General features: G+C 32.7%; 3 protein-coding genes and 1 long non-coding RNA gene across 4 annotated transcripts; 1 reads left to right on the top strand and 3 right to left on the bottom strand.

Moving 5' to 3' along the window:
* The first annotated feature begins 2,128 nt into the window (after positions 1–2,128).
* Positions 2,129–4,328, top strand: LOC133194200 (uncharacterized). Its single transcript, XR_009722051.1, has 4 exons — positions 2,129–2,226; positions 2,623–2,729; positions 3,020–3,108; positions 3,479–4,328. It is a non-coding gene; the product is annotated as an uncharacterized LOC133194200 (long non-coding RNA).
* Positions 4,329–35,461: 31,133 nt separating this feature from the next.
* Positions 35,462–39,297, bottom strand: LOC133193585 (ficolin-2-like). The gene is made up of 6 exons (XM_061329546.1): positions 39,043–39,297; positions 38,921–38,939; positions 38,311–38,393; positions 37,018–37,114; positions 36,368–36,532; positions 35,462–35,703 (listed from the first exon to the last, which is right to left on the bottom strand). Exons 1-6 carry the CDS (start codon positions 39,295–39,297, stop codon positions 35,462–35,464), a joined length of 861 nt encoding a protein of 286 aa, XP_061185530.1.
* A 3,528-nt stretch (positions 39,298–42,825) lies between these two features.
* Positions 42,826–47,445, bottom strand: LOC133193584 (uncharacterized). The gene is made up of 4 exons (XM_061329545.1): positions 46,608–47,445; positions 45,394–45,552; positions 43,842–44,294; positions 42,826–43,319 (listed from the first exon to the last, which is right to left on the bottom strand). The coding sequence occupies exons 1-3, from the start codon at positions 47,443–47,445 to the stop codon at positions 43,843–43,845; spliced, it is 1,449 nt and encodes a 482-aa protein (XP_061185529.1). The 3' UTR covers positions 42,826–43,319; position 43,842.
* A 16,764-nt stretch (positions 47,446–64,209) lies between these two features.
* On the bottom strand, positions 64,210–65,427 carry LOC133193583 (uncharacterized). The gene has a single exon (XM_061329544.1). The coding sequence runs from the start codon at positions 65,425–65,427 to the stop codon at positions 64,210–64,212; it is 1,218 nt and encodes a 405-aa protein (XP_061185528.1).
* Positions 65,428–72,089: the final 6,662 nt, after the last annotated feature.

The following is a 72,089-nucleotide window of genomic DNA, read 5'->3' as shown; positions in this document are numbered from 1 at the left end:
AAGCATCCTCAGGTAGTGTATATTCAAGTTTAAAGATCAAAGTTTTACAACAGGGAGGAGCCATAATGGTCAATCAAGGTTTTACATAGAAAAACATAAGAAAAATCTTTTAAAATCATCTTCTCAAGAACAGCAATATGATTTGCCAAATAAATTCAGAAGCATCCATAGGTATTGTAGATTCAAAAATTATGTGGAAGGGGCGCGGGGTCACAACAGAAGATTACACCTATAGGAAAAAATCTTGAAAAATCTAAAGCCACTAGTCAAAGAAATATGGAAGCATCCTCAGTGTAGATACAAGAATATTCAAATAATGTTCCCTCTTCCCCTGGGGAAAGGGAGGGAGTGGTAATTTTGGACCACTTATATATTCAAACTTTTCAATACTGAACTGATTGCTGCTTTTTTTTTCTATTTTATAGATGTGCTCAGGTGAGCGATAAGGCCCATGCACCTCTTGTTTAAAGTTTAACTTGTTTACGATTCATAAAAAGAATGAAAAAGTGAACAAAATTTCATTGCTTGTATCTTTAAGAACATGACAATAAGTTGAATGTACAGTACATGCATGTATATAACATTTAAAAGAAGTTAATATGACATGATATTGAAGATTCTTTGAATGGTTTTTATACAAAAATGAAGTATTTAAGGAAAACATTCTGAATGATCAGAAATACCGAAAGGCAGCTGAAATAGGTTAACTACTTATAATACCAATTGTAATAACTTGATTAAAGAGATAAATTATCTTCATGAAGTCTAAATTGTAGCATGATTGCTTTACAAATAATTTTACTCTCAAGATTTTGAAGACGAATAACTATGTTTTCAAAAGCCTAATTGAAGTCGTAAAGACATGAATATGGACCTGCATGGTAAACTACATGAAAAGGTAATAACAGTCTATTTGATGCACGGCAATACACCAGAGAAGTTAGCCAAATGTTGACAAAAGATTATCAAAAGATTATCACAATAAAGTGCACCCTATTTCTTTTGTTGAAGTGGACGTCTATATTGAAAAAATTCCTTCTGTCTGGAGACAAATTTTTATTTATTGTCTTGGAATGAAAACCTTCAAATCAAAATGAGGCTTTATCTTTTGAGAAATGTATATGGAAATTACTTGTATGACATTGTTATTAATTGAAACTGCCTTTCAAACCAAGGGTTTTATTATGATATTCAGGCAGAGTGTGTGTACACATGTCTCACTCCTGCATGAATGGGTTAGAAGGTAACAGCATTTTTATGTATATTAGGCCAGTTCTTCCCGTTAAGAAGCTTTTGTCCCTTCCATTTTAATTATTTCGATTCTTTAATAAGAAACTGATGTGACATTCATTTATCTTCTTTGCAAACATCGCTTGTTAAATAGCGTTTTGTTTATGATATAGTTAAAAGTAATTGGACTAGTCCACTTATGGGATAAACTTCGGAATAGAATAATAAAGAAAACTGCAAATTCATTGCTTTAGTGTTACCTTCCCATATAAGATTTTTAATGAGATAAAATCAGGTTAAAAGAACAAAGAACACACCCATTCAACACACAAGGACAGTTAACATATTATGTTTGATTTTGGTAATCACTAAATATACAAAAAGGAAAAGGGAACCAACGTCAGCCTGAATTTGCATGGGGTCGATCTAAAAAAAATCCTCCGTTTCTTATAGAAAATTCCTTGCAGCTAATAAAATAACAAGTGGAATCATACTACAATAATTATTGCTGAATGATTCCAGATGTTATTCCACTGGCTGCAAGGAATTTTTTGAAAATACGGGGTGTTTTTTCAGTTTGACCTCGTGTAAATTCGGGCTGACGTTGGTTCCCTTTTTCGTTTTGAAGATATATAGTGATCACGTAAAATCAAGCAAAGTATACTACTGGCCTCTGTGAATGGGAAAAGGGCACAAAAATTTACTCGTGACATTTGACGCAAAATAATTGTGTCATCCCTTTCCTAGACAGTAATGCGGCATAGACAACCTATTCACGCTTCCACGTCGTCACGGGTGACGCAGTTGCCATCTCCGTACAGCCAATCAGAATCGCGGAAAAATTGTCCGCCATTACCTCCGACAAACACACAGATGTAGGAGGTGCGAGATGACATCGTTAAATGCAACATATCCGCTGTATAGCGAAAAATTGTGAGGTCCTATGCATGGGATATATGTAATTATGATAAGAGGCACCCGGAAAGAATACCCAAGGTGAGATTTATTCCTTTCCTAAGTCCAAAACACGGAACAGCAAGTGTTTACGTTGCATAAACAGCTGTTAAAGGCATGTCAGGTGGAAGACCGAAACAAAACTGTCTGTTAAAAAATAAGTTAATCGGGTATATTAATGTCAAAGTTAATGATAATATAATTGGCAATTAAAAGAGCAGTGTTTGGATTATGTTCAATCACGTACAATAGTGACTTACAAACTTTGCACTGAAGTGCTCAAACTATGACTTGACCGTTCAAAGCTAATCTCGGTGAATATTATTCTCGATATTAAATGAGAATGCTGCAAAAATATTTTGTGGGTCATATTACAATGCTTCATCTTTGAAACATTTTGTGATTGTATATAGCTTTATGAATCTAAATTAATTGTAGCATTTATGGATCATGAAATACTGACTGTATACAGCAAAATTCAGTTCCCTCAGATGGGTCACAGTCATCAAGGAAGGCAGACTTCTTTGGGATTATGGAGACGAGTTGTAAGCTTACTGATATGTTAAGAAAAGTATCTGTTATGAAGAAACTTAGTTACAAAGCCAGTATGTTTATTCAAGTGAAGATATCATTATACCATGAAAACTTGACATAGTAAAATCACAGATGAATAGTCATTTCTGTACTATACCTTATCGATAAGTATTTAGTCTTGGTAAAAGCACTGAGGATAGTTAACTGCAAATTTGTTTATGAGATCAAGATTTTAAAAGCATTTAAAAATTCCAAGTCAAATGCATTATATATATTTTAATAAAATATTGCATGTATTCAGGATCAATGATGGAGCACACGAGGAAACAGGAAGAATCTTCACCAGTGTGTCATAACAGAATGTCCGAATGAATTGTCAACAGGCTTCATGTATATATATACAAAAGGAACATCACCAGTCACCACACCCTAGTTTTCCAGTAAGTTATGTAATTTACAAATGATTATGGAGAATGGGAACTGCAAAACAAAAGTAACTGTTTCCACAAAGCATCAAAATTTCTTAAGCCACTTATTCTTGACATCCATGTTTTTATGCAGTTAAATACCAAGTAAATCAATACTTGAAGTCATATTTGAAGTAAATCAATACTTCTAAAATCTCTCTCTAATTTAATCAGAAAGCATATTTTAGATATTGTTATATTTTACTTTAATTTATTTGTGTTATACTCATAGATCTTTAGAGTTTTATTTTTCATTTTTAAGGAATCCTTGGATTAATTTTATCATGTTGTAGAACTACAACAAAAACAGAGAAAACCTACAGAACAGACAAGTAATTGTCTACAACTCCACATAACAGCAGGAGAAAAACAAGGCCCACTTGTCATGAAGAAAACAGTACGAAAAAACACACGTCAGTGATGTGTGTATTATTTTTACCAACGTGAAACATTATTGAAAATTTATTAGATTTTTTGACATCAAAACAATTCCACTGTTTGTAGAAAAAAAGGGGCAATATAAATGACAAATGAATTGTCTCAGTCACTATTGGTATTTTTTGCGTAAATAGTCCATAATTGTATATCAACACTGATGAGGCTGAGACACAATTTTGGATTAAAGGGTGTAGCATCAAAGTTTGGTGTGTCAGTGATTGACTGTGTGCATGTGTTGACCTTATGCATGTTATGTTAGGTTTAAAGATGAGTGATTGACTTTCATTCACTTCACTGATTTCAGGAGAAGCAGACTTTTCACTTATCTAATGAACTCCAATAGCATAATACATGTTTGTTTATGTAATCTTATGGTATCCACAATGTGCTGAATTGCATAATTAAGTGTATAGTTCATAAAGGCGATAAATAACACAGATAACATTATGAAATGTGAAGCACTGTCATAGATGAAATTCCCAAAAATATATCTCATACTGATATAAGTAAATGATTTATACAGTGGTGTGATGATAGAATGAGAAACGACTGATACGAATTAAATATTCAAACATCTAACCCTATAAATGTATATCACTGCCAAGGGAAATTTGATAGAAGAAAAATAATACTTTTTCAATTTAACATAAACAATTTTATTATTACTTTTATATGAAATGTTCAATATCATTAAACTTTTCTGTATATCCGTACCTTGTTTTTATTTCTTTTGAAAATCTTTTATGGGTATCTTTGGATTAACATCTATGATATCAATACAGAATTGATTTTTGATTCCTCTTGGAATATGCAATGCTGAGGAACACTTATGTTTGTTCTTCAAACCTAGCAATCTGAACTGTTGAATGCAATTCATTTGTTCAACAATATGTGAACATTTTCCTTAACCCCTTAAGTTTGTGTGTCACTAGTGAAGAACACTGACTGTTTTGATCATTCAACGGTCTTTTACAATGTAATTTCTTCTTATGATACCCTAGAACCATTAAAGATTTCTGAAATATGTATCAAAGTCCATGCCTAGAACCATAAACTGAGAACAGACTAGGATAAGCATTGGATTGGGAATGAATATCTTTATTTTATACATGACTAAAATCTTGAAAGTTTATTTTGTACTAACGTACAAACACAGGAAGATTTTTTCCTTCAAATTTATATGAAAAAAATATCTGAATTTTTAACTCAAGTTTGTACCCCATTTCTAGTTTTAAGGACCCTTTATACACTTAAGCAGGTTATTTTTTAGACATTGACAAAATTAAATTGTATTAAGGTGTAAATTTTGAGCATACAAAATGCATTTTCAACAAGGGTACGTTGCACTACCCCCAGGAAAAAATGGTTAATAAAAGATAATAATGACAAACAGAAACTTCCATTGTTCACTTTATAACATTTGAGAAAAATACATCCAGGTAAAGAATCATAACGTATTCAATTAATTTATCTTGATCTATTGAAATATTAAGAAATTTATTAAATATTGTAGTTTTCAAATTCTTTTACTTTTAGATCTAGGGATAGAATGTTCTAATTGCATAAAATACCACAGAATCAGAATTCTTAAGTGTGCTGTGCGGAGAGGCTAATAGCTCTGTGTCTTCAAGATAAACAGCACTGTCTCGAACCCGCTTGCCCATCTGTAGTGTGGTTACTTCATGAAGATCACCTGCGTCATCAGTTTTTTTCACAGAAGAAGCACTTTGCGTGTTCGATACTGCTTGCGAAACTTTGAGACCTTGTACGCTTGCAAATATTGCTCAAATTTTCACTCTCATTGTCTGTTTGTAGTGATCTCTTTTTTCGCCCTAACTTTGTACTATTGTACCTGAGTTTACATGATTGATGGTAAACAGCACTGTTTTAACCATAGATTCTTCAATGCCATGCCCTTCATCGAGTCTTTCTAAATGAAAGGGTAATTGCCCAAGGTTCTGGAATTCCAACAAGTTTTTGGCCAATGAAATGTAGCCGCCTCTGGAGTTCTTTCTCTTCGGTAGTATTGGACTTGATAGCACCCCAGCTTTTTGTTTTTGGCAAATCAAACACAATTTCCAACTTGTTCGAGGAAGACTTTCTTTTGATGTAGAAGTGGCTATAATGATCCACAGTCAACAAGTTCAAAACCCTTAGTAGACATAATCAAACTTTATGAATGTATTTGTCTTATGCGTAAGGTTAACAATTTTAGTATATGCCAGTTTTCAATACACTAGTAACTCCAGATTTGTTAAGCGTTACATGTTTAACACAATTTATTTTGCAATAAATGTTCTATTATGTTAATTTTTAATCGATCAATATGGCCGTATATGATCAAATAAAAGTTCAAATTATACTATAAATAGTAACAACAGTTACAGGTTGAACGCTGCGAGTTAATCAAACAATAATGTAGTCAATTTTTAAGGGTTGGCATCTTGTCTCTAAAATGGCATGTTTTATCGCAGATAAGTCTTGATTGTCTCTTTTAAAAAATAAGCTTTAACTTTTCTCATAGATTTTTAGTATTTTCAATTTAGAAAGATTATACTATAAATAGCAACAGCCGGCGTATACTTAACCTCAGCGAGTTGATAAAACATCAGCGTTACCAATTTTTCTGAATTATAAAACACATACAAATGTATTTACATTTATAAATATTGCAGAGTGTTTTTTATTTAAACGTTAAAGAGAAGTATGCTTGAAAATGCTTGCGTTGGTCAGCCATTTTAGAAATCGACAGCCAAGGTCATATGAGGTATCGAATGAAGTGGCCAAATATCCAGATATGTTTGTAATATACTACTCTACTTACATACAAAATTCTACGCTTTTATCACAAAATGCACAATTGTTCCAAAAAATTTAGGTATGTCGCCTGATTAAGAAGACAAATGGACTGATCCAGTAGTATAGAAACACAAAAGAAAAGGTCACACGGACAGGTCCGTATAGAGAATCGCATGGAATAATCAGTTGCATGCAAATAACTAAGGAAGTAAACATATTAATATTTTGCATCAATAATATAATTATTTCTTCTGCTAGGTGTTGTTAAAACGCAGTACACAAATTCCGATGTAAATCAGCTTGCACAAAATTTAGCTTGCTAGCTGTTAACCTTCAGTTTCGCACTATTGAAAAATTAATCTTTGTCCTGCCTGACGCTCAGGAAATCCGTTTCTGGAACAGGAGTGTGACCTCTTTTCCGGGACAGAGGAGTATGACCTCTTTTCCGGGACAGAGGAGTGTGACCTCTTTTTATCCTTGTAACCAATGTTTATCAGAAATGCCAATGTATGAACGCTGTACTAATATTGTTGTACAGATGCTTAACATTACGTTTTTGCTTCTCCAAAATGTTCACCTTCTAGAGATGTACTTTTTCAAACAATTCAAAATATTATTGATGGGAATAATATATCTGAATTTGAGCTATTATTATATCTTAGTCCAGATCATGGACTCAATAATATCCAAATATTTTAAGTAGTACATGCATATATGCCAGCAACAAAGCGTTTTATTCAGACATTGCCATATATTTAACTTGTCAATATTTCCAAACCGGTACATCACTGTATTTTACTCTTCCCTTTTCGTGTTTCTTTTTCTACAATGTTTGTTAATTGGATTTATATTATACTGTGTATTCACCTTGACCTTGTTATAGGGAGAGGTTATGTCTCCTGTCCTGTTCCATTTACATTTTGTGAACAAAATTATTAATAAAAATTATAATCTCTTGGTATTGTGCTTTGAAACTCTGTATTTATATTTAGAAATTAAATCAATTTAGAAAAAGTGCTCATATTTTAGTTTCATGATCATAGAGGATAGGAAAATATTGACAATGTATGCACTTATTATAGTTTAAAACGAAGGCTTCAGGAGTGACTCTGATGGCAAAACATACAATGATCAAACAAATGTGTCATTTGTTTGATCATTGTATGTTTGGCCATCAGAGTCACTCCTGAAGAACACATCAATATCAAAAGTCGAAATAAAAAAACGAGAATTTTCATATTAATTTGCATACAGATTATATACTGTATGTGTACTTAAAAAAAGTGGGCTTCATATTTTAGCGGCTTTTGCGCAGACAACGATGCGCTAATTCATGAATACCGCTAAGAAATTATTTATAAATGCAATTTATGGCAAGGACATGTATAGCGCTAATTCATGATTTCTCCAACTCCATACCTAGTGATTGCGCTAAATTTTGAATACGCCAATTCATGTACACGTGCAGTAGTCTATAAATAGCCAATTTATAATCTATACAAACAGGCTTCGCCTCGGTCAATATTGATATTTTTTGGTGAATAACAAACCATATTCTCCACCGAAAGAGTCCATAATCGTATAGAATTCCATAGTAAAAAATCACATCATAACAAACATGTCAAATCATCGTCCATATCACTTTAAAATGCTATTGCAAATGAATGAAATATGAAGATAACAGCAGTAATCAAAAGTCCATTGAAACAATACAAAATTGGAGCAGTGCTCTAAAAGTATCGCAAGTGGGATCAGGCGCAATGGAGGAGTAAGCGTCCCTTGTCGACCGGGAACACCGTGCTCCCTGTCATGATGGGGCAAACAGAAAAAAAAATCGTAGACAATATAAAAATGTAAAAATGTTTGAATGAAAAATGTCAGTCAAAATTCGAGTTAATGATAGATTGTATTTGCAGACAAGGTCATTGTATCGACCATTCGATCTACAAAATGTTGTCAAACGTTCGAACAATTTCTAAAACGAAGCAAGCAATTGACAAACATGTTGATGAAACAAGGATATCACATTCTCGTTTGAAGTCAACATTTTCTCAAGTTTAATGGTTGATACAATGACCTTGTCAGCAAATACAATTTATCATTAAGTTAAATGCTGGCTGACATTTTTTCAAACTAATAGTTAGGCCATTATTTATACAGTGAATTGTCAATGGATTTTTCAGTTTGCCTAATCATGGAAAGGATCACACGGCGGATGTGACCGGTCGACAGAAGATGCTTTCTCATCAATAGCACCTGATCCCACCTCTGATGCTTTTAAAGGTCTGTGTTTGCTCTGCTCCCGATTATTATTGTTTCAATGGACTTTTGAGCTAGATTACTGTTCTTTGCCTCCGTATATCATTATAGAGATTGCTTAGATCAGCTTTTCTTTGTTCTTTACATTATGGCTATTTGATATTTTACAGTATTCCTTGGTGGTGTTTGTACATATGTTTAAAAGTTTCTGAGAGGAGCCTTGCCTATAGTACCTGCAGCGATAACGAAGGGAAAAAATACGCGGATTTTTCGATTTAGCAACTATTATCACTGAATTAAAAACACGGAAATATTTGTTTTTGGTTTAAATCGACACAATAACACATTTGTTTTATGTAAGTGAATACGTGGAGAAAAAGATGTTATACAAGCTCTTATTTATCTTTTCATGTATTATTGTTTTGTATTCTGAATAATTAATTTATATTCGTTTGAATGAAATATATGGAGATAACGAACAGTATTCAAGCTCAAAAATCCATTATACAATACAAAATAGGAGCAGAGCAAACACGGACCTCCAAACATCAGAGATGGGATCAGGTGCCATGGAGGAGTGAGCATCCCCTGCCGACCGGTCACACCCGCCGTGTGCTCCTTGTCATGATCGGGAAATAACGGAAAAATCTGTCGACAATTCGGTGTGTAAATAATGGCCTAACAATTAGTATGAAAAACGTCAGTCAGCATTTGACTCAATGATAAAGTGTATTTGCTGACAAGGTCATTGTATCGACCATAGAACTTACGAAATGATGATTTTAAACGAGACAGCTGATATTCTTGTTTCATCAACTTATTTGTCAATAATTTACCTCGTTTTAGAAATTGTACATACGTAGAGCATGCTCTTACGTATCGAATAAACTGAGAGATATATACCCCGTATGCAGGTGATGAAGGTATATTGCTGCATAAGTAAGGGAAGTTGACGATTGAAAAGTTAAAGTCATCACGTTTATCATAAAGCTTTGTTGTTAGATTACCATTAACGTCTTTTTCAAGTAAAATATCCAAATATGAAACAGATGTGTCAGACTCTGTGGTATCTTTTATCTCAAGCTCACCAGGATATATCGTATCGACATAAGAATGAAAATAGCCATTGTTAATTGACAATACGTCGTTGATATATCTAAATGTCGAGTTGAACGCCACAGCAAGTGTTTTCTTCTTTTCACGTACAAGATTTTGGACAAATTCTGCTTCATATGAATACTAAAAAAGGTCTGCTAATAACGGGGCGCAATTGGTACCCATAGGAATTCCAATAGATTGTTGGAAGACCTGGTCTCCAAAAACCACATAGATATTGTCAATCAGAAACTCAAGCATCTTTTTGATGTCAAATTCAGAGTACTTGTGTGTACAATCAGAATGTTTTTTAACAAAATAATTTTGCAAATGACCAATGACAAGGTAAGTATATTTACGAGTTCCATTTTTATTGAAAAAGCAGCTGTCAATGATATCAAGAAGCCTGGACTTTAATTTTATCGTGGGGAATGGTTGTGTATAAAGTTGAAAAGTCGTAAGTTTTTAAGCTGTTGATTTTGGTAAAATCTTGTGATTTCAAATTTTCCAAAAGTTCCTTGGAATTTTCAAGTATCCACATCTGATTTACACCACTTCTCGAATATATTGTTGCAGAGTACTCTTGAAGTTTCTCCTTCACCACTCGCAGTACAGTTAAGGTGACAAATGGAAATATCGGCGAATTTTTTATATAGAAAATACATTCTTTACAAGGATGGGCGATTCTTTTTTGGACTTTACTATTATCAGACAAATGTAATGTGGTTGAAAACTACATGTTGGGGACGATTAGATTTCTTACCTAGACTTGTGACGTAATGTGGCAGTCACGTGATTTTAGCAAATATACCTGCAGTATTGAGGTCATCTATAAATTCCAATATTGCAAGGGCATAACCAGTTGAAAATCTTAGTTTAATTTATAATTATTTTCAACACTCTTTGTAGTTTGTGAAAAGTGCTGCGAACCTATATAGATTCTACTATATGACTGCTAAAATTACGTTTGTTAGACCGTATGCTGAATATTTTGCTGGTCAAGTACATTAAATATAGATATAATTAATTCATTTGCAAGATTTCATCAGGTTCGCAGCGCATTTCAAATATCTTCATACCTCTTGAGTTTATGTGTAAAAGCTTGTCATAATTCATTGAGGGTATGCCCTTGCAATATATCGATTTATTACGACCCTTCTATTACCCTTCAATGAATCTGCATACAAATATACGGCAGTATCGCTTGTCTAGGATATGTGCGGGAAGTATATGATTAAAATCATAAAATATACATCGCATCCAAGTTAATGGCCTCTTATATATCTGCAAATATATTTTATTTACTCACAAAATACATTTTTCATTGTATAAAATATAACTTGATCTGCCTCTCACTGCATACAAACTGCGTCAAATTTTGCGATATGACGTCACATTGACAAGTGCATTGCGATCAGTGAATTGTTTATATATTGCTCTGTGGGATTAAACCAACGACAAAAATACATGCAATAGTAAGTATTGATGTAGTTTAAAGCTATCCAACAGTTTAAAATAGCAAATCATTTCATTTTGTGGTAATTTGAAGAACATATACATTTGTGTGATGTCATAGTAAGCATTTCCCGTAAAAATTAGGCCCCGCCTCCTTACTGCAGCCTTAACTGTGCTGCGCTGTTAATATCTTAGTGAGGAGTAAAGATAGGAGATATAGAGGCCTGGTTAAACATTTACTGGAACCCGCTATGTATCTTTGTTTGTAAGGATTTATGATGTTTCGGAATCCAATATAAATATGGTAATTCGAATTCATTGTGGTTGTTTGGAATATTAAAAATATTCAAAACTGACATATGATTTTGAAGAATTTCTTCCTTAGAAAGGGAACTATGAGTATAAGTTGGATTACCACTTGTAGAATTAAATCCAGGTTCCTCTAAAATACATTTAATATAATGAGCATTACAAACGAAGACCATGTTGTTACCTGCTTTGTCAGCAGGGACCAGTACATACTGATCATGTAATCTATCTGATTCTTTTTTCACTTCTGGATTATTGAATACAGAAGGATAGATGGCTTTCATATTGCCTCTCAATCTTTTAATGCGCGATTTTAACATACATCTGATACATTTAATCCATTCTGACAAAGTGTCAAGGTCTTCTTTTTCATGTCTGGCCCATCGCCTGGCGTAGTCCTCTACAGAATCCATAATATTTATGAAATTCTTACGCCAATTGAAGGATCTGGGTTCCCTAAATTTAGGACCTTTTAAAATTAGTGATCTAAGGTCCTCATTATTAACTATATTTAAGTCACCAGTAATAACGTGTCCAGCAGGACTATAGTTATAGGGCGAAGAAGAACATGAACACGATGGAGGATTATGTTTCAGATATTCGATATCCAGGCCCTGTAAAGTTTTCTTGTAATTAAAAAGTTTGGAAGCAATAGTCGATGTATATTTGTAGGAAATACAAGGTGTAGTCTTTAACTTGAAATATGGTGGAATACAAGACTGGACCCTTTTGTGATTAAGAATATTACTTATATTAACCGCGTCAATTCCTTTGTTGGCATATTGAAGTTTAAGGAAAAACCGGATTAATTTAGCTGCATTTTCTTCAGTAAAACATGGGGGTTTAAAAAGCCTATGATTGGCAATATCTTAACTACAGATCCGAGCCTATATTCTGGTGTCGAGGAATCAAAAAATGGACTTTCCTTGACCTTTTCAAGAAGACTATTTAAAAGTTTCAAAGGGACAGAGTAAAGTTTGGTGCGAATATGATGTAGACCTAACTGTTGATTTACGTAAGGTAGTAATGAATCAAAAGAGACATCGTGTATTAAAGGTTTATTGTAAGACCGATGCCCCTGACTTCGCTTACGTCTCTGTGTATGGTTAAAAAGTCCCATCACATTTACATTGCTACACTGTGGACTGGAAAGATTTCCAACAATATCGACATTGTCATAACATCCAGAGGGAAAGGCTGTCCCAAGCTTTCTTATCCAAAATTCTTCTCGTTGTCTACGGAAAGGTGTACTTAGTGATGGACTGTTTGTGTGGTGGTAAATCTTTTCCAGAATTCTAACTTTCATTGACAAAATAGAATTGAATGAGACAAATTAGAAATGAAAAATATAATAGAGCACTTCGAATTTTCTCTGTTGTATTTTGATACGTTTTATATTTTCATATTTAATTCATTGGTTGAATCCTCTTACATTACGTATTTTATTACATCATGCAGAATGCATGGATGCATAGAAATCAAATGACAGAGTCAGCACGATTCCCAGAAATGTATGATTTCATTTTCTCTTCTCTATTGTAAAATTTTTCAGTACATTAGGAAAATATTTTTAAAAATGCTATGAATAATAATAATGCTATCATTAAGTCGAATGCTGACTGACGTTTTTCATACTAATGGTTAGGACATTATTTACACTCTAAATGCTGTACGGATTTTTTTCCGTTTGCCAGATAATGACAAGGAGCACATGACGGGTGTGACCGAGTGCCAATATTCACCAATATAGATTCAATAACTCTAACATCTCCCATGGTTTTATTTTTCAACTAAATATCTCAAATTGATTGAGAGGTTGACCAGAGACATTTTGGGTTTCAAGCGGGGCGTTCGATATTGAATGCTCGTACTCGGAATGTTTCGAGCATACTCATACATTTCAACTGGACTTTCAAGAAACCAGTAATCGATCTCTGAGATACCATGCCGATAAAAAGGGGATAGACTACTACTTCTACTTATCTTAATAATAATAGAATTAAGATTTTCTATAGTGCCTTCAGACTCTAACTGAAGTCTTGAAAATATCTGAATAAGGTTCAGCTACAAATGTTGGAGAAGTATTCATCAACAAAGAAGCACATGGAAAAGGCAACCAAAGAGTCCATATGTCAAAAAAATTATCTTCCACAGCAACAGTTCCAAAACTTTAATCGAACCCAGTCTCTATAACAGTGATTGGGCCGCTCAAAATGTCAGAATGTCATGATAACAGTTATTGGACAGCCAGTCGATCAGGATTTCAAAATGGCAGAGATAGGACAGTCAATCACTCAGGATGTCAAAAAGGCAGTGATGGGACGGGTAGTCGCTCAGAATGCCCCAATGTTGTCTCAATGTTTTAATCTTATTCTCTCTACAAGTAGCAAATTTTTATATATACGATGAAAAATGGAAGCATAGTGGAAAAAAATCTCAGAGAAATTTGTCTAAGTTTGCAGCTGACTGAAGTAATCAATTTTGGAATTCTAGCAGGAGAAAAAAGTCAAAAAATATTTTTTTAACGTCTGACACACAGAATTCTACTGCTTTGTACTATGTCCCCAGGCGACAATATTTTATTTGTCAAGAATGAAAAAATGTGATCGATTTTAAAAATTCCACAAACAATACAAATTTGACAAAAGGGCATAAACACGGACCCCAGAAATTCCAGAGGTTGAATCAGGTGCCTAAGAGGAGTATTCATCCCCTGTTGACCGGTCACACCCGGCGTTAAACCTATGTATTGATCAGGTAGACGGAAGTCCGTAGTCAAAGTTTAGTATAAAAACAGAGCTATAACAATTAGTATGAAACATGTCAGCACAAATACTACCCAATGTAAGGTTCTATTTGTTTACAAGGTCATTATAACAACCATAGAATTTACAAAGACTTCAGTAAAAGGCAATCCAAGATCGGGATGAAAATTATCTGGACTGTTGACCTCACACAATAGTTCAAAATATCGGCAGATTGAGGCTTAAAACACAAATAGAATACACTCTACTAGTGTAAGCCATGCCAGAAATGGTATATGAATATTTATGCTGAGTAGATAAGATAAGCAACAGATCTGCTTAACTTTTGAACAGCCTTCGTATATTGCTACCCCCCCCCCCCCCCCCACACACACACACACAAAAGAATTTGATGAACTCGTCAGGTTTATCGTAATTTTTTGTTCTTCTACCATCAAAGCATTTCTCTACTGAAACATCCAAATATATAACTATTTTCCTTTATTTCGAGGTTATTGGGATATGACGAATCAGATGATAAATAAATGAGTACTTTTATTGAAAACATATATCTTAATGTTACTAAAACATCCAAATATCAAAGGGATGCTTCAAACTGTATTGTCCTTTATATCGAGGCTAGTTGGACATATCGAATCAGCTTATTAATGAAAATGAATACTTTTAATTGATAAAAAAGCCAACAATATAAAATCAAAGTTAAGTTAAAGGCCACAACAAGAGAGTTCATTTATGTCTATTTATCGTTTTAAATTCAACATCTGAGTTCGCATCTGTAGCATCCGAATGAATTTAAACGAAGTGATTTTTGTAGACGACTAATCTTTAAATATGAAAATTTTCGAGAGTCATTTCTATCGAAGAAGTATTTCTTCTATTATCTCAAAAAGCCTGCATTTTAAATTATCATGTTGCAAGGTTGTAATAAGTTTAAGAAAACTTAACTTTTGATTCTAATCATTTTTGCCAAATCTGCGAATTTAAGTTTCTACTTTTCCTCCTTTGATTAACACGAGGTATAACTTTTACAAATTGCATTCAATTTGTCGGTAAGCCAGATGGCTGTTATACAACTACCGATAACGGAAATAATAATTCAATGCTTAATTTAAAGAAAGCGCGAAATTTTCTAAGATATTGGTAATTCTCACATTAAATCAATCCCTTGAAAAACAAAATCTTTAAATAACTATCCAAAGTTTATTTTTTCCTAGTATTGAAAGAAGATTACACTATTCACAAAAGTAACCACAAGATGTAGGTTTCAATGGCGTATGCAATTCAAGTACATAAAAATATCAGCAATTTAAAATAAACTTTATGATACAATTTATTATAAGCCCCTGTACTTTTATGATGCATTAAATAATCTTAAAAACGAAACGTGAAGATATCAAAGAGAGATCATTCTCAAAAGTTCATTTAAACAATAAAAATTATGAGCAGATCCTACACGGAACACTGGAAATAAAGGTGGTATCAGGGATTATTCAATTTCATTTAATTATTCAACATGTAAGCTGATAAAATCCAGGTACCACGAAATTAACTCTATGTCTGTAAAGCTCCAGTATTGCTTATTCATTCCCATTTTTATTGCATTTCGAAAGCGCTTCTTTCAGATCAGATCAATTAAATGTTTTGGGATAATCAATATATTACATGTTAATAGTATCAAGCATATTTTGAATTACACAATTTTAAATCCAAAGTTAACGCAAGGTAAGTCACTTTGACTTGAAATGTAAGGATTATTTATAGACATGTATCAGATAATTTATTTGATAGATTTTAAGTATCAGTTGATTTCTGACTTTTCATTGATGTATGGACGGTTATGTTTAAAACAGACTTCTCTGAAACCTTTGGAGATCTTTTGCAAATAGTGCAAATTGTTTTTGTACTTAAACTATTAGAAACAAATAAGAAAAAATGTCTTACAAGTACGCTTTTAAAGAAATGGTACTAAAATACATTAAGACGCCTATCTTTTCAGATAGGGACTATCATATATGTTTGTTATCCATGTAATTAATTTGTGTTTATCATTTTTCAGTATTCTAAAGCTTATTTTATTTGTAAAGTTAAAGATTCAAACTTTGCATTCATATTTTTTATCATGGTTATAGAATGAGTTATATATTTTTGCTCTTTAAATCTAAATATTTAAGTCTGATCTCCGAATGTTAACATGTGATAGACCAAATAACTATTTATTGATATGATACATGATGATATAATAAAACCATTGATCATTAATATGGTCACTATATGTTTCTGAAGACCATGATAGTTAACAGATTATTGAAATATTAGTGAAATGTCTCATTACGGAATACATTTTCCATAATGTTCCCTTTTTGAAGTGAGAATAGCGAGTCTTTTCAGAAAAGACGTCAGATTTGTAGTGATGGTAGCGTCGAGATTCGCTCAAACAAGAGAGAAAACGGTTTTAAAATAGAATCTTAATAGAAACAAATTTGTAAAAGTAAAGGGGTACCTCAAAGTTTTATCAAAACAACCCGACGGTAAACGGTAAGATCGACAAATTTGATGAGTTTGACAGTGAAATTGGACGAAAGACGATACTACGATAGTCAATATGTTGGGGCATTTAAATTTGAATTAAGATATTTTAAGATATTTTATTGTATTGAATTATGTTGATCATCACTTCTAGCAGCAGGCTCGTTGTATACGGGGCTCAGAAGGGTAGGGGGAGGCTTCAATGTTCTAAGGATAGTGTTTTTGCTGTAAACATTGACACTCCCCCCACCTCCACACACACACCCTTTTTTGCAGTAGAATGGTAAGTGTGCTATGTTATTGAATTAAAATTTTTCAAAAGTTCTAAATCCTCCTTAGTTTTTTTGCAGTGATTTTTTTCTTGTCGTTTTTTTGTTGTCCCCCAATGTTTACTTCTCACTTTATGGAGTTATCATTGTATCGTCTAAATCCCTTCAACGTTATTGTATCAAAATTAGTTGAAAAGAAAGGGAAGTTCACCTCCGATCCCCCACACCTGCCTATCCCCTCGTTCAATGTCTATTCTATGTCCTTAATTCCTTAGTAATGTGTAGCTGTATGGTAATTTTAAGGAGTATATGTTTTCAAATTTGATTAAAAAGATTGAGATTTAAATAGAAATATAGACATATATCGACTTTTAACGTTTAAATTGATTGTCATTTTGCTGTATTGTGATAAATGCACACAATCAGTTTACAAAAGAATTTACACACAGTAAATAAAACCAACGTGAAACTGGCAAACATTACTAAAATAATTAGAAATACAAATGGGTAGGATCAATTGACCATAAAATGGAAACTATAAATCACCCCAACGTATTATTGTTATCTTTGAGCATGGTTCATGAAAATAAGACAACGGTAAAGAGATATAATCTTTGAAGACCAGATCTTTCGACAACTTGTTACAATTTTCATGTGAGTTGTTTTCATATTCTTTTGGAGAAGAATTTATTTAAAAATTCGACATCAAATAAATCTCTTGCCGTGGCCTTCAACTTGACACTTTAATATATCGACGACATTTAATCAGTTGAAAATACTTTTTTCATTCCTACGTTGGTCTGTTGTATCACACTGTACTCAAAATGAAAAACACTGCAGAGTCTGGCACATATTGCCCATTAAAAATCTTGTTCCGCCCGGGCTGAGCTTTGGGTTCGCTCTGGTATAGCTCCGAGGGGTATAGACCCCGATTTAATTTGAAAAGTAATGCTGCTTTCGTTAAGTTGAAAGCATTACCAAGTAAATATATAAAATACTTCGTAAAGATCACCTAATTTCAGCTTGAGCCAATTACTTGAAATTTGAACTAATAATATGCAAAATCTTTTTGGGGGCAGCAACACTTTAAAAAAAAAAATCTAAGATATATAGAAACAATTTATTGCTTAAATTTTCAATTTGAATTAGGGTATGCCCTTTCAAAATTGAAATTTGTTTATGACCTCCGTGCAGTACACATTATCTACATTTATCACCTGACTGTCAAATCAGGTGACCAGACTAAATTCAATGCAGACTGGAATGTGCTGTATTATTTCAATTGATATTTAAAGACAGATGAAACAAATAAAAAATGGATGCCTGGATTGATTTGTATTTTTGGACCTATTTTAGTTGTAAATGATGAAAATAACAATTATCTAAAATAAGAAATTGTTAACTTTCTATGATGTTCGAAATTATACCTTTCTGTAATCACCCTTATAAATCTTTACAATTTTTAAAAATCCCTTATAGGACCTTATTGTGGAATTTTTGAATGTAAAATAAAATTCACGCAGATAAACGTATTCATTTTACTTTAATAAACGTGTGTAAAACTGTTATTTTCATGTTTTTTGTATTAGTCGTATAATAATATGATATATAGATATACAAAACTGAATTAGTTTAAGAAGGTTTCTATTTGTGAACTTCTATATTCCGCTGATTTCTTCAAAGGTCGCCTTAACAACATTACTGCTGATAAATGCATTTTCACAGGATAATCAATAAAGCCCTTTCTTAAGACCAGGCCGCCTGACCCATTGGTCATAAAATTCAGAATCTTGGTAAGCATAACCATATACTAGTACTTAGCTTGTTTACTTTATGTCTAGGATCAGAGAAGAAAGCCTTTTAAAGAATTTATACATTTTCATTATACGATCAATTGATCCTCACCCTAATTCCAAAAACCCTGACCCTTAGGCCATGAATATCCAAATTTTGGAAGAGGGCTTAGTTCTTATTAAAATCATGCAATCAATTTGACTGCTAGATGTCAAGTTGTAAAGAAGAAGATTTTTGAAAATTGCAATAATTTTGATGGTTTCGCACCACCCTCAGGCTCCAGAGGGGTTGGGGCCAGGACCATGAAATTCAGCAAATTTACTTGACAATGTATTTTATTTTGTTTCATATGGCACGACAGAAAATGACCTTAAGTATTTTATTTTGTTTCATATGGCACGACAGATAATGACCTTAAGCATTTTATTTTGTTTCATATGGCACGACAGATAATGACCTTAAGTATTTTATTTTGTTTCATATGGCACGACAGAAAAAGGCCATACGTAAGTCAAATTTCATCTTTTTTTCATTTTTTTAAAAAAACTAAAATTTACATTTTAAAAATTGCCTGTGAAATCAGTTCTCTCTTTATTAAATGATTTTCCCTCCTACATGTAAAATTATGCAAAAGTGATAAAATGTCCTTTCTGTAAGAGTAAGTTAAAATGAGGTGTTGATTATTTATAATATACTTATTGAAACCATCAAGACAATTTTTGTTTCATCTCAAATTGCAAATTTTTTTATCAACAAATTTTAACCATAAAAAATTTGGTTTAAGCAATTGACGTGCAATATTACTACAATGCCCACATTAAAAAAATATTTTGAAATAATTTGAAGAAACTGCGAAAAAATTGTGCATTCTATGTTGTTTCATCCATAATGAATGAGCTTTAAAAAAGTTGCAATATTTTTAATAGGCATTTTTAATGAAATGCATATAGCGAAAAAGAAAAATAATAACTCATGGCCATGCAGGTACTGTAGATCAAAAGACCTATGTCTGATAAATAAACTTACAACAAATTAATGACCAAACTGCAAACTCCTAGGATTCTTCTATACAAAATAATCTCATTTTTCATTATTCATTAAGGAATCATTATTTGTCTTCACATCCGCATCGTGTTGCAAAAACTTTTATTGACTGTCTAAAATGGTAATTATTGACATTTAGATATATCGACGACGTATTATCAATTAACAATAGTTATTTCCATTAATATGTCGACATGATATATCCCAGTGAGCTTTTAATAAAAGATACCACAGAGTCTGAAACATCTGTTTCATATTTGGATATTTTACTAGAAAGAGACGTTAATGGTAATCTAACAACCAAGCTTTATGATAAAGTGCTGACTTTAATTTTTCAATCGTTAACTTCCCTTACTTATGCAACAATATACCTTCATCACCTGTATAAGGGGTTTATATCTCTCAGCTGATTTGATAGGCAAGAGCATGCTCTACGTATGAACAATTTCTAAAACGGGGTAAGTTATTGAAAAAGCTGATGAAACAAGATTATCATCAGTGTCGTTTAAAGTCATCATTTCGTAAGTTCTATGGTCGATACAATGACCTTGTCAGCAAATACAATCTACCATTAAATCAAATGCTGACTGACGTTTTACATACTGATTGTTAGACCATTATCTACCTTCTAAATTGTTGATGGATTTTTCTGTTATTTCCCAATCATGACAAAGAGCACACGGCGGATGTACAGGACGGCAGGGAACGTTCACTTCTCCATGGCACCTGATCTCACCTCTCTTGTTTAAGAGGTCTGTGTTTGCTCTGCTTCTGATTTGTATTGTTTGAATAGACTTTTGAGCTTGAATACTGTTTGTTATCTCCATACATTTCATCTTAGAACGGTTAACGTGTTTTATGATAACATGATATTGCTTGTTAGCCACGGTATAAAACACTGTCAAACCTGCAGTATCTCAACAGAGACAATTGTCCCCCTTTTTGAAATGCTAATACACTGACAGAGATGCTTCAATTAAAAAGCAGGTGTTTTAGAAGTTAGCTTTCTACATGTAGATGGTCTGATTTTTAATTGTTTTCAGATGAAGTACATGTATATCGCCAGCCTTCTCTTCATTTTCATACCTGTATCCCTTCAGGATCCAGTTCTCAAAGGTAAGCAGTATTTCAGTATGTATTATTGAATCCATTTCAGAGCGCTTTAAAAATTTCAATACTTACATTCCATATATATGCCTGAATAATTACGTAAAGTTTATCAAACGTTGTATCCCCAAACGTCTTGTTTTTATTCGATGAGATATTGTATTTAAATAATTTTTGGTAAGCAACTCTTTATTGTTTTAGATACTTACTTTGTGTTCATTAAAACAATCTGTAAATGCATCTGTGTATTCAGAGAAAAAAAATCATTGTTCCGAAAACAGGAGGAATAACTCTTTAATCAAGGGGAAGGAATACACACTTCTCCTTCATTTTAGAATATATTCCTTTTTTAATCAGTGAATGTCTAAAAATGTGATCAATTAATTAAAAAAGTTAATAAAAACTTGGATTTTATTAAAAGGAAATATTTATTTTCATAATTATGATAGGCCCGTAATATGAATATTATGTATCCATTATGGAAGTTATAAATATAAAGTGATATTCTTACTTTTCCTCCAATTTATAGAGGGTGTTACTGCATATACGGAAATTATTAATGTTAGTATTCCGTAGGATTTCGTCTTCATCAGAGTCCCCAATTTCATTTCCTGTTAAATGCATCGGGATCGTATCTCTAGTTATGTTGACGCTTAGCAATTATTTGATGTTATGTTAAACTTTTTATTGAAATAGCAAGACTTATCTTCCCACAGTGTTGTACATATTTATTTGATATTTTTGTTTCTGTGCACATGGAAACATCCTATATCTGTTTTTACAATACTAGTGGTTTTGACTCTCTGCAGATGGAGACCCAAAATGCAGATACAGGGTTCACTTACCAACCGCGACTTGGCACAGCGCTTATGTCGTATGTAGTAACAGCGCCCAGGAATTAGCAAGGGTTGGTTCAAAAGCTGATGTGGCCTTCATGTATGACCTTCTGGGCTCTGTAGATGAAATGGTGGCAGTTGAACCGATAAAAAAGTAAAAAAACACACCAAACAAACAATCATTTGAAAATGTAAAATGTAAGAAGATGAATTAAAAAAACACATTTTATTTTTGTTGGAGTGGGGATATATTCTTGTCTTAAGAGATATTTTCCCTAGATAATAAGAAAAGACCAGTTGTCATGCAAAAATGATTAATGTTTTTTTTTTTTTTTTTTTTTTTCAAGAAATTACTCTGATATTTGGATTGGAGCTTTCATGCGGTCATCAAACAATGAGAGCATGCACCTAAATTGTAAACCCTTTAGACTTCCTGTCATAATAACGGATCCAAGAACAAACGATGAGATTGTGTGCATCTACTTTAATTTTACTGATTTACAATTTTACACTGATTCTTGTACCAACAAAAAGACTTTTGTTTGCGAAAACAAGCGCAAAGGTAACTTTTTCACGTATTTGTTTGCGAAAGAGTACATGTATTTTGTAATGTCAACATTGTATAATAAAGATCTGTAAAAGACGATAAATGCAATGTATAATTTAAAACATAATACATGTTTAACAAACGATAAATACATTTCCAGAAACATTTTAATCCCAGCACAGTTAAACACATTTACAGCGAACACGCGTTTAATGAATTGACGATTACAACGAAGTGGTTTTCATACCCCGTGGCTTTAAAACATATTATAAACCTAACAGACATAAGAAATGACGTTGATAACCAAGCAAAATTGTCCGTCCCTGGCACTTCTTTATAGCCTGTTTTCCTGTATTCGTGAAAGACGGTCGAGATGAATTTACATGTATGAAATCGGTTTTGTTTAATATTTTTTTAATGTAAACCTCCCGTTTTTCATAAATGTCTTCTGCTCACATTTAATGTCGTTTGTTGTCTTTTTCCCCCTCCCCCCAATGCGACATCTTGCCCTCAAGACGAGTTTAATAAACATATAGGTTTTTTTTTTCAATATGCCATTCCTGAAATATTCTTATGCTAATAGATGACTTCTAAAAGTGCTTTTATTTTGTCTTTATGTATAATTACTTGTCTCAAGGATGTGTCGTCCTAATTCTGTGCCTCTTTCTTTTTCTGTAATCTTTTTTACAATTTGAATAAAAATTATCATTATAAATGGTATCCATCTCCTGTTACCGTCATGACAACTTTATCTTCCCTAGAAAAGATTATACCAGCAGCAATTCAAACTTTCTTACTGCCTGATATTTTAAGGTTTCCTGTTGTTCCGTGATGTTACGTTTATTTGATATTCTTTGAACATCATTTTATCTTATTTTGTTTCGTCAATAAATACGGCATGGTTTCAATACTTTTAAAGCTTGATGTTACTTTATCATTTTGAGGTCATATTATTTCTTAAATTCAAATCCCTTTTAAAGGGACATAAACACACTTGCAATGCCATTTTGCTTATAATGATATTTTTTGTTTATTGTTCAAATAACTTCAAATAACTAACACGACCATTTTAATATTGATATACAACGGTACCTTTCATAAAATTACATCAAACACCTGTATTTCTAAACATTGACAAGAGGTCTACAATTGTTAACTTTTCCGGGTGTATGTGTGATTTTTCTCTTACACAGCAAACATCCCTGACCACAACAGGCAACAGAATTTGTATTGCTTTATTAATATCTATTCTGACTTTTCTTGATTCTCACTTTGATATCTTTTATCAATAAACCACAAATATCCTTTTTTTAAATATTAAATGGGCATGGACACCACTGCATGGCAGTTTTATTTACAATATTGAATTTCTATTCTTATTCAAAAAATAACCTCAGTTTAATGAACACATTTTAAGTTAGGATATTATCTAGAAAATTTTGGAAAATATTTACTTCAAATCTGTATGCATACCCCTTTAAGGATAAGATTTATCTTTTGACAGTGCAAGGATGAATGACAATCAAACACCTCCAGAAATTCGTAGTTTTGATAATTTTCAGATAAATGGTTTAAACACGCTGTTATAACATATTGGTCTGAAACGATCTAGCAACATGTTAGACATTGAATTTTAACGATACTTTTGATAGAAATAAACTTAAAAGTTTTGCCCATGTCCCTTAAATACACGCGTATACACGCATGCAAAATATACTAAAGTCTGGGTGCATAAAATTTCAAATATGGAGATAACGAACAGTATTTAAGCTCAAAGTCCATTAAAACAATACAAATCGGGAGCAGAGCAAACACTAACCTCCAAAAACATCAGAGGTGGAATCAGATGCCATGGAGGAGTGAGCATCCCCTGCCGACCGGTCACACACGCCGTGTGCTCCCTGTCTTTATTTGAAAATAACGGAAAAATCCGTCGACAATTCAGTGTGTAAATAATGGCTTAACAATTAGTATGAAAAACGTCAGTCAGCATATGACCTAATGACAGATTGTATGCTGACAAGGTCATTGTATCGAGCATAGAACTTACGAAATGATGACTTTAAACGACACTGTTGTTATTCTTATTCTTCTTCACATGTAGAGCATGCTCTTGTGTATCGAATCAACCGAGAGATATACACCCCATTTGCAGGTGAAAAGGGTATGTTGCTGCATAAATAAGAAGTTGACGATTGAAAAGTTAAAGTCATCACGTTTATCATAAAGCTTTGTTGTTAGATTACCATTAACGTTTTTTTCTAGTAAAATATCCAAATATGAAACAGGGGTGTCAGACTCTGTGGTATCTTTTATTTCAAACTCACTGGGTATATCGTGTCGACATATGAATGGAAATAACTATTGTTAATTAATAATACGTCGTCAATATATCTAAATGTCGAAAAGAAGGCCACAGCAAGAGATTTCTTTTTCTTCTGAATAAATTCTGCTTCATATGAATACAAAAATAGGTCTGCTAACAAAGGGGCGCAATTGGTGATTCATGTGTATTACAATTATTCTTTGTGCGTTTTCAAAAGTTTACTTTACGTAAGTGATCGTATATAGTTTTAAACATCAAATCTGGAAACCCCATCTGAGTAGACCACTATACTCTTGATGTAAAGACGTCTTTAAATTAGTCAAAATACAGTGGTAAGATTCATATTAAAGCCAAAAAATCCAAAAAGGCTGAAATATTCAAATGAGAAGAATGTTTGAAAGTTGCACGAGTGTGTTTATCCGACAAATACGGTACTTTTTATTGGCAGTCTTTCCATCGTCTTGCAGCATACGCTTGCCAGTACATGTAAGTCCGTCCGTTAACAAACGAACCCCTCCAATCAAGGTATATCCCTAATTTTAATTACATATATTAGCTTAGTACCCACTACATCACAACAGGAGTCCTGGCTTTTATTTCTTTTACTTTTCTTCTTCAAAGTTTCAATTTTTTTTGTTAATTCTTAAACATCTTAATAATAACTCTGCATTTAACTTTATATTTTTTATTTAGTATCGAAGGGTTTGATTGATCTATTGTGATCAATTCCATTACCAAACAATTTAATAAATCATAGATCATTGTAGCAATATGATATTCCAATCTAGTTTATCAGTTAATCAATAAGAGTCCCTCTTTAGGAGTCTCCCCCCTGTATTTTTTAGTTATTTTCTTGTCAGAAAAATTGTATTTTATTTTACTGTTAATAATATTTTTTTACCAACTATGATTATGATATGATTCTTGTATATCGTTCATACATTAATTAAGCATATAAATTCCAAGTTTAAAATGTTCAAACATAATGTCCTTTCCACCATTTTAATCATTTTTATTATTTCATTCCTTAATTTTATAAATTGTCATTTTTTTATATCAAACTTTCAGCAAAGGCAAACTGCACGATGATGTCTGTAAAAGAAGAATTAAAAGATGAGCCTCGATACATATTAGACCGAAATAAACCAGATTTAAACGATTGTGACGAAAGAATGTGCAAGGAAAAATGCATGGAATTAAAGAGTTGTTATACATCAATATGGAACCAAACCACAGACACATGCAAAATATATCGGTACTTGGAAAAACTTCCAAGAAAAGAAAACACTCTTTCGCCTTCGGCTATCATTACTCATAAGAGTAAGTTTTTAATTCCTGTATTATGTAGCTTTCAATTGAAATAAAATCTTAAATATTTCACATTTATATTAACTAATATCTTGAGTTGTCTTCTTCTTTTTGCTGATATTGATCTTTGTCGCTGAGTTTATTTTTTGGTCGTTTTTACATGTCATACAAAGATACATATAAAAAGCGTTGAGAGCTATTCAACAGTGTCATACTTTTCTCATCTTGACCTTCCCTTTCATCTTGAACTTTACTTTATAAGATATTTCGACAAACATCATCAAGGATGTACCTTGGTGAGGACATTTCAATAATTCTGACTTTCCCTATCGTCTTTAAGCTTCATTTTTCAAGATATTTTATCAATTCAAATTAATGTAAATATACTTATTGGATAGTACTAATCACCTGCGTCATTATTCTCAAACATTGACCTTCCCTATTTCCTCAGTATTCCTCATTTTCCGTTTACTCTAGTTCTATGAAATTGTTCGAGTTACTTTTCTTATAACTTTGAACGCTGATGCGAATTATTAATCAGTTGCATTTCATGCCACTTTGCATTTTTAAAAGTCTATAAATCACCTGTCGTGCAGAATTAAGAGCATTCATCAAATCATTCCAAGTCTCTCAGAGGATTTTTTAATTTACAGGTTTCTTTGTCTTCAAGAAAAGAGAATACACAGAGTCACCTCCTCAGCCTCTATCTGAACAGTGTCCAGGTAGGTAATTTAGATCTACCATATTTTCATGATTTCATCATAAGAAAATATATTCATACTTTTGAAGCTCCGATCATGACAGCAGCAGTAAGTATTATGCATAATACATGTAGCTTTAATAATAATAGTAAATAAAATGCCTAACATACTACTAAATAGAACAAAACTTAAGAAATGCTACTAGTATATTATGTAAGAATATTATGGAATATTTCTACTAAATTAAAATTGAAATTAAAGAAAATTTCTCAAATTATTCCTCTTTAAATTTGCACACTAAACGAATAGAACCTAGCAAAAACTACTATTATAATAGTAAAGCATAGTTTAACTTTAGTTAACTATCGTGTACTATTGTTTCAAAGTTTTTACTATAGTTTCAAAGTTTTTACTCTAGTTAACCAAAGTATTTTACTATGAATTTCAGGTTCTTATATTTTATTTTTTTTAAATACCTACAAGCATTTGTCGTATACTAAAAGGTAATATTACATGTATATTCATATAATATTACAAACATTCACATCATAACTGTTATTTAATCTAAGGTGATGACAAACATCCTCAAATGTTTTTCTATCAGATTCTAGTTTCCACGATTAGAAGGATGTCAGAGACTATCAAATACAAAAAGGGCTTTAATCTTATTCAAAACGGTGTTTTGTTGGTAAATGGTTAGGGATCATTATTTTCCTTTAATATTGGACAGATTTCACGTAAATATTTTTAAACTACTTCCAGAAATGACACCAGAACTCCTTAAAGAAAAAGTTGACGACCTGAAATCCAATCTGACCGTTAAACGAAAAGAAACCAACAAGTTCAAACGCACACTGATTAGTGCACCTGATGAAAGACGCTCAGCTAAGAACATAGGGATGGTGGGCGTGGTCGTTATCTGCTTGGCTGCTGGGGTCATCGTTTTCTTTGACTGTGTAAATTTTTTTCGGCATACAACATGTCGTCGACGTGTAAAGGTTGAGTGAATTTTATCGCCCTAAGTACTCTGAAGAGGGAACCAAAAACCAATCTGAGTATAAAATGAGATAGAATTACCTTTATAGAAACGTCTAATGCGCTTGAACTGTGCTCGCTGTGAATATGAACAGGGGATGAAATGATATACATTTATTTTCAAGATTGTGTTTTTATCACATACATAAAACATGAATTATTTGAATATTAAATGCATCGATGGAACATGGATTTCCGGAAAAATACTCTTGTATTCATGATAATTTATGTACTGACAGTGGCTTTTTAAGTTTGAGACAAAAAGGGAAACGAAATGAAAACATGGGGATCCGGGGAATCTCAGAATGCTTGCATGAACATGTGTATTGTGAAAGGATGGAGTATCTCTTCATCTATGCATCTATCTATGGATTTTTCCGCTAACCCGATCATGACAAGGAGCAGACGGCGGATGTGAACGGTCGTTAGTACACGCTTACTTCACCAAGGCACCTGATCCCCACTTGTTTTCATAGGTCAATGTATGATCTGACCAAAATTTTTATGTTCAATTGGAATTTTGAATGAATCAAAATTACAGTTTGTTATCTTTACATTTCATCATGTTGATTAGAAAAACTAGTCTTGATATATACGAGTATATGACCATTTAAAAGGAGACTATATCGCATATATAACTTTGCCGTTTTTTTTTCATTTCATACTTTTGGGCAGGTTAGAGTTTTACATATATAGGATGTTCATTTTTTTTTAGATAGCTTTGTAATTTAAATCACCAGTGGCACAGAATTTTTTGTGATTTTAAAGAGTACAAAGCTTTTCTCACGAGTGAAATAAATTCCATATTCAACTGTAAAACATTGAATTTTTTGTTTATTACACTTTCTTTAATTTTCATTTTGCCTGCTTTTCGTAAGACAGTGTGGTCTGCTTTGCTGTTATCGTTAAACAGTTGTAAGACGTCATTGTGAGACAAGGATTTTTTTAAAACAACAATTTGGAGAAAATTTGGTTGTCTTAAGTCCAGTCACTATCACTAGCAATGTTAGCAATGTTACAATGTTGTTGTATTTCATAGAAAAATAGGTTGTGTTTATCCATTGTAATTTATCAAGCCATCCTTAGATTGAATTTAATTATTACTAATGGTTACTATATCTTGTTTAAAATAATTTGTACGAATCGTATAATACATGTTTAGTATAGTGGTATATATTGATATCTTGCTTTGTACTTCATCGAGTTTATTAAATCTCTAAAACATTCTTCAAAATAGCTTGGCTTTTCCCAATAGGGCTCCATTTCTCTGCTCATATTATTCAAAGTGAGAGACAACCACCTTCATATCCCCTCCCCCTTGTTAAAAAACTAATGAAAAGAGAAGCATATTAATCAATTTTACAGATTTTCTTATCTCACGGAATTTCGAGAGAGAAAATGGTGTTTATTGCATACTATATTTATTAACTTAAAACACATTGGTTTAATCTATGTGAAAATAAATTTCTAAATGTAACAACTGCTTCAATAAAAATGGAATCGAATTATTTCTCATGTTGTGATGGTAATATTCAAAATAACTTAATAATAAAGCATTCTGATTCTTCACGTGATTACTCTGAAGTTGATATCAAAAGGATGCTGGAGTCTGATGAAAACTAAATTTGCTCATTTATTAGCCGACCTGTTGTTATATTCCTTTGAAACAGAGTTTAACTCGACATTCAGATACATGTTTATTAATGACGTTTTATCAATTAACAATAATTACTCCACCCATATGTCAACTCGAAATGAAAGACAGCAAAATGTATGTCACAGCTTATGTCATATTTGGATATTTTACTAACTATAGAAATAATGTTCAAATAATAACTAAACTGTATGACAAACGAGATGACTTACATGGACATCTTGTCATTTATCACTATCTCTTCGATACGTTTATGTGTCAACAAATCTTTATGAGTAGACTCCCATAGAAATATTCTTTGATCCACCCTTAACAAAAATTGATCAATCAATTTAAGTATTAAATGAATCCATTATCATCAATTTTTATCAAAGGTATTTGTCTATGCAATAAAAAGGAGAAAATGTTCAATGCATACAACAGGTGATCAAGCAGTTTAGGTTCATACGACAAGTGATCAAGCAGAATTCAAACTGGGTTTTACTGCTTATTCTTTTTTTGAAGTTGGACACTCTGGCTTTGATACACCGTCTTGCTAATACACACGTGGTCCAGGCTGCCAAGTGACACGCTTCCTTACATACCGTTCACAGAAGCCAAAGCTATTCCCTGGTTGCGTATTTCTTTTCCAACAGTTACTTTTCATAACAATAATAGCTGTCACAACTGGGAAATAGTATTTGTGAATTATGTGTTTTTTCTCTGAGTTAGCATGGTGTCCATCTAAACATAGCTGCCAAGGTACTTCATACTTTGTGTTAGTGCAGAATGAATCAATGTTGTTTAATTCTGAGCGCATTCTCTTTAATGGATCTCATCAAATCTGATCTCAAATAATAGAGATCAAACAACAAAGTTCTGATCATTTTATTTTTATACTAAGGAAGACTGTTCATGTTATATATTTAGAAAAACTGTTATAGAGTCAGAAATGGTGTAATACAGAGTATAATCAGGAATATTGCAATAAAGTGATGATTACTATAAAAGCGAGCCTTAACGACAGTGCATGTGTACGGAAGGGGTGAATTTTATAATTAGTTGAAATCCAAAAATTGTCTTAGGAAATTTTGATGGGACAACGCTAAAAAATCTGAACTCCGAACAACCTTATGCGGTGCAAACCAACACGGTGGCTTAAGCATAGCAACAACATACTTGAAAAAAATTAAAACAAGGATTTCATGCAACTTCAATGCCATAAAACTCTCATTTGCATCCTCTGTAAACAAGGTTAGCCTACCCTCTTTAAAGACAGATGAATGCAATGAGGTATGAAGATAATGTACATCAACCTTGCCCAAAAGTCCTTTGAAACAATACAAATTGTGAGCGGAGTAACACGAAATTTTTACAAGTCAGACACGGGATCAGATGCCATGGAGGATTAAGCATCCCCTTTCAATTGTTTTCCATCGACAAAGAACAATAATTTCCGACAATGGAAACCGTTTGCTCCAAAATCATGCAACGAGGAAAATTGAATTACTAATGACTAAAACAAACTGTACTTAGAGGAAAATGTAACATAATTACAAATAAAAGAATTACATATATACTACATTTTAACTAAATTTCACAAATAATTTCTATAGTGGTGGTTATTTTTTGTATACCCTCGATATTTTTATATAACACAAACAAACCAAAGGGTAACTTAACTGTTAGAGAGTCCCAGTATATGTAAATAAAGCACATTGAAACTTACCGGTCAGAGAATCCTTCTGTATATAAATAAAGTATAGAGTAACCTATCTGTCAGAGAGTCACTGTATATATATATATAAAGCATTTTGTAACTTACCGGTCAGAGAGTCCCTGTTTGTATATCTGTATATGTCCATTGTGTTGTCAAAATCGGAACCAACCCAGAGTAGGTGTGTTCTGCCATCAAAACCAAGGCCACATACGAATTGTAGCCCATCCAATGGTGTTAGTATCTGTGACAGGAAGTTACCATCTTGGTCAATTCTACTGAACATGTGTAACTATCACACACCAGGATGCGTGACAGCGCGTCTGTACATATTCCACGTGGGTGCAGAGAAAATTCCGAAAGTCCTTTGTAGGAGAAGCGATACCTTTCTCTACGCTCTGCCACCACTGAAGCACAAATTAAGTTTCGAGTCGGACACGATAACATCTCCATTGCGGTTCTCTGTGAGGTAGATAGGTAGAAGATACAGTTCCTCACCTGTGTTCTTGTGTCCTATTGTCTGTATGTGTTTTGTGTAATTGTAACGGTTTACTTTGCCTGTCTTTGAATAAGTATGACGTATCCCGACCAGCAGGTCTTCTGCAGCGGGGGAGCTGTAGACACTCCATGCTTCCCATGGTGCTGTATGCTTTATAAATGTAATCTTTGCTTCATTGACTATAGACAGTTTGTTAATGTTATACTCACTATCTATATAAATCAAATCTCCGTCCCTATTCACAGTATGTATTCCCCATAAATTAGCAATATCTGTCAGGTGATTTAGTTCATCACCTGTTGTATTTGTCAAGATGAGATTATCCCAGTCATTGATCAGACGCGGTTTGATGACACATGGGGAAATTGTACACAGACACTAACGCCTGGCACTCTGACACATCTCTGTCTCACTGCTCTAGACATCATTTTCATCAAACATTCGTTATTACTCGTTTCTTCTCGTGTGCGTTTTCTCCATATGGAATTACTAATTAATTTTCTCAGTCAGGACTCAGTCCTTACTCTGTGTGATGTGCTGTCTTATGTGATGTTGAATCCCTATTGTGTGTGATGTATATTCTCATGCTTGTGTGACACTGAGTCCCTACTGTTTGTGATGTGATGTACTATATGACGCTGAGTCCTTACTGTTTGTGATGTGGTGTCTTATAAGACACTGAATCCTTACTTTGTGTGATGTCTAGTCCTGCGCTTGTGGTTTGGAAACAAATGGAATTTGATCAAAATTAACTTGAGTAATTATGCATTAACAAAACGTTAAAAATTTCCCATTTAACTTAAAATTAAAGAAAAATGAGAACATTTTATAACATCTTACAGAAGAAAAGAAACAAAAACACTTTAGTAAAGAAATAGTTTGAATGAATCAGGGTCACACACAAGTTTCAGTTTAACGCCATTTTAGAGGCAAAAAGATTAGTGTAAAATAGATTTCCTAGCATAACATCGTTACAATAACATCAATAAAAAAAAATGAACAATTAAACTCCCATATCTCAACCAAAAGTGTTTTCAACTTGACTAGACTCAAAAGGAAAAGGTAAATTACATGAAGTTTCTTTATTTTATTTTTATCAATTACTATAAAAATTGACTATTCTCCTGATCAATACTACCTTTATGATATTGGAACTTTTATAAACAAATTCTCACAGTCTAAACCCTTTAGTCCTTCCTTGACTTCAAGGTATACTTAGTTGTTTATGTGAAGGATCTGACGCATTTTAAGATCCCTTCTGCTGTGGCGTTTTGACTGCATACAGATTATCGACAATTTAGCCTATTATATTTCTAAATACCGGAATCTCAGGGCCATTAGTGCATTAAGCTTTGGGGTCATGAAGTCATGGTTGTCTACAAGATGTTTATTTTCGGTTGCCGTGTTAACAATTTAGACTGAAAGGACTAATCGTTTGTTCAAATTTCGGATCAAATCAAATACCAACATGAGAAGTCGATGTGAAACCTCAACCGCATCACCAAATAATCTGCTTGATGCATGCAACGCGTAAACGAAAATCTATATGATTTTTTTTTAAATTTAGAACATCGGTCTGTGCGTGTTTAGTTGGTAACATACATTAAAACTGGCGAAACAAACTGAATCTATGACTCCGTCTCGAATTTAAGAGCGCGTTGATTTATGGCATAATAATGGTCTTTATTATTTGAAAAAAGAAATATCAAACCTCAGTTTTTCATTAGGGTGCTCTTATTTTGATACCATTATAACTCTAATTCACAGTATGAATTAATCTAATATTTTGTCGGTCTACATTTGGCTTTCATCAGAAAAGATTTTTTGGGCATATTTTGCATATTTGTTTTTGATCATATAGTCTTGGAAAGGGAGTACTGTTAAACTTGTGTGTTTAAATGACTTGTTTCTTAGTTGACATGCTACTCAAAATCCATGATTCATCGCAACTGACATTTTCCTTCTTAGTTCTCAACACCATCCCGTTGTTCTTGTTGTTAATACATTGGAAAACTCTTACATGTATAAAACAAAAACAATTTCTTTCCCAGTCTTTCATCGTAAAATACCTGTTTTTCATGACCCGCTGCAAGCGTTTTTTTATCTGAGATTTTGGGAGAGTTCTCAGTATTGAATCTTTTTTATTTAATGTCTGTTTTCTTTTAATTTTAGACTGAATGGTTTGGTCTACCATCTTTTTCATGTTCTTTAAGTTCTATTTTTTCTCTTTCTTTTGATTGTAAAGGTCTATTATTGAAAATCTTGTTTGAGATTTTCTATGTAATAAACTATCTTGATATAACCGATTTTTCTTGACATTTCGCGAGGTAAGAGGCCGTTCTTGCTGGATCAGATAAGCATTTAAATCTGACATTAATCGATCTATAATTATTTAAGCATTCATCTCTCTCTCTCTCTCTATCTCTTTAAAAAAATCTTTACTCTTATGCCTCTTTGAGCCAAAAAGTCCACTGAATCAACACAAATCGTGAGAAGAGCAAACACGGACCTTTAAAAGCATCAGAGTGGGGTCAGGTGCCATGGAAGAGTAAGCATTCCCTGACGACCGACTGTGCTCCTTCTCATAATCGCGTAAACGGAAAATTCAGCAAAAAACCCCGTAAGCAAAAATCGTTCCAACAACCAGAATGAAAAATGTCAGCCAGCATTTGACACAACGACAGACTACATCCACCGGCAAGGCCACCATATCGAACATTGAACCTGCAAAATGTTGACTTCAAGCGAGACCGCTGAAATCCCATTTCACCATCCTGCCTGCCAATAGTCTGGCCCGCCCCAGAAACTGTCTGCAGGTACATATAGAGCAGGTCCTTGTGCACCAAACCAACTTGGAGACACAAACCACACACGCCGCCGACAATGGCACACTGCACACAAATAAGGGAAGGTGACGATAGAAAAACCAAAGTCATCTTGCTTTCCACAAAAAAATTTTGCCGCTAGATTACCATCAACATCTTTTCTAGAAAAACATGAATAAAAAGTATTTAAATGTCAGACTCTGATGCATCTTTCACCGCAGGTTCACTAGGATATATCGAATAGACGTGTGAATGGAAGTAACTTTCGACAATATGTCGTCGTAAGAACTAAATGTCGAGTTTAAGGCCACATGTTTTCTTCTCAAGTATAAGTTTCTCAGCAAATTCTGTCCAACATGAACACAAAACAGGCCTGCCAACAAAGGGGCGAATCTGGCACCCACAGACACTCCGACAGACCGTTGGAAGAGTTGATCTCCAAAATCCAAATAGACACTGCATACCAGAAATCTAAGCATCCTTCCAATCCCAACCTCGGAGCACCAGTGTGCACAATCACAAAGTTTTTCATCAAATCTTAAAACAACCCTGCAAATGACAAACGACAAGGTAAGTAAATTTTACGAGGCCCATCCCTATTGAAAAAGCAACTGTCTTTGATGCCAAAAGGCCCGGACTCCAACCAACTGCAGAAAATACATGAGTATTTTTATTTATTTTTCCAGAAGGAGTCTTTTAAAAATTATTCTAATAATAGAAAAAAATATATAAAAGCATAGAAACATTAATACAATAATTTTATTTACTATGTATTCAAGACTAAGTTCAATGAAGACCAAAATATAGTTTTGATCATCATCATAAAGATCAACGTTTTAGAATCAAACCATATTCTCTCAAATATATATTTCACTCCAATCTTGATATCAATACAACCTATATAAAATGCCTTTCTCAATTTTCATTCATTATAGAAAATATGTATGCAAACAGAGAGTGATATATCTTCATGAACACAGATTTAAAACTCAGGGTTTCCTTATCATCATTCTCACTTCCTTCATGGAATAATAGAACCCTTTCCAGGCGTACCAGTTGATGCCGTTGGAGTAGTCCGTGTTGCTGTACTCACCGTTCAGGTTTGACTTATGACATGTGTTATACCACCAACCTCCAAGTCTACCCAGGGCGCAGTTGTAACCAGAGTTTTTATCGTTGTCGTTATCGAAAGTACTGAAGTACATATTGTTGTGGTAGAGAAAACTGTCCCCTGTAGTATATTATAAACAAAAAGAAATGTGTAAATGAAAAGAACGGCTCACTGCATAATGTTTAGTTCTATCATTTAAAAATGTTTCAGGAAAAGCTATTATGCTAAAAAGTTCAAGTAATCATATAAATTTAGAACAAAGCAAACATGAACCTCTATAATTATCAGAGGCGGGACAATGTGACATGGAGGGAAAGAGGCATACCTTATCGATTGTTCAAACCATGAGCATCTGTCTTGAGAGGAAAGACATTGTGACTCGTAGGCAATTTGTATAAAACAATGGCTTAACAATTAAAAAATAAATCAACTCTCAACCTAAAGACAAGCTGTATTTCCGAACGAATTGTTTATATTGACAATCAAAATTATGAAATGTTGCTTTAAACACCAAAATACTTGTCTGAAGTCTGCCCTGGTTTACAAAACCATTATATGCAGAACAAACTTATCAGAATAAATGTCATAGGCAACATTTTCTCAAGAATTATTTAGAATGTGTTCTTCAATTGTGTGACTTTCTTATGCAGTTGATGTGATGTAGTGAAGTTTTAGATTCAAGCTACACTTGTAAGCAGCCAAGAGCAAAAAAAACCCCCATCTTTCCCTTCCTTTCTTCACAAACACACTTCTAGAGATAGAGGGGGAATTTATGTGTGTTTACCTGCATCTCCAGAATAGCCAGATACGTGTAATCTGTATTGTGTACCATCTCCTTCTGTATAGAAGCTACTGTACTCTGCATATTTCCAAACACAGTCATGATCCATCAGTTCAATTCTAAGGTGTGTATATCCCTCATTTGTTAGGAGGTGTATGTTTTCATTACCTAGGAAATATACTATAAATACAATAAACGTATAACGAGATAAATGTTTGGCTACATTTGAAAAGAAAATGTGTTGTAGCGATCAGCTTTATACAACATCAAGTGTAGTTGAGCGTGCAACGTAAAGATTTTCCATATAACTAGCCTTATCGTAGAAAATTTTAAAAATAATACAAAATTTGTAAATCTTTGATGAAATATGAAAATAACAAACAGTATTCAATCTAGAAAGTCCATTGAAAGGATACAAATTTGGAGCAGAACAATTTAAAGGTGAGATAAGGTGCCATGGAGGAGTGAGCATCCCCTCCGACGGTGGTTATTTTTGGTTACTTATGCTTACTAAATTCGCTCTAAAAACCAATAGTGCAACTCTGGGGTCACTTCAATGTTATACAAATGATGTTTCCTAATTGTAATCAAATAAATGATAATGATATTTATAACAGTTAAGTAATTAAAATCAATTAACACAATTTCCATACCTAGCCAAAATTCGGAGTCACGTGTGCCAAACCCTATTCGATATTGGACCCAGTTCTGCTTGAAATTAACGGATCCATCTAATCTTCGTTGAATTATCTACAATAACAATGAATTAGAAAAGAATTTCAGTATGTCACAGTGAAATTTGGAGATAACGAACCGTAATCTAACTCAAAATCTATTTAAACAATACAACTCGAGAGAAGAGCAAACCTCTAAAAACATCAGATAAAACTATAAATCTGGAAAACAAGTAGTTAGAGAACGTTATACGATTTTTTTCAAAAAGAAAAACCCATTTAGATCAACTTTTATTTTCTTTGGATTAATATAAAGGAATAGGGTATGAATATATTTGTATATCCTGAATATTGATTTGTGATATCATCTTTCATTAAGATTGATTGATTGTTGTTTTACGTCCCATTCGAGAATTTTCTACTCATATAGAGACATTACCATATATCTAGGAAAGGCTTGAAATTTAGACCTTTACTTTACACTCAAGGCCATTGAACAGTGAGGATTCTTTACCGTGCCAACGCCTACCGTGACACGGGACCTCAGTATTTAAGGTCTCATCCGAAAGACCAGCAAATTTCACTTCAGCGCTTGGCAGAGGAACAGTTGCTACTTTTTTTATCGACTTAGGTCAGTCGCGGCCGTGATTCGAACACACGACCTTCCGATCACAGAGCGACCACTCTACCGACTGAGCTACCGTGACGATCTCTTTCATTAAGAGAATTATAGGTCAACCTTTTCCTCGAAAACATTAAAATATTAAATTTGAAATTGAAAACTATAAAGGTTGAAGATAATGACTGGTGATCGATTTAAAAAGAAATCTATAAAGAATACAAATCTGTGAAAAGAGCATAAAACACGGACCCCTGGAAATTGCAGAGATGGGATCAGGTGCTGGGGAAGAGTGAACATCCGCAGTTCACCGTTCACACCCACCGTGAGCCCTATGTATTGATCGGTTAGACGGAATATTCGTAGTCAAATTCAGTATAAAAACAAAGACCTATCAAAGGCTTTGTGTGAAACAAATCAGGCAAAATACGACCAAGAGATAGTGACATGAATTCACGAAAAATGAAACAAATTATATTTATTCAAATGGATCTCACGAGAAAGTCAGAAATTAAAATTCAGTTATTCAAAAAAGTTGAAATTCACCTAAGGAACTATCAATAACCATTAAAAAAATCTCGTGTACGTTTCTGTAGAAATACACTTTATTATGAAATCTTCAAGAACAACAAATAATAAGTACAGTATCGTACCGTCCATAGATAAGTGTCTTGGTGGCATATGGTGGAAACAGTCGCGCCGTTCATCAATGTTCTACTGCAGTAAAAGTCTCGTCCTTAAGAAAGAAGGTGTTTTTCAATGTATGTAGACCATTTATAAATATAAGATACAAATTCCTTTTGCTGCATTATTGTGGTAGAAAAACTTGTCCGCTTGTTGTATGAAATATGGGTTCCAAAATTTGGCCTTTCCCCTTTTATTTCTGACTGTTACATGCATATCATATTTTCAATTACTGATAGAATGGGATAGAACAAAACCACACATGTACATACCGAAGATTTTTTTTTTTTTAAAAAGATTTTCTTATTCGCCCTTGGTGGATATTAACGATATAAATGAATAAGTCATAGAGTGCATGATCATTTATTTATTTGCTACTAGCATAATCTGTACTTTTTAAACAGCTACATATAATGCAAATCTACCTCCTTGAGTAAAACGATTTCACAATGTACACCACTCATGATTAAAAAAATTGTGAGTGTAGCAAAAATGATCAAGAAATAATATTAAAATCATGTGCACTTGAAATTAAAATTAATATTTTCCTTTTGACTGAATTTGTCAAGAAAAACTTACCTTTTCGATTCCCATTTGACTGAAAAAAAGGAAATAAAAGTAAATCTTGTTTGAAAAGTCAAAGAAGTTTAATAACATTACACATATAGATTTAAGTTTCAAAATGTATCTTTCAAACAAACCTTTTGATAACGAGTGCACTGATTAATAGCCGAAATAGATGGGATAATGCTCCCAAAACCTGATAGAAGCCGACATAAGTTTGTTCCATCTGTAATTAGATCCATTCCGATGCAATACTGCCTTTTATTACACTCTACACCACAGCCGATAAGAGGAGATGAATTATTTTCTACGCTGAATTCATCTAAGACACAGGTCTTGGAGGGCACCTGACCGGTCTGGACTATGAAAAATCCGTTTTCCTCGGTATCCATAGAAACAAACGGCAAATTTCTACACAGGAAGAATATGAAGAAGCTTATCGATGCTTCCATTTCTTCTCAAAATTTATTTTACTTTTTGGTTCAATTAGAGAAACTAGCATAAAATTTTTCTTCTTTTCTCTATTAATAAAAATTTAAATAAAAACTTCGAGTAATCCAAAAACATATAATTTATCAAAATGTAATGCTTATAAGTTTTTGCAAAATCCTTTTAATGTATTTCTTTTGTATATCCGTTGTGTTTTAAACTCCAAGGTTAAAATAACTCCTACATGACCTTTATCTGACACCTGAGATACAATACCATATTTAAGCAACCTCAATCAATATATTTTGAATTACTAAAGTAACAGCACTTTTTTGTAAAGAGAACATGTTCAATTATTGTAAAAGTCCCTTGACAGGTTCCACTCTATATCCAGTATCTATATTTATATTGTCTCTCAGATCAGTTAATACATTAATAGTTTATAACAAACGATTTTCTGTTTAAACTTAAGATAATTGACTTACTATCTAAACTTTGTTGAAAATTCACTGGAGGAAAAATGTTCATTTATTGGTTTTGCGAACTTTTTAAAAATTTCATTACCTTTCCATAGAATTTTCCATTAAGTGGTCTACATGATCTAGACTGTAATCGATTTGTTAGCTTTTAAACTGAAGAATTTAGTGAGCTCTAATATTATACAAGTTTTAAAAGATATTGAAAGATTTGTTGTGTTTTCTATTCTTTTTGTTGTTGTCATTTAATATTTTTTCAAACTGCATATTTTTTATGCTTATTAAATATCTTATCAGTTGCCTACCTACTCACCTAATTTGTTATTAATATTTCCTTTTTTTGTGTTGATCGCCTGCAGAGCAGAATGACAATCTATCTGTCCCTTCGTCTGTTCACAACTTGTATCTCGATTTATGTACATGTTAGAGATATGGCTTTGATATTTCGCACTAATATTGCTTCATATTATGATATTTGTACAATACCATGGTTCCCGCACCTCTTGACTCTTGAACTAGACCTTTAAGCTACTTTTTAGAAATAATTCATAGTGCCGATATACGGTATATTTTTTTGAAAATTGAAGACTAAAGTTTTTGACATTTTACATGGACACCGTTTGTCATAAAACCGTTTGTCATGATAAAACATTTTGAAAACCATCAGCCTTACAGTCCACATCTTTAATCCTTTTTGCAAAGAATATCTGCACCAGGCGTTTTAATTTTATTTTTAATATTTGAATTTTTAAAGTAAGATTTTGATCATTATTAGCATTTAAATAACATTTTCTGAGCTCATGATACAGTATGTTGAAAGTGTTTAAGGATATCCGATCCTCAGCCAGGAAGGATAACTTTTAAATTTATTATTTTATTAAAAAGTCTCAAAATGAAGCTTGAAATTGAGATCTTTTGTGCAACAATTTTCATTTTATGCATCTCAATATGATTCAAGGTTCTTTGGAGTCTAAGAAACGGTCTTGTAAAAAGTTGACATTTGTACCCCATAAAAGAAAAAAATGAATTCATTTTTGGAGAAATTGAATTTCTTTTAGTCTAGCATTAGATACCAATGCTTATTAACATGATATGAAATTAGATGTGATATGTGATGTCTAGCAATGATAACACAAGCTTCTTACACTATATATAATATAACAATACACGATCGAGTTTCGAGATTGTAACTCTCCTACGATAGAGGCGCAAAAAGTATCAGCATGGAAGTGGGACAGGTTGTTAATGTATACAAACTTGCATAAATAAAAGAACGATGGCTGTGGCTTTTAAAATTTATTTGATTCATAAAAAGATGATCATGCTAAGGAGTGATAATTTTGATGATTTTGTAAAGCTCTTCTATATATATTTACAAAAGTTACGTACAGTTAGGATACTTGAAAACGAAAGAACCGTACGTCATAGTCTTTATAAAAAATAATTCTTTGATTGTACAAACCTTTTCAAAAAAGTTATTTGACTCATTGAAGTTATTATAGGGAAAAGAGTCATTCAGAATACCGACGTACAATGATCAGGTGCGTGTGTATTTATTAGAGATCCATGTAGATCTATTCCCTCGTTTGATTTTTTATCCACTGATATTTTCTTTTGTTCCGATTTTTATTTTATTTTGTTCCGTTTTTTTTCGTAGAAAAATTGACCCCTTTACTTTAATTTGCTAATAAGTACATCCGTACATTCAGTTATGATAGACCGGTATACATCGATGATGTAATGTACCCAATATAAATAACTGTCCCACCTGCTTGCTTACACGGAAACAAAACTCCCCTCCATAATGAAAGAGTGCACTAAGGTAGATAATCTCGAAACTTGCGTATTGGAGTAAAGAGAACAATTAAAATACTGTATAAGCTTTAAAAAGGGTGCGATTTTCTCCAAATGCCTGGATAACTATATTTTTCTATCCTAAAATATATTTGTGGATCAATTTTCAATTAGATGGTGTTATCTGGTGTTTTTATTCGCATTTCCTAAAAACATATTTGAGATTTGATAATTTTCCCTATATAATATGATTTACTATAATTATGAGCTTTGCAAAAATACCAGGGGGTAAATTCACTTTTTTATGTGAAATCAGACATTTTATGAGCATTTTCTGTTTCTTAAAAGCTGATTTTCAGAATCTGAGGATCGGACTACCTTAATACACAATTACCACACATAAGCTGAAATGTACTGTATATTTTGATAATTTAATAACGGCTGTAACACGCCTCTTGATTTGGTCGGAAAATACGTTTATTTTGTTTAACCTGTGTTCCCTATCTCACAATGACTAACACAAAAGAAAATATTATTCTACTTGAAGTCACATTCAAATTTTATACAATTTGAATGCATTTAAAGGACAGTTTCATTCCTGTTAGGTTTAATGCCAGAAAATTAAATTAAATGTATGAGGAATGACTTTAATACATTAGCTACCCAAGTTATACTTCTATATTAAACTGGGTTGGAACAGTTTACGATCCTTTATAAAGCACATCAAAGTTTCTAAAGCGAAAACTGCCCTCACCCAGGTTACATAGTATATATTATGTAACTTTTAAATTCACACATCAAATAAACAATTTTCAAAGTTAATTTTATAAAAGTGAATTGTAAGGGGGAGTAACTTGCAACCTTAAATTCACCTGTAATTTGGGCTATTACGTTTTGAAATTGTTGATAATATGAGAAGAAAAACATAATTAGTTGGAACCAGTTCCTAGGAATCTGGAAAACATTCGGATCTTATATTCGAGAATGGTGGGTTTCCTCATTATACCCATATTCCATATCATGGAAATAAAATCTTTCATCTCACTTACTTTCACAGGAAAGGTATATATATAAATACCTTTTTTGCCAGGTGCCAAATAAAATACATAGACATAGTTATAAGTTTACCGTATAATAATCATCCACGATACTTTACAGAATTAGACAATTCAACAATTAACATATATATGTATGTTTTGTATATCATAATCATCATGATAAACAGGTGGTTACATTTTCATTTTACAGTCACAATCATTAATGAAATAATTCCGTGAAATGAATGGAAATGAATTCCATGAAATTAGGTCCTTCTCTCTTTATTTCCAATAGAAATTTAAAAATTCTTTCTTTGATATTTAAAACATCCTTTTCCATATATGTGGCATTCCAAAAAAATCGAACAAAAAGAATGTTATCTTCTGAAAGTTTCTCTGATGGCACCCTGAATTATCTCTCTTATAATGTATTAATGTGTCACTACATTTAAAGCCAGGCACTTTAAAGAATCAACATCATCTGCTTCATCTTCTAGTAAAATTCTTTTTAACACTTTTACACGATTCAGGACTGGATATTTGCATTTCCATTGATAAAAATTCCAATTTTATGTTCTTCAACACATATCGAGGAAATTTCCTTCATTCTACACCAAAACGAACAGCAAGTAGAGAGGAGCTGATTCCATGAAACCGCATTTGAAGTGAATTCTGCTGCTGAAAAAATGAGGTGAAAAGTAAGTTCTCAAAATTGTTTCCTTTCATTTCTAATATGAACTTTTACTCCACAATAAGGACATAATGTAAACATGGATATTTTAAGGCGTAAAATTTTGATATTTTTTTAACAGAATGTAATCATGGTCATTGGTTTTGTTATCTAACTTGAGTCATTTAATTCGCAGTAATATCCCTATGCATCTGATCAGTTTGATTTTCCTACGTCAAGATGAAATAAGAACAATTTTCCTGCTAGATGGTCATGAGTAAAGATTTTCAAGAGTGTAATGTATTTTAAAGACAGACACAGAAAACCATAATAAGGTCACACAAACCTACATTGTGGATCAATCCCCCTTTTCAAGATGCGTTAACTGACAGTATGTGATGATGACAAGGACTGTCCAAAAAGTTCACAAACAATGACATTGTTGCCAATTTGCATTAACCTAGGTACACATATTGCATACAAAAAGTTGTTTAACTTACTCGATACTAGTATTGAAAGAACAAACATACCCTAATTGAATACTGCGTCGTTTACAGTTGGGTCCTCAAGTGTTGGATGTGTAAAAATATCTTCGCCAAGACTGTCAATCAATCGCCGTGTTTGTCGTGGCATTAACCAGCAAAAGATTTCCTCGTCTTTCTTTGGGTAAAGCCATGATCTGCAGTACTCAGCTATATTTTCTTTTTCTGCCCAAGTCAGAAAAATATCCACAAATCTAGGATCTTCAGCAAATCTAAGAAAACTAGCATGTCTGAGTAATTCATGAGAAAACATAACTTCTGGGAGGTCAAATTTAAGTACTGGACAGTATTTCTCTAAATTGGCAAGACTGGATTCCTTTTCATATTTCTTGAAATTGAATGTTTCAGCAACAGCATTGTATTTTTTAATCCAGTGTTCTTCTTCCAGATTGATTTTGTAGGATTGGCATAGAAGAAGGCACATCAAAACTGCATCTCCATCTAGAAATTGTAAAACATTACAAATATATATTTACTAAATTTTATGTTTTCTGAAGAATTTTTACTTATCAAAGAGGTGAACTCCTTTTCCGTTCAAACAAAGACACAGTAAGTGTCATGTTGATATAAGTCACTTGGATTTCTCCTCCAGAAAGTCATAATTAGGTGATGTTTGATATATTATGCACCTGATCCCACCTCTGATGTTTTGGAGGTCCGTGTTTGCTCTGCTCCTATTTTGTATTGTTTAATGGACTTTTGAGCTTGAATACTGTTCGTTATCTCCATATATTTCATGAAAAAATGTCCTAATATTTCTTATCTGATTTTTGTCTTTTTGTCAACGAAGGTGTGTATTATGTTACGAATTTATGCTATGTGATGGATTATTATCTTGCATGACAACAAAAACAACAGAAAAAAATCGAGAATAAATGGAGAAAAAAACTTGCATAAAAGAGGCAGAAATATGTTACCATGACCATGGACTTATATGATCCCTTATTGTCATAGAACCCTGACCCTCATGATTCAAAATCTTAATTCGTACACTGTAATCATAAGCACTTTTACATTATGCACTGCTGTTCTTGAGAAGATTCTGAAAGATTTTTTTCCCAGTATATTCCAGGTAAAAGTTGACATCCTCTCGTAGTTCACCCTAAACCCAGCTGCAGGGGCCATGATTCAAACAATTTTTAATTTGCACTACTGTGGGTGCTTTGCATCCCTGTGACTTACTAGAACCCTCGAGATTCTTCTTCAAAAACGGTTACTCCAACGAATTCCTATCTTAAACATTAATATCCCGATGTGACCAAATAAAATTTTCAAAAGATGCCACCAAATTCGCCCTATTTCTTCGCAATTTCATCTTAAAAGAAAGTTTGCTCTTAATTTGTAAATTTTCATTACCCTTTACTTTTGTAGCAGATCTGTTGAAATTGACCTGTTGGTTCTGTGGAATATATAACAAAAGTGTGATGTTTACCCAGGACAAGACAACAAGCTATAAAAAGCATATAGCTCATGTTAGGTCAAAATATAATAATTGTACTTTTTTCTTTGTTCTGATTTTAAAATATAGATCATTTCATACCTTTCTTCGTGTGAATGTCCTCCAAGCTTTTCTGTACATCTCTAGAGTCGTGTCCACAATGATTTTCAGACCTACATACCCGACACAGGGGAAGCCCACATGGGACACAGAAGTATTGCAATATATCTCTGGGATGATCTTTGCATTTTGGGAGCCCTGCTAAAAGAATCAGCATGTTAATAAAAGACAAATTTAACTTGCATTCTCAGAATATTGTATAATCAATACTGTAGATCACCAGATTATCGCGAGACCTTATTTTCGCAAGTTATATATTTGGTATTTATAAGCAAGACATTATTTTCAAGATTGCTGGTTTCTGCTTTATATATTCTATGCTAATAAAAATAATTTTTTTACGAGCAGACCCTCTCGCGTAATTACGCAAAGTAAAATTCTCGCCACTAAAACGTGATTTACAGTACTGTGTCCCCTTGCAGCAGGATGTCTAGAACCCCTGAAAAACTAGTTTCTAATTTTAAAGAAGTAAAAGAAAAACACATGGTATTGAAACAACACCAGTAAACAGAATTAAAATCTCTGGTTTGGTCTCTTTGTTTGCCAAGTTTTATTGACGTCGGAATAAATGTGAGAAGTAACTTTTAGAGAGAATTTTAAACAAATTTCAATTTTTATTTCCCATGGCCAAACCATTCGTCAAAGAAATAATTATTCACATAATTAGGTACATTAGTGTAGTATTTTGAATCAAGTTCATTCAATTGTCAATTACCCTACCCTCTTTAAATGCAGATGAATGCAATGAGATATGAAGATAATGAACGGTTTGTTTGTTTGTTTGTTTGTTTGTTTGTATGTTGCTTAACGTCCCTCTCGAGAATTTTTCACTCATATGGAGACGCCACCACTTGCCGGTGGAGAGCTGCAAATTTTGTCCTATGCTCGGCACTTACGGCCATTGAGCAGTGAGGGATCTTTTTCTTGCCAGCACCTACTGCGACACGGGACCTCGGTTTATACGGTCTCATCCGAAGGACCGGTCTCCACGTCCCATATTGGGAGATAATGAACAGTAAGCATGCTCAAAAGTCGATTGAAACAATACAAATTGTAAGCGGAATAACACGAAACTTTTAAAAGTCAAACACGGGATCAGATGCCATGGAGGATTAAGCATCGCCTTTCAATCGTTTTAAAAAGACTTACCTGTCAAACAATCCCTGTATACATCAATAAAGCACATTGTAACTTACCTGTCAGTGTGTCCTTGTTTGTATATCTGTATATGACCATTGTGTTGTCGAAATCTGAACCAATCCAGAGTAGGTGTGTTCTGTCATCGAAACCAAGGCTGCAAAAGAAGTGTAACCCATCCTGTTGTGTCAGTATCTTTGACAGGAAGTTACCATTTTGATCAATCAATTCTACTGTATTTGTGTAACTATCACACACCAGGATGCGTGACAGCGCGTCTGTACATATTCCACGTGGGTGTAGAGAATATCCTGAAAGTCCTGTGTAGGAGAAGCGATATCTTCCTCCACGTTCTGTCACCACTAAAGCTTCAAGTTTCCAGTCAGACACAATAACGTCTCCATTGCGATTCTCTGTGAGGTAGATAGGTAGGCGATACAGTTCCTCACCTGTGTTCTTGTGTTCTATTGTCTGGATGTGTTGTCCTATGTTATTGTAACGGTTTACCTTGCCTGTCTTTGAATAAGTATGACGCATCCCGACCAGCAGGTCTCCTGTAGCTGAGGAGCTGTAGACACTCCATGCTTCCCATGGTGCTGTATGCTTTATAAATGTAATCTTTGCTTCATTGACTATAGACAGTTTGTTAATGTTATACTCACTATCTATATACATCAAATCTCCGTCCCTATTCACAGTATGTATTCCCCATAAATTAGCAATATCTGTCAGATGTTTTAGTTTTTCACCTGCTGTGTTTGTCAAGATGAGATTACTCCTATCACTGATCCAGACCCGGTCTGACGTCACAAGGGAAATGTGTACACTAACATTAACACCCGGCACTCTGAAACATCTTTGTCTCACTGCTCTAGAATCATGTTCAATAAAATTCATTTTTACTCGGTTTTTCTTGTGCGTTCTCTCAAAAACGGAATCACTTTTTTAATTTCCTCAGGAATATTTCTCTTTAACTCAAATAGAAGTGATGTCTTTAGATATGTGAAGTTCATACGTCTCTATTTACATAGATGCATGTAAACATATCGATTGAGTGTCATTCCTCATGATTTATAAAATATATCGATAACGTTTGCTTCTGCTCTGACGCATTTAAATGATCTGTTCTTTTGTCAAATTCATGGTTTATTGACTGCATACAAAATATCGACCATTAAGTTTATTATAAACAGGTTTTTTTAAATACCCGTACCTCAAGGCCATTAGTGCACTGGAGTAAAGCGGGCACAAAGTCATGTTTGTCGTTCTAGACTTTTCATTTTTGATTACAATATTAAACCAATCTTGAACAAAAATTTAAGACTTTAAGGAATACCCTAACAAAAAAAAATATTATAGTAAACTATAGTTAACTATAGGTTACAATGGTTAACTATAGTGACACTTTTGACACTATGAAATATAGTTCACTATAATGATAACTTTGACACTTTGATTTCCTATAGTAATAACTTTGATTGTTTTTTGTTTGTTTGTTGTTTAATTTTTCACTCATATGGAGACGCCACCACTTGCCGGTGGAGAGCTGCAAATTTCGACCTATACTCGGAACTCATGGCCATTGAGCAGTGAGGGATCTTTTTCGTGCCAGCACCTACTGCGACACGGGACCTCGGTTTATATGGTCACATCCGAAGGACTGGTCTCCACGTCCCACAGTGGGATTCGAACCCGCGACGTAAGGATCAACTCCTTACTCCGCGACTCTAGAGCAGACGCGTGTTAACTTTGAAAACTTTGATTAACTATATTGATTACTACCACACTAGAGAGATAACTTTGAAAACTTTGATTTATTACAGTGAGCGCTATAAAATCTTTGAGTTAATATATTTTTCATTTTATTGTACTTCATATGGTTGTGTATAAGATGATAACTCTAAAAATCTTGTTTGATGTACTTTACGAATTTTATATAATACGACTTCCTAATATAAAAAGAGCCAGTTACAATGAAAGGCAAACACTATTCATTTTAAAAATGTTTTCCGGTAGCACTCACTAAAAACAAAAGGTTTCAAATAGTAGAAAACTAAAAATGATATTCCATACAATGCATTCAATTATTGGACAAACAAGACAACAAAAAGATATCTTTGATAAATGAGAAAATCTACAAAACTTTTAAACATTTATGGTGTAAAAGTAAATGGGACTTCTATCACAGATGATTATTAATTACTGTAGTAATAAATTTTAATCATTTGAATTACTATTATAATAGTTATTGCTTCTAAATCCGATTCACTATAGTGATAATTATGACACTTTGATTCTCTAAAGTGATAATTATGACACTTTGATTTACTATAGTGATAATTATGACACTTTGATAATTATGACAATTTAATTCTCTATGGTGATAACTTTGACACTCTCGTGATTACTTTAAAAACTTTGGTTTACTATACTTTACTTTAGTTAACTATAGTAAACTGTAAACTGTCTATACGCTCCGTTTTTCTCTATCTCTGAGCCTGCACTCACCAGTGCCTTCATGTCACTATGAATGCAGTAACTAGTAATTAAGACGTGTATATATGAAAGATTATGCTAAAGAAATAAATTGTAGTTTTTATTGAAATCCTCTGGAGTAAAAAGAAATTCTAAATGATTAAAATTGCTGATCGAGGTGTATTAAACGTTTTTAAAATTAATTTTGATCTATGTATTAAATTGTATAATAAAACTTTCTCCAAATTAAACAGAGCTGCTTTATCTTTAATTTATCTGTACATTTTAAGGCATATAGTAACAGAGAACGATAACTGTTCAAGTGCGGGTATTTTAAGTTCAAAGCGAAATTTACGTGTCTATTTCAAGAGTGATATCAGCTCTTAAAATGAACTTAAATAAAAACGTTTTGAAGTTAAAAAAATAATTTTAAAAAAATCTCTTTTTCCTTTCACACAGATGGTCAATTTTTTGAATGATGACGTCACAACTGCATCAAAACAAAAATTGAGGAGAATGTTGAAGACGACGCTGTTTGTAATCAGATAAGGCGGCCTGGGTTAAGAAGCAAATATCGTGTTTATTGTATGTGATTTATTGGAAATATGGTGTTAAATCAGGCCAGGGTCAGAAGTTAAAACAGTAGGGAGATTGCTAAATATGCATAAGGCATTTTTACTACACTATCGAAAAATACTTGGTACTTGGTAAATGTACGTACTGAAATAATGCTAATTTGCAGGGAAAAAAAGCAAAGGCACTAAACCAACTCTCAGGACTTTTCAAAGCATTAGGGATATTATTTACACGTGTTTATAAATTCAGAATTTGTAGTGAAGGGAATATCATGATTTTTTCAGGGTCCTGTCTGTCTATCTTGTAGGTTAACATGCTATTTACTATTTTTTTCAGACATCAAACAGTTCAGACTTAAATATAATTTGTGGAATTAAGCCTTAGCCTTTAATGTTTTGTTACTCTTGAAAAAGAAATACAATTTTTTTTCATTGAACTTTTATTTATAACCTCAATAACCTAAAAGGAAAATGAATTGTAACCCTTCTTTATGTGCAAAAAGGTCACGATTCAGATTTTATACTTCAAGATATATATTTATATTTTTCTGACCAAATCTATTAATCATGATTAATACTGTCTTTGAGAATATATTTAAATAAATAGAATTGCCATGTTTATCACATTTTTTCTCGATATTTCAAACTTTTTCTATGTGCAAAAAGGTCAATTTAAAGTGGCTTTGACTAAGAAACAAGGTAGATGTCTCTTTTGATTTAGTATTTTAAGTATTCATCATAGTAAATGATAAAAAATATACTTTATGGAAAATAGAACATTACAAAATTTTCAGGTGCGTACCTCTTTAAAACTTCTTTACACATGCAGTCAATGCATACTGAACTATTATAAATATGTAATCATTGAAACAAGCTCTTCAATAATTATATTATTTTATTACCATGAACGTTATATAATTTAGGAAAGTGTCAAACAGTACTAATAAGGATGTTGTCAGGGATCTATCTTAAACATGATGCTATACTAATATATTCTTTATTTATAAAGATAACAATCAGTAAGCAAGCTCGAAAATCCATTGGAACAATACAAATGTGGAGAAGAGCAATCTCTAAAGAACCTCTAAAACATCAAAGTGGGAAGTATCATATGTTTAAAATCTTCATTTATCTACTTCGTGGAACAACCCATGAATGAAATTGAAAACTTTCCTCTTTATTTTCTAGAAATAAGCTCATTTTTGCTACAAGAAGGATATAATATTTTAACAAAACTCCTAAACCCAGCTGTTCAGAAGAAGCAAGCTGCTCAGAAAATTTTATGAAGTAATATTTTTTTTTATGTTATCTTGACGAACATTTACGCTGAAATATAATCTTTTTTATTTGTATTCGGAGTCTGAAAATATCATCTACATCATAAACAGGCAAATAAAATAATTATGCTTTTCAACACCTGATATGGGCGAGGCATGTTGTATTCTTATCACCAGAACACTGGTTACATTTCAGATAATGCTCCACTTATTTCATTCCCTGAAAACGCCATTTGAAACATCATGATCTGGTCAATTTTCTTTGTTTGTACGGTAAGATAAGTACATCTAATTTGTATTAGATCTGTATTCTAACACGGTGTATAAACGAGTGTAGTTCCACCATTCTGTTCTTATATGTTTATTAAGGTCTTTCGTTCTTAGCGAAATAAGATTTACCACTTAAAAACATGTTCCAAATCGTTCCAAAACGTTGTAGATGTATCTACAACGTTCCAAAACGTTGTAGATACATTTGTTTTTAATATGCTAAACACTACAAATTATTAATTAAATTATAGTTTCTGAATGTCGGGGTTGGTTTGGGGTCGAGATACAGATACTGCATGTGCAGAATTAATCTCTCTTGTGACGAGGTAAATTTATACTTTTTAAGTCCTCAATTACTGTTTTCTATGCTATCTGAAATGGTTGTACACTGAGATAATGAAGCAGAATAAAACTTGCTTGACGAGGTAAATAAACTTTGTTTAATATCTACTATATCGAAACTTTTTTTTTTTCAAAAATACTAATATATTCTTAATAATATGAAAATAATAGCTACTATATGTTATATTAAAATAGGGTTTTTTGTCTGTATATTGAAAGTTTAAAATGAAATGCGGCGATGAACATATTTTAATCACAATGAATTAGAAAATAAACTTTTTGAGATTAAAGACAATTGATTCTTCAATAATAATGGAACTCGGAAATTCCCATGACTTGTGAATGTTCTCAAGAAAGTTACTCTGTTAAAAATCGCTCTGATTCTACACACAAGAACTCTGATTCTATGATATGAAAAGGCTGTTTGAGTTCCTCATTAACAATATTCATGTAATCTTTGGAGACCACTTCTTCCAACAGTCTATTGGAAATTCGATGGGCATTAGTCGTGCTCCTTTATTAGCCGACCTGTTTTTATATTCATATAAACCTGTATTTATTCAAAAACTTTTACATGAGAAGAATAAAACTCTTGCTGTGGCCTTAAACTCGATATTCAGATATATCGATGACATTTTATCAATTAACAATTAGATACTTTCATTCACATGTTGACTCGATATATCCCAGTGAACTCGAAATAAACACCATTGAGTCTGCCACATCTGTTCCACATTTGGATATTTTACTGATTATTAAAGAAGATAAGGGCCAACTGAACAACTAAATTGTATGGCAAACGAGATGAATTAAGCTTTTCCATCATCTTGCATCTTTCCATCATCAGCTTACCCTCTTTACAGTCCCGTAAATTCTACTTTCTCAATTTTTCGTTCACCGTTTGTTCCGCGTACGTTCACTGCTTGTTCAGCCTGTGCTCACCGTGCGCTCACTGTTTACAGCTTTGCGTTCAGCGTTCATTTTGCGTTCAGTCTTCACTCATCGCTCAGTCTTGGTTTCTTCATTGTCATTCGGAATTTTGAAGTGAACGAATTGACTTTTCTTTTTAAAGTAAAAAAAGAACGTGTGTGCAAGGGTTTTGAAAATTAATAATGGACTTATACCATATTTAAAAATTTCATTATTCTACTAATTAAAAATATTATCTACAATATTTATTAATAATAAAAGTAATATGTGAGTATCAAATTCTTGCGTCTTGATCATAAGTATTTCTCTCCAATGTATTTTTTTAAAGAAATATTGGAATCAGATCTAGAGTATACCGGAAAATGTAACAAACTACATTGGTAATTTATACTAGTACTTCGCCTTTGGCGTGATTAGTCTTTCACAGCAACACAGTGTCAAGTTATTTTGATAGAAGGACAAGCACGTGTACTTGGTGTAAATTTGAAGCAGAAAAAAGGATTGAGACTAACAAGCAAACGGATATGTTAATAAAAAAATGACTATCACTTCCTGATAAATTAAATAATTTCAATAACAGATTTAATGCTAAATTTGACTCAAGAATGTTCCATCTACCTGATCAATACATATGGGCTCACGGCGTGCGTGACCAATCGACAGGGGATGCTTACTTCTGCTAAACAACTTATCCAAACCTCTAAAACTTCCAGGGGTCCGTGTTTACACCCTTATTACCGGCAACTGGGACTGCCGATGCAACTGGGACGACAGACGGCAAAGTTGTTTTTCGCTATGACAGAGACCTGATTTTTATCATATTTTTGACTATTTTTAACATTCATTTACTTACCTTTGGTGGTTTCCCGTTTTGATCATACCATAAACTATTTTTCTGTAGAATATAAAACTATGATTTCTTCTTAAAACAAATGAGAGCAGAATGAAATTAAATTTCAATCGTCGTTCAAGAAAATTTGGTCAAATTGAACTTATTTAATTAAAACTGTTACTCCACGGTCACATTTCTTGTTGTATATAATAAATTTATATAGGCTTTTTTACGGCATAACTTCAAAATGTTGTTTAATAAATAAGTGTGTTGCGAGCGCTTGGTGTTGGTGGGTCAAGATATTTGGGCTGTCTTGAACAGCTGGTTGTTAACATAGCAAACACTGACGACAGATGACAAGATGGCAATCGGTAACAACTTTATTTCAATTTACTTTTCGATGTTCCCATCACCAAAATGTTTGAAAAAAAAATTAATCTACACTACGCAATAAAGCTTTTACATAACTTTTCTCTTTTCTCGCCCAGTCGTTCATGAGAAGATTTTTAAAAGATGCGCCATTAAATTTTCACTAACTCTTTATTATCTCCCATTCAAAGAGGGTATGATCCTTCATTTGAAGGAGTTTGGCTGAAATTGACCCACTGGTTCTTGAAAAAAGTCGAAAATGTAAAAAAATAAAAATGGAGACGACAGACATTACAAGACAGACGGGTGCTGGACACCCTTCGACCAGAAACACTAGCGCTCACTTGAGCCATGCTCAGATGAGCTAAGAAAAACTGTTATTTTGTAGACATTAATATATGCTTTTAAGGATAGTGAATGAACTCCTTTACAAAAGTTTTTGTCAAAAAAAATTATAAAACCGGGCACGAGAGGGAAAACCAGGAATCAAACTTATAGCATTTATTTCACGAGATAAGTAAGTATTTTACATTCAAGTGTTTAATATTCACCATTAAAATTAATAACCAAAATAATTAATCGAGAGATGGAATTTCAGTGTTGTCAGATACAACATTTTGAACCAGAGAAACTCAGTTTCCCTCTGTATTAAAGAAAATCCCGGCTTCACTGCATGGTAAGAAATATCTCATAATAGGAAATGAACTAGTTGACACATTTTCAGAAGAATATACAAACAAAAACCATTATTCGGGCTTCATTCCCGTATCTAATGTTAGACTTTTTATGACAAATCAGTCTGTAACGAGCTCATTACCAGCATTGTCATTATCATGCTAGATATCTCTTAATTGAATGATTTATTATTTCAGAAATGGAATATGCCCAAACCAGCAATTCAAAGAAAACCCCAAAGTTATGATGAAATAAGACTTGTGTTTAAAAATTGGAATAACTTTATAATATTTGAATAATCTACTATGGGTCATCATATTTTACAGTCCCCATATCCTTTTTTCGTTCCTTGTCTCTGGAAAACAAAATTTGCGACTCTTAAATCATCTGTGGACAATCTTGAAACATGTTCATGTTGGTAATAAATGAAAAGTTTGATTCAGTAACTGTCGTATAGCAACTACTATACATACATGTACAACCAATATTTACGGCAAAAAAAAAAGTTTTCGGAAATTTGAAGCTCAATAAGATACAGTAAATTTATATTTTATTAAAAATCGTATCCATTGTTTCCGATTGCCATATTCTGTTTTAAATCTGCTGCCATTGTTTGCCCCGTCTGACGTTCACAATAGCCAAAATATCATGACCCACCAAAATCAAGCGCTCGCAGCACACTTATTTAACAACAAAGACTATCCACAATTTGCAGTTTAGTCGTAAAGAGCCTAAATTTATTATATACAACAAGAAATGTGTCGGTGGAGTAGCAGTTTTAATTATGTAAGCTCAGTTTGACTAAATTTTCTTGAACAATTTAACTTCATTTTGTTCTTAATTTATTTTAATAAGAAATTTTCATATTCTACAGAAAATTAGTATATGGTATGGTCAAAACGGGAAACCACCATACGTTAGTAAATGAATGTTACAAACAGTCAAAAATATGATAAAAATCAGGTCTCTGTCATAGCGAAAAAACAAACAGTCCCAGTTGCCGGTTATAGGGTGTGGTGTTTTATACGCTGTTCACAGATTTTTATAGATTAAAGGTTTTTTCCCCCTAATTTTGTTCATTACCTTCATCTTTTTCATTAGCTCTGTTATTATATTTCCTGTCAGTTCGCTGGATGGATTTGTATACTCGAAATAAAATATGTACATGAAATGTCTAAAAATATTTTAATTACAGAGCAATTTAATGACACAATGAACAACCTTTATAGCACAATGACACCAATATTCAATTTTAAAAGGAAGGATATTTTTATAATAATGGTTTTATTGAATCATTTTATAAAATAAGAAATGATTTAAATCTTCCAAGGAAAGTAATAACGTTATAACTATGTGTATGTATAAATAATTCATTACGCTCTTTATGCATTGTAGATTCTATGTGCCCATGTGATGCTGACGTCACAATATGGTGTCAACTTGATAGACGGAAGAAGAGGTCCGTCCAGAGCACAACGTCATACTGAGAAAGGTTAAATTAATACTGTGTATTATAGTCTATTAACTACCTCTATTCTAGAACGCAAGCATTTTATTTTGTGAACATGCATAAGGCTCCCAAAAAGTATTTTGTCAACCTTTTACCAAGTTTATATTCCATCATTTGTATGTGAATTGAAGCCCGAAATTGAATCTTTATATGTGGTTTACAAAGATATTGATACATTTACATCTATTTTCGCTTTGATTGAAATGTCTTACTTTCAATGGTTTAAACGTGACACTTGACCTACAGCTACAATTATATCTCTTTGTGAGGTGAAAATTAATATTTTGCAATATAGGCGACGCTTTGCGTAATTATTTTAATATTAGAAATCATTGATTACAGAAACCACCTTCCATGAGTAAAATTATTTTATTGGAAAGATGTGTAATTTCATTCATTCAAATATTTTTAAACAAGAGCAATTCTCTCTAGAGATTTTAACTTTGATGTAAGGGGTGTTGCACGAATGATCACAGATTTTCAACACATTGTCTGACATAAAAACCTTCTTCAAGAAATAATTTTCGAAAATATGGGATATTATGGCAACGGGTCTCAAAGGTAAAAAAAAAAAGCCAATTTTTGACAATTTAAAAACTTTACTGCATGTTACTGCTGTTTGTAAAATAATCATTGCTGAAACATGATGTTTAGTACTTAATGTTTCATCTTTACTGAAAAGTGGGTATAAATACGAACAGTAATCAAACTTATAAGTTCATTGAAAAAATATAAATTATGCGCAGAGGAAACATGTTCATCTAAATTCAGAGATGGGATCAGGAAGCATGGAGAAGCAAACATCCACTGTCGACTGGTCACACCTGCCGTGTGCTTCTTGTCATGATCGAATAAACGGGAAAATTTGTAGGAAATTCAGTATGAAAATAATGGTCACACAATTTGTATAAAAAAACGTCAGTTAGCATTTGAGTACTCTGCGAACAAGGTCATTGTATCGACCATAAAATTTGCAAAATGTTGACTATAAACAAGATTGCTGATTTTCGTATACCGACAACTTATTTGTAAATAGTTGGCTTCGTTTGAGAAATTATTCATACGTAGAACATATATTTGCATATCAAATCAACTGGGAAACATAAACTATATATAGAGGTGATAACGGTATATTGCTAAATAAATAAAATTTGGTCGATATATCTTAATGTCGAGTTAAAGGCCAGGAATACAAAAACAAGTCTGCTAATAACGGGACACAATTAGGTACAATAGTTTCAACAGATTTTTGGAAGACCTGGTCTCCGAAAACCACATAGATATTTTCAACCAGAAACACAAGTATCTTCTTTTAACATTAACGTCAGAGTACTTGTGTTTAGGATCAGAATGTTTTTAAACAAAATTAGGTTGCAGATGACCAATGACAATGTACGAACATATGATATACTGATGTTCAGAACAACTCAAGTTTCTCCTTCACTGCTGTCAACACTTTTGTGAGAAGTCAAGAAGGAGACTTAGTAGAACATTCACTAATTCTTACTATGTATCTTTTTCTGGAAAGAATTTTGAAGTAGTTTATGATTTCCAGTATACATATCATAATTCAAATTCGGTTTGATTGTTAGAAACATTAAGAAATTTGAAACTGAAATATGATTCTGAAGAATTTCCTCATACAAAAGGGAACTATAAGTTAGAATACCAATTGTACAATTAAATCCAGGTTCCTTTAGAATACAACTGTAATAATGAGCCTTACAAACACAATAGGAACACTTTAGTTCAACACTAGGAATTAACCTAGGGTTAAACTTCAACGAGTGAAAATTACTCAGTTAACAATTATGAACTTAAATTTTTTTATTCCCTTCTGTATTTTAAACCATTATCCTATATTTTACATTTTCACTTAGAGATAACGGCTCAACTGCAACATGACTGGGCCTTTGTCTCGAAGCCAATACGTACCGGACAAGAACTGAACGTACGTAAAAGGAAAAGCTATTTGATGGTATGTGAATAGGTATATAAAGAATATCCTCCATAAAGCTGTTTTTGATATGTTAAATATTGCAGGTACTTTAATATAACATGTATAAATAAATTGTATTTCTCTCTTTCTTTCTTCCTTTCTCTATGTCTTTCTCTCTTGAAATGCATGAGGGTATTTATATGTAGCATGTGGAAAATTTTGATCAGTTAAAACAAAAAAGGTTTTTTTTCTATAAGCCAAAATACCACTATCAGCCATTAAAAACTAGTTATCTGGAATTTGAATTTCCACTTTCTTGAAATATTCAACACTTTTAATTAACATTTGAGGATATGTCAGATCTATATTTTAAAAATCCATTCAAGGAATGAAGATGGAACATTCCATATTGAAATTCAGTAGTAAAACAAAGGCCGAACAATTGGAATGAAACAATTTGTCAGCCAAATCACGACTCCATGATAAGGTAATATTTGCTTATTATTATGTTTATTCAGGCAAAGAATCAAATACATTACAAATCATAATACAATTACATTAATAATATAAATTTGGGATCGCTAAAGAGTTTCGGCACATAGCTATCACAGTTACACATCACCAACCCGGGTATTATCACAGTTAGGCCAAATTTTTTTTTTTTTTTGGTTTACGATTTTCTGTCTCAAAAAATGCATTGGGTGGTCGAAAAATAAAAATAAAAATAATTTAAGATTCAACAATTTCATTTTTAAATACCAGCAATGTTTATTTTAATGAAAATAATACACGTCAATAGTACTTTTAAGTTTTATTGTCTAGATCACATAACTCTTTTTATTTAATTTTATTTCATTTCTAACTTTAGACTGAATGCCATTTAAATTTCATTTAGTTCTGATTTTTGTTTGTCAATCAGTGCTTGGTTCATGATGTTCAACTTCTTTTTGTGCTCTTCAGTGATATGTGATGTGTAATAAACCTCGGTATCCCCACAAACTAAAAAAAGGATCCAAATTTAAGTTAAATTTAGATTGAAGAAAAATACAATTTAATTGTTTAACAATATTGAAAGTAATTGACGTTGAAATAAAGGTTATAATAATTTGATCATGCAGCTATGAAATTTAATGTTCAAATAATTTCTCAATCAAGTCCTTCTTTAAATTTTGTTATGTACCTGCACAGTAGGCAATGCTCATTATTTAGTTAGTAATTCAGAGGGCTCTGATCTCAATTGAGTATCAAATTTGCAAAGATTTGTGTATTAAAATTACTTCTATAAATTAACAAAATGTTTTATACACATTTGAATTTATCCAGTGAAATAATCACTCAGGTCAGCGTTACTTCAACTAAGATGTATCTCTCAACACTAAATTGGCTTAACTATTATCCATGGATTTATCAGCCTATTTTGGGAAACACCTTTTTGGGAATTAGGGAAAAAATTATCGGCTATTAAAACAAATTTCAAATGTTGCTTAAATCATGTATTCAGGGGTAATTCATTTAACATTTCAGCATGAACTCTAATTTGGGCAACCAAACGACAATTAAAATGGACTTCAATGAGTATAAAGTATTTATACAACTTAGGGTAGTACATGTACATGTGTGTATGAGATTTCAATTTAGGTCATTGTAGTATCTGTTTCTGGAGATTATAAACCTTCACTCACAGATCAATTTAGTAGATGGAAATAACTTAATAAATCTATATAATTACACAATATCATCATTTTTAGAAAACGGAGGAAATTTGGATTAAAAGTTGGCGATGTTTTTTCAGTGTTTTTAAACATGTGTTATGACTATAGCTTTGCTAAATGAGTTAAATAGATGAAAAATACAGACAATCTTACAATTTTACTTTTTTCCAAAGATAATTAAAAATAAAAGCATTGTTCACCAATTGGGAAAAAATACTGCCAAATTGGCAAAAACTGAACTCATTTTCAATTTGGAATGATGCCGAATTTCGGCCCATGAGAAGGCACTGATAAATCCCTGTTATCTATAGGTGTATGCTAGGTCGATCAGGGTTGGTCATACACTCCCCAATATTATGGGATGAATTAAACCAATTGAGACATCGCTATTAGAGAAAGGGATCATGCATCCATGATTTTATTTACTTTTCCATGCAGAAAAAGTTCTTTAAGTGTGTGTCATTCCTTTCAGTGAGGAATTACCTTGTTACATGACAGAACCGCCATTTTTGGTTTGCACATGTGTTTATTTACGGTCACCTAAATGTTTGTAAAGGTCTCATATATATATATATATATATATATATATATATATATATATATATATATATATATATATATATATATATATATATATATATATATATCTATATCTATATCTATATATATATATATATATATATATATATATATATATATATATATATAAGCGCTTATTTGACTAAGATGCATTCTAAAATTTAAAACCCACCAGTTCAGCTGAGAAAAATCCGGAAAAATTTGTCGGAAAAAGACATTATTTTTATTTTCATGATTGGTGAAAATTAGGGTCGGCGGAATCGTAAACCAAAAGAAAAAAAAAACTTTGGCCTCATCAATATCACAGATATAAACTGATCTCTGAACCAGATCTTATCACATGTAATACAAATTAACATATTTTAAATCAATCTATGCCTAGGATAATCCATTTAAGCAATATATAAACTTGCTTATTTCTAATTGGGTCCTAAGATGTTACAAGTTGATTATATTATATATAAATACTCTCTTCCCTCCTTCGAGCCTCCTGTGTAAGATGCAACTTGACAGCAGATTTAAAACTATCATTTAAAACTTACAAGGTCATTTTAACGACCATTAATTTTACGAAATGCTAAATTTAAACGAGGTTGTCGAAATTCCTGTAACACCTACTATAAAGAAGCCTACATGTACTTCGGTTTAAAAATTGATCATATTTCGTATTCAAAGCATGCTCTTGAGTATCGGATAAGCTGGGGAATTTAAACACCATATGCAGCTGATAGTGGAATATTACTATATAAATAAAGAAACCTGACGATGGAAAAGCTGGTCATCTCGTTTGTAAAACAATTTAGTTGGTAGTTACATGTAGCGCCACGAGAATGCCATCGGCATCGAAAGCAAGTTTATTGACATGCCTACATGGCCGAGAAGTCTAGCGCTCTCTGTACTGCTGTGAATTTCTGTGTGTGCTTTTATAAAGATATATATGTTCGTATAAATAAAATTACATTCCCCTCAATCCTTCATTTTTACTTTAAGATTTTAATGATTATATTCTTTCCTTTTCAGTTTCAGAAAAAGAAGACGTTTCTTTGTTTGAAAATACTACAATTCAAAACTCAAAAATCTAAAAATAATAACAATAGTAAACTTTTGAAAAACTTTGTTCACATAACGCATATGTAAATCTCATGTTTACATTCATCAATAAGGTACTCATCAAAAATGTCATATCTGATTATCATGATTTTCCATTATACAACTCGTCAACGGAAATTTATTAGTTCTCAAATTCCTACATTTTGAAATCTTTTAAAGCAATGAAGGTTGGCTTAAAAAATCATCTTTCAATAACTTTACTCACCTTACTTTCGACTGTACATGTATAGTGGACTGTTACAACGCGAAATGTAAAAACAATTAAAAATGTAATAAATCGGGATTGTTGCATTTTGCGTTATTACATTTTACGTCGATATCAACGCAAAATGTAATAACACAAAATGTAAAAACATACTTTTAGGGATTATTACATTTTGCGTCGAGATAAATGCAAAATATAATAACACAAAATGTAATAACACGATTTTTGGATTATTATATTTTGCGTTTTTACATTTTGCGTCGAGATTAAGCAAAATGCAACAACTCAAAATGTATTAACACACTTTTGGTCAGTCAGGTTGAAAATATTTTTCAATCGCGTAGTGGATAACGAAAATAAACGGAAAGAAAGAAAAAAGTAATAATAAACATATGCTAATTCTTACATTAGATCTGATTTCATCATATTAATTTTCAGTAGCTATTTAAAATCAGTTGATATTCAAATCACAGGTGTTGCATATTAGAAACGTGCGTGTGTGTGTGTGTGTGTGTGTGTGTGTGAGGGTGTGTATGTTAGTATTTGCGTGTGTGTTTTATTTCGTTGATAAGTGTATCAGTTTGCTTTTTGATAGGCACAGGCATGAAATTTAGAAAAGAAATCTATTTTTACTGGCAGGTGTAAATATAGCGGGGAGGGGTTTCTTGACAATTAAGATTTCATACTGTTTTACAAATTATGTGCATTGCAGACCACCAAAAATAAAATTCTCTCTCTCTTCAATAATAAAAATAGTTTCTGCATGCGCATAAAATATATGGCGCAGTGGTTAGAGCGTCTGCTCTAGATTCGCGGAGGAAGAAGTTGATCCTTACGTCGCGGGTTCGAATCCCACTGCGGGACGTAGAGACTGGTCCTTCGGATGTGACCGTAAAAACCGAGGTCCCGTGCCGCAGTAGGTGCTGGCAAGAAAAAGATCCCTCACTTCTCAATGGCCCTGAGTGTCGAGTATAGGTCAAAATTTGTAGCCCTCCACCGGCAAGTGGTGGTGTCTCCATATGAGTGAAGGGCAACAAAAAATAAGTAACGCAAAACGCAACAATTAAAAAGTGCATTATTTCATTTTGCGTTCATACCAACGCAAAATGTAATAACGGAAAATGTAATTATCCAAAAATTGTGTTTTGCGTTATTACATTCTTTGTTGATCTCGACGCAAAATAAAATAACTCAATATGTAATAAATTAATCTCAGTTTATTACATTTTGCGTTGCTATTATATTTCGCGTTGTAACAGAGACATTTGAAATCACAATAGACTCATTCATTAATTAATAACTTTTATTCATATTTACAAATTATCTCATCTTATACAAAAGTCACATCCATATTTTACAAAATGCTAAATAAATGAAAACACATGACATTATGATATGTTTTAATAAATAAATGAAAAAGGAATTCTTGAGATATGGCTTAGGTTCCAATAATTTTCTACACTCCGCAAAATGTCCATATCATACGCTCTCTGAGCCTTTGACATTTAGTTTTTATTGCTTTTGTCTACAAATAAAAATGACTTCCTCCATTTACATACTTGCAGATTTTCTTATTTTCACTTCCCTTAAGTAAAATAAATCTAAACTTAGGAGTATATTTTGACATAGCAAAGATTTAGCTCCTTTAATCTCATTTTATCACCCTTTTAGAGACTAAATAAAATACACAAATTTCAAGACAAATTCTAATAAAGTCGGAATTCATGTAAGGACGTAATTATATTATTGATATACATTGGTTGTTATTTTTCTTATTGGTCAATTTGAATTTGGTTGTGATTTCATTGTATTTTTTGTGTGTTGTTGTTATTGGGGTGTTCAAAGTCTTCAAAGTGTTTTTAACGTTGGTACAAAATTGTACATCTGCTGGATAGATCCCTCCTTTCTCCTACATGTAGATCCAAGCCTTTTAAAATAATAATAAAATTTAGTGAAACACGATGTCAATATCTGTACCAGATACTTCTCAAGAATTTGTAAATGTATAGGTGTGTTTACTGAGAAAGTTGAACACACAATTATAAAACAACATGGTGTAAAAAATAAAACCAAAAAATAAGTTGTACTTGTGTGTAGTTTCATTGATATACTGTACCTTATTAATATCAAAGTAGTAACCAACATTTGACGAATATTTGAATTTTTTAAAATATTTTCGTGGACTGTTTAATTCTAACCTATTAAAGGCAAGGGTCAATGAAATAAAAAAAAAAACATTTTATTTGAAAATTAAAATTTACAATATACTTTCTTTTTTCAGTAAAAGGCGCAAAATTTGAGTTTCAGAAGTTTCATGACTTTCCACATGGAGTAAAAAATAAAGTAAGAAAGTTTCACCTCTGAAATATTTCTTTCCTTCAATTTTAATTTCATTGTCATAATCATCTTTTCTTTAATGTTTTAATCATACGGGATGGAATAGTTGCAACGTTGTCTATAAAAAGGTACATTGATCGAGTTAGCAGGTCAAATTTTTCATGAGCCGAAAAGAAACAATTATTTAGTGGATGTGAATAATGAATAATACGAAACAACACAAATTTTTGAGGGTGGGGTGGGGGGTTCTCTCTCCATGTTCATGTTGAAAAATAAAACCCCGATAATTTAAAAGGAATTGCGATTCGGGTGCACTAAGATGAATTATTAGCTTCTCTTTATGCCTATACAATTTAATTGCCCTGCATCTTTTTGTATGTGAATTTGCATCTAATTAATTAATAGCACTATTCTGTAAGAAAGTCATGCGTCTGAATGTAGATGCATTTGTAAATTAGTCTTATTAACTAAATACAATGAACCGTCAGATAGGTCAGAATCTGTATGTAAGTTCATTATCTATTTTACCAAATACAAATACCTGCCAAGAGGTCCTGCCTGTTTATATATCTGTATACAAGCAATTTACTGTTTTTCCATGAACTGTCGTTGTATGATCCAACCCAAAGAAGGTGAGATTTGTAATCGTAACACAGGGCCCGGGGTTTATATATCCCTTGTTGTTCCGTCAGTATCAGTGAAAGGAAGTGACCATCCTTGTCAATCATTTGTACTGTGTTGCTTTTTATATCACACACCAGGATGTGTGATAACGCATCTGAACAGATTCCACATGGATATAGTGGAGAACCTGAAAGAGGTCCTGTGTATGTGAAGCGATGTTTTCCTCTTTCATCTGTCACCACTACACCATAGTACCAATCAGACACAATAATATCTCCATTGCGGTTCTCTGTGATGTAAAGAGGTTTACTGTATAGTTCCTGGCCTGTAGTGCTGTACGCTATTGTCTGTTTGTGTTGGCCAGTGCTACTGAAACGATTTAATTCGTATGTATTTGAATCAATTTTATACATTCCGACTAATAGATCGCCACTGGAGGGGGAGCAGTAGACACACTCTGGTCTCCGTGGTCCCATTATGTTTATCACTGTAGACGTTGTATTGTTTTCCGTAGATAGTTTGGTAATGTTATGATTCTTGTCTATAAAGACAAGTTCACCTGTACCGTTCACAGTGTGTTGACCAAATCTTTCTATATAACTTGATATTTCTCTTCGATGAAGATCTTCACCTTCTGTGTTTGTCATGATGAGAGTGTGATTATCACTGATCCATATCCGGTCTGACGTCACATAGGAAATGTGATATACATGTCTTCGACATTTCATTGTGACAGATTTGTGTAACACAGGTGTAGACATCATTTTCAGTACACATTCTTTTGTAATCTGCCTTTTTCCAATCTCTGTAATTTGGATTTTTCCTTGTCTAATCACGTCCTCCATTTTGATTTCGTCAGGCAGGGAGAGCAGGGCGTGTTGTGTAACCTTTGGAGTGCCCATTATTTTGGAAACACTGTTGTTCTCTAGAAATAAAAGGAATTTTACTGGTCTATTTGCCAATTGCTCATATTGCTGCTCATAGTCCTTCATTCTAGCAAGATGTCTGTTCATTTTGTCTTTCTGTTGTTGTAATCTATTTATCATAAAACATCGGATTTTAAAATCACTCATCATAGTATCGACGAGGTCTTTTAATGCCTGGGCTTTTTCTAACATTTCTGATTGACGGTTGGATATTTCTGTTCGCCAATTCTTTATATCAGCTTTGATTTCTGCCGCATATAAAAAGACGCTATAAAGAATTTCACTTCTGATGTTGTGCAAGATTTCTTTGCGCTGACGACGATTTATTTTATAAGCTGTTTCAATGTCCAGTATATTGTGTATTCTGTGTTCTGTACATTGAAAACAGACAGGACGTTTACATGATAGACAGAACATTTCATAGATTCTGCCTGGATGTCTCATACAGTTTTCTTGTTTCGAGATACATTCATATTTCTCACGGTAAATTACAACATCATGATATATTGTATTTATATCAATAACATGTCTCTCTTTACAATGTAGGCAAAGGTCATGTTTACACGTGTTACAGTAGAATTCTGCGTTCCCTTGACATTGAGAACACTGTAGTACTTTAAACGGGATGTTTAATCCAGATCCCATGATGAGGAAATAGGTCTCTAAGAACACATTCTCCTGAAATAAAATAGATATACACATATTGAAATAGAAAAAAATATATCATGATCAAAGCACTGAACAACATGGGAAGCGCTAAGCAAAAGATAAAAATAAAAGAAAATTAATGTAATGAGATTTTAAAATTTATAACTAATTAGAATATGAAAACCTTAGATTTAATTTTCTTGTTGTATTTAAAACGTATTTAAAATATTTTCCCATTAAATGTATATTTTTAAAATATATTCTCTATTCTAATTCAACCTTAACCCCATTTTTCATGATTTGAACAACTTCAATCAAAACAACATTGGACGTTTGCAATACATGTAACTGTGCCGAAGTTTTAATAAATATTATTCTCCACTATCTGCGAATGCTTGCTTCACATTTTTAAAAAATTCAATATGGTGTTCTTGGTTGCATTTGTACAAAGAAATTTTCTATGCATTTTCATCTGGTTCTTTAAATAATTTTAACAATGATTAAACCCTATATTTATACCGTTTCCTGTGATCTCCCTTTAAAAGAAGAAAGGACATTAATAAAAATTAACTTCAATGTCATTTTCATATAGATACGATGCGCGAAGTTTGATTGACATTTGCCTTATGGTTTTGAACAAGAAGTAAAAACATATAAAGGAAAACAAAAAAGTAAATAAGTAATAACGGTAGACAAAATAAAGGGGGTAGGGGGACACGATGGACAAACTTCGAAAAATCCCACTTAAGCATTTGGATCAATTCCAAAAATTACATTGTATAATGAGAAGAATATGTTAGCAAACAATAAGCGATAAACCTTATTTTTATTCTCGAAAAAATAGCTTTACCATTTTTTAAAATCATTTTATAACCTAACAGAGTTGTGTTTCAAAGTCAAATGCTAAATACATTGTAAGTCAATTTACATTTTTACTATTTGCTTCAAACATATACAAGTAAAAAGACAAAATCAGATTGGTACATATTGAGGTAAAAATATAATTTTGATGCGTGTGGCTACACGTAAAAGACAAACATAACCAAAAATGCAACAGAAGTATTTTAGAAGTGTAGTTTTCAGTGACATTAGTATTCAAATCTTCAATTTTACCTTGTAGCAGCTTTAGTATTTGATGAAAGTGAAGCACAACAATCACAATCAGGGCAATGTGTAATTTTTCAAACATGCTCATTTTGTATTGTTTTAAAGTAAAGATACATAAACCCATGACTGCTAATTGTTTTAATGAATTATGACTTGCACCGTAGAACAGTTGTTAGAGAGCTCATTCTGTAGTGGGAAGGTCGGTGGTTTGCATACGATCACGGCAATCCTTAGCAGATAAAGATATCAAATATTTAGCAATTTTTCTTTCGTCTAGCGCTCGGGATTAAAGTGAAAGTTTCGGATGAAATATATGGAGATAACGAACAGTATTAAAGCTCAAAAGTCCATTAATCAATACAAAATAGGAGCAGAGCAAACACGGACCTCCAAACATCAGAGGTAGGATCATGTGCCATGGAGGAGTGAGCATCCCCTGCCGACCGGTCACACCCGCCGTGTGCTCCTTGTCATGATCGGGAAATAACGGAAAAATCCGTCGACAATTCAGTGTGTAAATAATGGCCTAACAATTAGTGTGAAAAACGTCAGTCAGCACTTGACTCAATGATAAATTGTATTTGCTGACAAGGTCATTGTATCGACCATAGAACTTACGAAATGATGACTTTAAACGAGACAGCTGATATTCTTGTTTCATCAACTTATTTGCCAATAATTTACCTCGTTTTAGAAATTGTACATACGTAGAGCATGCTCTTGCGTATCGAATCAACTGAGAGATATATACCCCGTATGCAGGTGATGAAGGTATATTGCTGCATAAGTAAGGGAAGTTGACGATTGAAAAGTTAAAGTCATCACGTTTATCATAAAGCTTGGTTGTTAGATTACCATTAACGTCTTTTTCAAGTAAAATATCCAAATATGAAACAGATGTGTCAGACTCTGTGGTATCTTTTATCTCAAGTTCACAAGGATATATCGTATCAACATGAGAATGGAAATAGCCATTGTTAATTGACAATACGTCGTCGATATATCTAAATGTCGAGTTGAAGGCCACAGCAAGTGTTTTCTTCTTTTCACGTACAAGATTTTGGACAAATTCTGCTTGATATGAATACAAAAAAGGTCTGCTTATAACGGGGCGCAATTGGTACCCATGGGAATTCCAATAGATTTTTGGAAGACCTGGTCTCCAAAAACCACATAGATATTGTCAATCAGAAACTCAAGCATCTTTTTAGTGTCAATTCAGAGTACTTGTGTGAACAATCAGAATGTTTTTTAACAAAATAATTTTGCAAATGACCAATGACAAGGTAAGTATATTTACGAGTTCCATTTTTATTGAAAAAGCAGCTGTCAATGATATCAAAAAGCCTGGACTCTAATTTATCGTGGGGAATGGTTGTGTACAAATTTGAAAGTCGTAAATTTTTAAGCTGGTGATTTTGGTAAAATCTTGTGATTTCAAATTTTCCAAAAGTTCCTTGGAATTTTTAAGTATCCACATCTGATTTACACCACTTCTCGAATATATTGTTGCGCAGTACTCTTGAAGTTTCTCCTTCACCACTGTTAATATCTTAGTGAGGAGTAAAGATAGAGGCTTGGTTGAACATTTACTGGAACCCGCTATGTATCTTTGTTTGTAAGGATTTTTATGAAGTTTCGGAATCCAATATAAATATGGTAATTCAAATTCAATTTGGTTGTTTGGAATATTAAAAATATTCAAAACTGACATATGATTTTGAAGAATTTCTTCCTTAGAAAGGGAACTATGAATATAAGTTGGATTACCACTTGTAGAATTAAATCCAGGTTTCTTCTAAAATAAATTTAATAGAATGAGCCTTACAAACAAAGACAATGTTGTTACCTGCTTTGTCAACAGGGACCAGTACGTACTGATCATGTAATCTATCTACTTCTTTTTGCACTTCTGGATTATTGAATACAGAAGGATAGATGGTTTTCATATTGCCTCTCAATCTTTTAATGCGCGATTTTAACATACATCTGATACATTTAATCCATTCTGACAAAGTGTCAAGGTCTTCTTTTTCATGTCTGGTCCATCGCCTGGCGTAGTCCTCTACAGAATCCATAATATTTATGAAATTCCGACGCCAGTTGAAGGATCTGAGTTCCCTAAATTTAGGACCTTTTAAAATAAGTGATCTAAGGTCCTCATTATTAACTATATTTACGTCACCAGTAATAACGTGTCCAGCAGGACTATAGTTATAGGGCGAAGAAGAACATGAACACGATGGAGGATTATGCTTCAGATATTCGATATCCAGGCCCTGTAAAGTTTTCTTGTAATTAAAAAGTTTGGATGCAATATTCGATGTATATTTGTAGGAAATATAAGGTGGAGTCTTTAACTTGAAATATGGTGGAATACAAGACTGGACCCTTTTGTGATTAAGAATATTACTTATATTAACCGCGTCAATTCCTTTGTTGGCATATTGAAGTTTAAGGAAAAAACGGATTGTTTTAGCTGCATTTTCTTCAGTAAAACGCGGGGGTTTAAAAAGCCTATGATTGGCAATATCCATAATTACAGATCCGAGCCTATATTCTGGTGTCGAGGAATCAAAAAATGGACTTTCCTTGACCTTTTCAAGAAGACTATTTAAAAGTTTCAAAGGGACAGAGTAAAGTTTGGTGCGAATATGATGTAGACCTAACTGTTGATTTACGTAAGGTAGTAATGAATCAAAAGAGACATCGTGTATTATAGGTTTATTGTAAGACCGATGCCCATGACTACGCTTACGTCTCCGTGTATGGTTTAAAAGTCCCATCACATTTACATTGTTACACTGTGTGATGATATCTTAAACACTGAGGCTCCGTCTAACGGCAGCAGTTGGCACGCTTAAGAACCCTCACTACTAAATGACCTGATTGTCGGGTAAATGTTTGATTTTGAAGCCCTTCACCGGACTCTGGTTATCATTTTATAAATGAAAAATTCTCGCAAGGGATAGAGATTGATTGATTGTATGTTGTTTTAACGTCCCTCTCGAGAATATTTCACTCATATGGAGACGCCACCACTTGCCGCTTGAGAGCTGCAAAATTTTTGTCCTATGCTCGGCACTTACGGCCATTGAGCAGTGAGGGATCTTTTTCGTGCCAGCACCTACTGCGACACGGGACCTCGGTTTATACGGCCTCATCCGAAGGATCGGTCTCCACGTCCCACAGTGGGATTCGAAACCGCGACGTAAGGATAAACTCCTTACTTCGCGACTCTAGAGCAGGCTCTCTAACCACTGCGCCACGCGGGCGACCGCAAGAAATGGAGAAGAACAAAACGAAAACCATAACAAAAAAACCAAAAAAAAATCAAAGTTAACCATATCCAACTGTTTCCAATGTATCTACACTTCCTTTAATGTGCCAATGACTTACAAATATAAACACAATTTAGAAAGGTATGATATTTGATGTTTCTTGTCACAATAATCTACCTTTTGAAAAAAAATAAAAATAAGGTTGAAAAGAAACAAATGGTATACTTATTACAATTTGAATTTTTAAGATCTGTATTGTATAAGAAAAAAGGGTCCGATTTTAAAGAGGTTTTGTAACTTAAGCCATGCACATACACTATTTAGCCCCGAACGCACAGGCATTCCTTCTTTTAATGTAAGAAAAACTGGACAATTACTGATTATGTTGAATCTGTATCACAAAATAAACCAATCTGATAATTTTATTAACAATAAAAATGCTGACAATTTTATTGTTGATGAACTTAAGCTATTACTAACTTAACCTGCCCCTGCCAAAGAAATATTATACTACAAGTGCTTGAATTTTCTGATATAGTTTCTTTCTGATTTTTAAATTTGAAAATATTGTATGCTGTTCATCATATGATATGAAATAGAGTAGGCAGATGAAATATGTAAGCAAAGACCATAAGCAGGTTTGGAGTAAGTATACAAGATAAAACATGTATATATGTTTTTTAGTACCAAAAATGGGTGATATTTCATTGTGCAACCAAGATAAATGCATGTGTCTTGATCACGATTTTTTCAAAACTTCTTTTTATTGGATACGCAATGTCATTTTAAAGTCAACTTGTACAATTGAAACTGAAAATAAAAAGTAATAATATTTGCTGATTGACGCTTTAAACTACTCAGAAATCTTGCATCTCTGTCTTATAGTTTTCTTTTAATACTGACAAAACGTAAAAAAATTTAAAAGTCATCGTGATTGCAAATCACACTGTTACAAATTAAAATAAAATTTTGGCAATGCTTAGCTATTGTGCAAATTAATTTCCTTGTGTCACCCCTATTACTGAGGTATATCTCCTTTGCTTTTAAATTTAGGAAAATTTAATTTAGGAAATTTAAGCTGAAATATAAATCAGAAAACATTATCCTGTTTGATAAATTCATCTGATTTTCCCTCCAAACGATTAACAATTCAAACAGAAACTATAATGTTAAGGAAGTATTGAAAACAAATCTTAAATTGACGGCAGGAAAACTCAGGAGGATTTTTTTTTTGTTTTTAAATTTCCGTCATCTGCATTGATTTAACAACTAGTAAAACGGAACTGTTGTATGCTTAGGAAAAACTACATTCATCTTCATATTAAAAGGCGTGTTTCATATATATATATATATATATATATATATATATATATATATATATATATATATATATATATATATATATATATATATATATATATATATATATACAAATATAATATAAAAAGCACTAAAAAAACAACAACACTGTATATCCTAAGTGTCGGATCTACTAAGTAGATACAAGGTCACGGATGGAAATTTATATAAAGCACTAAAAATGACCAACGACACGAACAATAATAATTGTCAAATTTTTGGGACGACCTGTCCCTTCCTCAGGACAAAGAAAAAAGTTAAGAAGTCATAAAAACAATGGAAATAGAGAAACAAAAACAACTAGCACTACTACTAAACTACCAAACACTAAATATTTACAGTGTTACATTTTTAATTTGAAGTTCATAAACAGTTTTGAAGAAAGAACTCCGGAGCGCTGTGAATTGCGTCCGGTCTATCGATGTACTATGGTGACTTCATTTATCAAACAAGATAATG

Source organism: Saccostrea echinata, unplaced genomic scaffold (assembly GCF_033153115.1).
Source record: "Saccostrea echinata isolate AGI-Se365-2 ecotype Australia unplaced genomic scaffold, CSIRO_AGI_Sech_v1 ptg000028l, whole genome shotgun sequence".
Taxonomy (NCBI): Eukaryota; Metazoa; Mollusca; class Bivalvia; order Ostreida; family Ostreidae; genus Saccostrea; species Saccostrea echinata.
This window is presented reverse-complemented; position numbering and strand designations above follow the sequence as displayed.

Excerpts from the sequence above, each read along its gene's own strand:
- LOC133193585 (XM_061329546.1), bottom strand. The coding sequence starts at position 39,297 with ATGGATACCGAGGAAAACGGATTTTTCATAGTCCAGACCGGTCAGGTG. Across the intron at positions 37,115-38,310 it reads AAGACACTTATCTATGGACG|ATAATTCAACGAAGATTAGA; the intron begins GTACGATACTGT and ends TTGTTATTGTAG. Across the intron at positions 36,533-37,017 it reads TGACTCCGAATTTTGGCTAG|GTAATGAAAACATACACCTC; the intron begins GTATGGAAATTG and ends TATATTTCCTAG.
- LOC133193584 (XM_061329545.1), bottom strand. The coding sequence starts at position 47,445 with ATGAATTTTATTGAACATGATTCTAGAGCAGTGAGACAAAGATGTTTC. Across the intron at positions 45,553-46,607 it reads AAACAAGGACACACTGACAG|CAGGGCTCCCAAAATGCAAA; the intron begins GTAAGTTACAAT and ends TGATTCTTTTAG. Across the intron at positions 44,295-45,393 it reads GGACATTCACACGAAGAAAG|ATGGAGATGCAGTTTTGATG; the intron begins GTATGAAATGAT and ends TACAATTTCTAG.
- LOC133193583 (XM_061329544.1), bottom strand. The coding sequence starts at position 65,427 with ATGTTAGAAAAAGCCCAGGCATTAAAAGACCTCGTCGATACTATGATG.